Source organism: Carex rostrata, chromosome 2 (assembly GCF_964058835.1).
Source record: "Carex rostrata chromosome 2, lpCarRost1.2, whole genome shotgun sequence".
NCBI classification, from domain to species: Eukaryota; Viridiplantae; Streptophyta; class Magnoliopsida; order Poales; family Cyperaceae; genus Carex; species Carex rostrata.
Window position 1 is genome coordinate 7,795,675 of NC_135919.1, and position 63,780 is coordinate 7,859,454.

The 63,780-nt window shown below is 32.4% G+C and overlaps 3 protein-coding genes and 1 long non-coding RNA gene across 5 annotated transcripts; all 4 read left to right on the forward strand.

Annotated features, from left to right (window-relative positions):
- Window positions 1–24,887: 24,887 nt before the first annotated feature.
- LOC144572347 (putative histidine kinase 5) lies at window positions 24,888–36,897 on the forward strand. Of its 2 annotated transcripts, none has more exons than XR_013517716.1 (14): window positions 24,888–25,545; window positions 25,825–26,013; window positions 26,103–26,546; window positions 27,368–27,646; window positions 28,345–28,514; window positions 29,236–29,448; window positions 30,150–30,336; window positions 30,723–30,774; window positions 30,865–31,094; window positions 31,177–31,275; window positions 31,789–32,444; window positions 32,899–33,405; window positions 33,843–34,190; window positions 34,295–34,542. XR_013517716.1 is itself a non-coding variant. In XM_078321895.1 (14 exons), exons 1-13 carry the CDS (start codon window positions 25,240–25,242, stop codon window positions 34,081–34,083), a joined length of 3,573 nt encoding a protein of 1,190 aa, XP_078178021.1. In that variant the 5' UTR covers window positions 24,888–25,239; the 3' UTR covers window positions 34,084–34,132; window positions 36,888–36,897. The 2 variants fall into 2 exon arrangements, 1 of the variants encoding a protein (XP_078178021.1); XM_078321895.1 differs by lacking the exon at window positions 34,295–34,542 and adding an exon at window positions 36,888–36,897 and having other exon boundaries at window positions 33,843–34,132.
- Window positions 36,898–39,732: 2,835 nt separating this feature from the next.
- On the forward strand, window positions 39,733–40,795 carry LOC144550652 (uncharacterized). The gene is made up of 2 exons (XR_013510529.1): window positions 39,733–39,895; window positions 40,365–40,795. It is a non-coding gene; the product is annotated as an uncharacterized LOC144550652 (long non-coding RNA).
- A 3,213-nt stretch (window positions 40,796–44,008) lies between these two features.
- Window positions 44,009–50,893, forward strand: LOC144549428 (CASP-like protein 2B1). The gene is made up of 3 exons (XM_078298158.1): window positions 44,009–44,250; window positions 49,303–49,435; window positions 50,532–50,893. The coding sequence occupies exons 1-3, from the start codon at window positions 44,060–44,062 to the stop codon at window positions 50,763–50,765; spliced, it is 558 nt and encodes a 185-aa protein (XP_078154284.1). The 5' UTR covers window positions 44,009–44,059; the 3' UTR covers window positions 50,766–50,893.
- A 1,551-nt stretch (window positions 50,894–52,444) lies between these two features.
- LOC144572359 (uncharacterized) lies at window positions 52,445–55,261 on the forward strand. Its single transcript, XM_078321906.1, has 3 exons — window positions 52,445–52,579; window positions 54,324–54,480; window positions 55,075–55,261. The coding sequence occupies exons 1-3, from the start codon at window positions 52,577–52,579 to the stop codon at window positions 55,119–55,121; spliced, it is 207 nt and encodes a 68-aa protein (XP_078178032.1). The 5' UTR covers window positions 52,445–52,576; the 3' UTR covers window positions 55,122–55,261.
- Window positions 55,262–63,780: the final 8,519 nt, after the last annotated feature.

A 63,780-nucleotide genomic window follows, 5' to 3' on the forward strand; every position in this document is an offset into this window, starting at 1 on the left:
CATGCACACCGTCTTCAAGTCTTGTCTTTTCCTCCTCTTCTAATGGAGACCTTGCTATTCTATTGTTTTCTCTTTTGCATAGCCTCCATCAGAGTAAAACCCTAGTTCTAAGTGCTCTCTAATGTAAAATGTGTCTTCAGATGTTCAGAGATTCAAGAGAGAGATATATTTCCCTGACGTCCATATGCTTATATAGGCCTTGATTGGGAAGTTAGATCTATAACTGCTGTTTTGGTAGTATCTGCATGCGGATGCCTGAGTCGCATGCGGTTTGAATGTAAACCGCACACATGGCATAACTGCCTGCGGTAGCACTTCTTGGTCGCATGCGGATGAAGGCATCTGTACGGCTGAGGCTGAATGTCAGAATTGCATCGTTTTATGGCTGTCTTAGCTCCAATATTATTGAAAATCTACAATTTTCTAAAATCAAGTGAAATAACAGAAAGCAATCTGATTCTCTAAAAAATGGCAATTGTAACTCAATAAATTGCAATAATTTTGGCCAAGTGATAGGGAAAATAACGACTTATTTCACTCCTATCACACCCCCAAGCTTAAACCTTTGTTCGTCCCGAACAAACAATATGAGAATTTTGTTTGTCCCCAAATAAAATACGAAGATTCATGAATGTGATAGATTTGATTGTCCTTAAGCAAATCTAAACAATTTTTTACCAGGTCATATTACCTTGGTTTGAACCTTTAATCATTGCTCTAATTCAAATTACAAAACTTATTAAATTATTTCAGATCTGGATTTGCCATGAAATTGCTTGCTCAAACTCTAATTTTATACTTGAATAAAAATCTTTTAGGAATAGAAACCTATGCATTCACAACATCACTTTTGACTTTAATCAGAATATCTCAAAAATAGAAAATTAAAACCATTACTATAAGAATACCTATAAAGAAGATAAACATTCATTTCACAATTCCCTTTATGTCTTGATCCCTTCTTTGACCATACCCTTGGGTTTGAGATAAAACTAAGTGACTAAGTGTGTTAGTAAAGCATAACTTATGCAAATGCAAAAAATTTTAAAATTTTAAAATGGGGTAAAAACTAAAAATGCAGAAATTAAAAATAGAAATACATAAAATCCACCTTTTCAATTGGTCCGGTTTCACCCTTCTAACGCATAGATACAAACGAGAGGTTATGCGTTCCGAATGCACCTAAGGATTTCATCGGGCCCTAGATCAAGCCGAGTAGATGGGAGATCTTTCGAGCCTATTGACAACAACCATTCTTGCGTAGGCACCCGTACTCATTTTTCTATCTGCACCCTTTATTCATATTTTTGTATTTTTTTCTGAATTTTTTTGTATTTTTATATTTTCTGATTTTTTTTTGTTTTTCTTGCATTTTTGAAAAAGTAAATAAATATATACAAATACAAAGTATGAGTCATGTTCACTATGAATAGACACAATTTCTAAATACGCATATTTAGAAATTATCCTTAGACTTCATCAAATTATCAGGGTCAAAACTTAAAAAGAGTGTAATTTGAATATTTTCAACTTTATAAAAATTCTCATATGTAACAATTCTAATAAATCTATTTCTAAAATTTTCTTTTCAATCTAAAATATGTTGTTAGTCTTACTCTTTCTTATTCTAAAAAGATCATTCAAGTGTCTTGGAGGATATAGATATTTCAAGTTTGACTTAGCAATTTTTCATCCAAATCTTTCTTTTACCCAATTCAACAAGTATAGACTTCCTGAACCTAAATGCAATTTTCTGAAACCAAACATGCACAACAAATACTAGGTAAACATCATAACAAGTCTAACAAGAGACCCTATTCATGGTTAGGTAAAACCCTAGTTTTCACAAGTACAAAAAGTAAACATGCAATGCAAAGATACATGGTTCCTACACCTTCTCTTCCAAGCTTGAATCTTTATATCATGGTGATGTTAATCAATTCAGAAACTTAAAGGAGGAGGGTCAGAACCAGTGAACTTATAGACTTTAGAAGGGATGGTGCGCATCGGAGAAAATAACTCCTCGTGCGCAATATCATTGGAAATCGCTCATGAGCTTGTTGAAAGTCTCCAAGTGATCGAGCCTCCTCAGTATTTCATCAAAGTCTACCCCCTCTCTGTTAAAGTATGATCTTATGGCTACTGTGGGGGATACGGGCTCGTCAGAATCCCTCAAGATGTGGTAAGAAGGGGTCGTGCAGTTCTACATTCGATTCAGTGTGCGGTTGTGCTCCATCCGTGCGCGACTGGACATGCGATTTGGCTATCCGCGTGCGACTGAGGAGGTGGTGGATATGGTGCAGTTCTATTACGGCTTCGGTTGCTGCAGCCTAATCTGTGGGAGGATTCTTGATAGGGGTCAAATAAGTCACTATTTTTCCTATCACTTAGCATATATTATTGCAATTTATCGAGTTACAATTACTTATTTTTTAGATAATCAGATTCATTTTTGTTATTTTACTTGATTTTAGAGAATTGCATATTTTCAATGATATTGGAGCAAAAACAGGCATAAAACACGTAATTCTGACACCTCAGTCTCAGGCACACAGATGCCTTCATCCGCATGCTACTCGGAATAGCTATCGCAGGAGGTTATAACCGCCCGTGCGGATCTCAGCCAAACCGCATGCTATTCTGGCATCCACACGCAAAAACTGCCAAAACAACAATTACAGATCTAACTTCCCAACCAATGTCTATTTAAGCAAATGGACGCCTGGGAAAGATCTCTCTCTCTAATCTCTTGTACCACAGAAGAAAATACACATCAGATAGCACTTAGAACTAGGGTTTCACTTTAGTGGAGGCTATGCAAAGGAGAAATCACTAAGGAATAACAAGATCTCTACTAGAAGAGGAGGAATGAACAAGGCGTAAATACGACGTGAATGAGATAAGAGGCCGCATAGGTGTTCTCCTTTTATCTCTCTTTATTGCTCTCTTTCTTTATGTATTTTTTTTCTTTTATTGTTGAACCCGCCATGAGCGGCTAAGCAACTCTATTCTATGGTGAAGACATGTAATCTTGAATTCTTATGAGTTTAATCTAGTTATTTATTTATATTATCTTTGCACTATGATCTGAATTCTTACTGAGATTTTATGCCTTGTATTCTTGTTTATTGTATGCTTAAAGTGACCTCGTATGAATGGAGTGTACAATCCATTCATACCTAATTAGGGTTAACCAATATCCAAAGAATATAAGTTATCCTAGATACAAGTAGAATAGACTGACTGATTGACCGCTTGTATACAAACCACAGTTAAGGGACCTATTATGATTTATTAAAAAATTTCAAAGAATATAAGTGATTTTTGCACGTGAATACAAAAATTTTAATTTTTGCATGTGAACATATCATTTGTAGAGTAGATAAGTTTTAACTATTCGGATTCGTCATTTGAAAAATTTATTGTCAATGGAAAAAAAAATTTGTTGATAATAATTATTAAATTACTGATCAATTCAATAATCTAAAGTAAAATGAGTAAAATATAATAATATTTATAAAAAAAAATTATAAAAAGTGAAAGTTGTGAGTGATGGTAAAAATAATTTATAATAAAATAAAATTAAATAAATAAATCAAACAAAATGCATAAGTGGTGGAAGTCAAAAACAAAATTGATAAGATACAAAGGGAATGAACAAGAAATGGTTCATGAGAAAAAAATCTTAAGTTCAACCTCGGAATTTTATTATGCATTTGTGCACAATTTGATATTTATGAATTATTTTGTGGTCATCTTTTTATTGTCAAAAGACCACCGAATAAGTTTTCACAACAGATCGGATACTGAGCGGATAGTCATAAAATTATATTTGTATCAATTTTTATTTTTCAAATAAATACAGATTAAATATAGTCATAAAATTATATTTGTATCAATTTTTATTTTTCAAATAAATACAGATTAAATATTTAGACAGATATAGATACATATCAAATTAGATATTTATTAAAAAACATATAAATATTTAAGCAAAATAATACAGTTTATAATATTTATCTAATTACAATGGTGAACAATATAATTTTTTTATAATATATATATATATATATATATATTTTTTTTTTTTATTCAAACCCGTAGGCATATAATATATATTAAACTATATGGTATATATCTACTATTTAAATACATGAAATTAAAACTTAAAAAACATATTATTATCCGTTCTATTTTCACCCCTAACTTCGGCCACTATAATATGAAATTACTTCTCTTTTATTTCCTTATATCCTTTGTAACACCAAAAGTTTATGCGGGTATAATCGTAAGCTTTTTTTAGTAGATTTCTTCCGATAAAAAACAATTGATATATTTTTCTTTTTCTTTTTTTGTCTACAAAACACGTTAAATCACAAAGCAAGAAAAGATACTCGTATATGTAAAATAATGCGACACCGACACTATACTTGAGAATCCTCAATTACTCGTATATTGAATTTGATCCGACTGAGATTAATCTGAATCATCTATTATTTCAAATTGTATCTCAGATACCGGAGGAACACAGACTCCAAAGGAATTAAACCAAAATAATTATAATAATAATCGTAGTTTAAATCCATATTTTTTTAACTTTATATTTGTCTATTTCCTGTTCTTAAGATAAGAATGAAATAAAGAATCTCAACCTTATATAAACACAAGTGATTTTCAGTCATATTTCGAATCTCCGATTTTTTTATTTATATCCAAAATAAAATATAAATTTAAAAAACTAACCAACTAGCTAATGAAATTTCAAAACTACCCAAACCGGTTAACCATTAACCGGACTCAAATCAAATTTCCGGTTATTGGTTTCCCGGACCCATTGAAATAGTCCGGTTAACCATTAACCGGAAATTTGATTTGAGTCCGGTTAATGGTTAACCGGATTTGTGCATTTTCCTTTTTTTTTTTTTTTTTTTTCTTATTTTTTTTTTAAAACAGAAATTTTTTATTTTTTTTATTTTTTGTATTAAAATATTAGAAATGTTGAATATATTTCTTTGAAAATAGATGGAATACAATATAATTTGTTTTATTAGAAAGACTGCAACAAATAACCCGGATCAATATTTTTCAGATCGGATATTTCGCGGCTGTAAGAAAAATTAATATAATTCTTTATGTGTTATTGGAAAAAAATGAAAATGCTTAGATTCCGAGTTATTGATCCCGGTTCAAAAGTCACTTCTAGGTAATCTAGAAAATATTATGATCTTTCTAGTACATTTAATTTATTAAAAGTTGTATCTATTTTGAGAATTATTTTTGAATAACAATCATTAAATAAATTAAAGTTTTTATTTTTTTTTCAAAATAGATACAACTTTTAATAAATTAAATGTACTAGAAAGATCATAATATTTTCTAGATTACCTAGAAGTGACTTTTGAACCGGGATCAATAACTCGGAATCTAAGCATTTTTATTTTTTTCTAATAACACATAAAGAAATATATTAATTTTTCTTACAGCCGCGAAAAATCCAATCTGAAAAATATTGATCCGGGTTATTTGTTGCAGTCTTTCTAATAAAACAAATTATATTGTATTCCATCTATTTTCAAATAAATATATTCAACATTTCTAATATTTTAATACCAAAAAAAAATTTCTGTTTAAAAAAAAAAAAAAAAAAAACAAAACAAAACAAAACCGGTGCACCATTAACCGAACATATACATATAAAATATTTTTGCTTTGAGCCAAATTGAGAACTCGGCACAACACTTTCTTTTCTTTCTTTTTTTTTTTTTTGAAAACAGAAAATTTTTATTTTTTTTATTTTTTGTATTAAAATATTAGAAATGTTGAATATATTTCTTTGAAGATAGATGAAATACAATATAATTTGATTTATTAGAAAGACTGCAACAAATACCCGGATCAATATTTTTCAGATCGGATTTTTCGCGGCTGTAAGAAAAATTAATATATTTCTTTATGTATTATTGGAAAAAAATAAAAAAGCTTAGATTCCGAGTTATTGATCCCGGTTCGAAAGTCACTTCTAAGTAATCTAGAAAATATTATGATCTTTCTAATAGATTTAATTTATTAAAAGTTGTATCTATTTTGAAAAAATAAATAAAAAATTTAATTTATTTAATGATTGTTATTCAAAAATAATTCTCAAAATAGATACAACTTTTAATAAATTAAATGTACTAGAAAGATCATAATATTTTCTAGATTACCTAGAAGTGACTTTTGAACCGGGATCAATTACTCGGAATCTAAGCATTTTTATTTTTTTCCAATAACACATAAAGAAATATATTAATTTTTCTTACAGTCGCGAAAAATCCGATCTGAAAAATATTGATCCGGGTTATTTGTTGCAGTCTTTCTAATAAAACAAATTATATTGTATTCCATCTATTTTCAAAGAAATATATTCAACATTTATAATATTTTAATACAAAAAAAAAAAAAGGAAAATGCACAAATCCGGTTAACCATTAACCGGACTCAAATCAAATTTCCGGTTAATGGTTAACCGGACTATTTCAATGGGTCCGGGAAACCAATAACCGGAAATTTGATTTGAGTCCGGTTAATGGTTAACCGGTTTGGGTAGTTTTGCAATTTCATTAGCTAGTTGGTTAGTTTTTTAAATTTATATTTTATTTTGGATATAAATAAAAAAATCGGTTCGAATCTACTATTTTACATTGATTTTCTTCTATTTGAAACTTCTAAAAAATAACACTAATATTTTTATTTAAAATTTTAGATAACATTATGCAAGTTTTTCGAATGTTTATATTAATAATAATGAATGTTTATATTTAATAGTAATGATTGATCTGAATTTCTGAACATATCTAAAATTATAATATATGTTCATAGTTATTATATTTTAAATGCATTCATTCCGATGGTCAGAATGTATGCATGTAGATTCGAGGTTTTCGTGTTTAGGAAATTTTGATTTCTTTAACGATAAAATTTTAATATTACTTGACAAAATGCAGAATGGCCCCATAAAATATTCGCTCCTCTCAAGACCAAATATCATGTGAGAAATCTTAATTATTGTCGGCATCGAGCATCCCAAACTTAAAAACGGTTGAACAAATTCCAACTTCTCCTTGAATTTATATCGCCTAAAGTAACTCAAAATTTGAGTTTGAATCAGGTCCGTCAGATATACTAAGCTACGTTCCACCTATGACTGAATTGATCTCCATTATAATTAGTGTAATAAAATGCGGTTCTATGCGTTTGCAATTTCCAATAACATAAAATGAAATAAAATGTAGTTCTGTGTGATGCATATGAGTTTGCAGTTCTCAATAATATAAAATCTGACTATAAAAATTTAATATTTGGATTCTATTCAGTCTCGGTATTAACTAAAACCAAAACCTCTTAACCCTCATCAGACTCCATTGTCTAGTTAAGTTGATTTACAAAGTTATCTCAGGACCCCCAGCCTCTATTATAGGCCCTCAAGAGCAATGTTTCTCTTTATTTGAGATTGTGGGACAAATGAGAAAGGGGAGATAGCACAATTGGCTAGAAAAATGTTCTAAAGTTGTTATACCCAAAGATCGAGAGTTTGATTCCCCCTCACGAATCTTGATAGCTACTAACAAGTTTTCAAAAAAAAAAAAAAAGATTGTGGGACAAATGAATTGATTATATGTATCGGAATCATGACATGTTCTTCTTTTGATTTGGAATTGGACTGATATTGGGCCACGCATCTAATCATTTATAGAATAGAAGTCATATACAGACCCACTAGTTATCACGTGGTCTTCTTTAGGCTTTGGGCCAATGAAATTGATGGAATGTTGGTCTAAAGAAACATAAATTTACTTTATCCAAGAATACAAATCATCCAGCAAACCGCTCCTTAAAAAATTTCTCATTTTTTTTTCTATTTTGAAAAGACAATGCCATACATTTTGAAAATATCATGCCTGTAATTTTGGATGTTGTCTTCTAGATTAGTCTAATTTGAATGTTTTCTTCCACATAAAAATTCGCATATGCGGTCACATATCATATATGGGGTATGCGGTGGCCTCCCGCATACCATATCAAAACTGCATTTTATAACAATTCTAATTGATGGTTCGGATCCGATCCAAACTTAAAATTTGAGTTACTTTAGGAAATCTGGACCTTGTTTCCTTTGAGTCCCAATACAAATGAACTGCCGCAGTTTTTATTTTTAGTAGCAATCAACTCCGATAAATGAAAGAACTTGTCTTTAGTCTAGTGACAAAGGCATATAGATAGCTTGCATGTGAAAGATCATGAGTTTCAAACCCACAAAGTGAAAAAAATTTCTGTAATATACATAAAAGTTTAAAAGTAAAAAAAAAAAAAAAACTCCGATAAATGATGCAAATAGATCCCATACATAAAATTTACCTTAGAATGAAACGTAAACACAAATAGATCCCATACACGTATATAGTAACATTTATTAAAAAGCAACTAGCAAAGAAGGTGGAAAAGCAAAGTCAGTCTTGTAAGTAAATTGGAGTAGGTTTAATTAGTATAATGAATTAATTAGAATAAAGAAAACAACGACAGGATTTCAGCAGATGCGGACTCCTATTTAAAACCATGGGAAGATTTTGTCATCTTTCATCCCCTATTGGCTATTGACCTATTGTCCATTTTTTTTTTAGAGAAACCCGTAGGTGTACCTATTGTCCATTGGTATGAACACAAGCATGAATTAATTATAACATAGAAACAAACAAAAAGGACTGATGGTACTTTATTTCATTTGGGGTCCAGCTCACCTATATTAAAACAGTATCAGCGTCTTGAAGAGACAAAGGACTAAGGAGACTTCAACTAATAGGAAAATTCACCAATTAGATGGCCAAATCCTCCTCACCCACTCAGATATTAAATAAAAAATCAGACATAGATTAAGTATGTTTAGGTGTGTTTTTTAAAATATTACTAGTATAGTATTTGGAAAAGAGAAAAGGTTTTTGTCCACTGTCTTTTGTCCACTATCTGTCCACAGTCTTATCCACTCTCCGTTTAACTGATTTTAACGGACTCTACCTTTCTTTTATAAATCAGATCTCTTTCTCCCAATCCTCCGCCTCTCTCTACTTTTTTTCTTTAGAAGCTTCTCTCTCGTTTTTTTTGAAAATTTGGCAAATCTCGTTTTTTTTGAAAATTTGGCAGAAGTTGCTAAAATGCTTCTCTCTCTCTCTCTCTCTTCTCTTCTGCTCCGGCAACGACGACCGCGACGGTAGCGACGGTAGCGACGGCCGCGACGGAAGCAACGGCAACGACGGCCGCGACGACAGCAACGGTAGCGACGGCAACGACGATAGCGAGGAAAGACGTTTCAACACTGCCGTGAGGAACTCAAGCAAGGAGATCGATCAGGTGATGGGGAAGTGTAGAAGAGGCAACTAGAAAAGGAAGAGAATGGAGTGATACAAAATCCTATCCGCTGCTTTACAGTTCGCACTATTCTCCCTCCTCCATCTGAGAAAAGGTTCCCATTCCAATTATTTCAGTTGTTTTTGGCCTTCGATTCTAGTGATCTGGCTTTTGACAAGGTAAATGCTTTTAGATCTGAGATCGAATTTTGCCATTTATTGGATATATGAAGTAATTTTACAAGATACATCAGTGAATTGATTTGAATGATTTTGATCGTTTGATTTTGCAGTTGGATTTGCATGACTTTGATATGTTATTTCTGTAGGATATAGTTGTCAATTTCATTTATTAGATATACTATTTTACAGGATTGTTTTTTGTCATCTTCATAGAACACATTAATTAATATTATTGGATATATGAAGTAATTTTACAGGATACACCAGTGAATTGATTTGAATGATTTTGATCATTTGATTTTGCAGTTAGATTTGCATGACTTTGATATGTTATTTCTGTAGGATACAATTGTCAATTTCATTTATTAGATATACTATTTTACAGGATTATTTTTTGTCATCTTCATAGAACAAATTAATTAACATTATTGGATATATGAAGTAATTTTACAGGATACACCAGTGAATTGATTTGAATGATTTTGATCGTTTGATTTTGCAGTTGGATTTGCATGGCTTTGATATGTTATTTCTGTAGGATATAATTGTCGATTTCATTTATTAGATATCCAATTTGTTTCATTATTTATTTTATTTTTATGCAGAATGATATCTCAAAAGAACGTGTGGTTCTTGTGATGAGGCTTCTTACTCATCCCAACAATGAATATAGGAGGTTTTTAATGTAGAAGTTATTTTTCCATAGTTTTTTTATGCTATTCTGAATGTTGAATGATATAATTAGGTTTGTTATTTTGTGGTGAATATTATTGTTTGTGTTGAACAGATGTTGTGTGTGTGGTGAATATTATAGTTTTGTTGAACAAATGATGGATGTATGTTTAGATTTAAAAATTTTACATTATACATGGAATTGAGTTATAGTTTAGATTTACAAATTTTACAGTATTGATTGTTTGTAGGTTGTATGTTTTGTTATAGTTTTTTACATTATTCAAATTTTACAATATACATGGTATTATTTTATGGTTTATATTTTGAAATTTTACAGTATACATGATTCTTTGCAGGTTGTAGTTTAAGCTGAAATGTAGCATTTTTTTTACATTTTATCTTACAGTATACATGGTATTATTTTATGGTTTAGATTTAGAAATTTTACAGTATACAAGATTCAATTGAAAATTTGCAGTATTATTTGAAAATTTTATAGTATATAAGATTCAATTTTACAGTATATAAGATTCAATTGAAAATTTTACTGTATACAAGATTCAATTTTACAGTATACAAGATTCAATTTTACAGTATACAAGATTCAATTTTATAGTATACAAGATTTAATTTTATAGTATGCAAGATTTAATTGAAAATTTTACTGTATACAAGATTCAATTTTACAGTATACAAGAGTCAATTTTACAGTATACAAGATTCAACCCAGTGTGGACGCTAATAACTAACTCTAACTGCCAATAACCGCTAATAACTAACTCTAACTGCCAATAATTTCCTATAACTGCAATTTCGGAAAGTACAGTTTGAAAGTACATTTTTTTTTCTCCTGTTGTGCAAGTTGTCATCTATTTCTAACTATCATGGGACCACTTTGAATAATTGCTGGATGTTTTGTGATTAACTGATATATTTTATGTAATATATTGTATAATTATACAGCATGTAGAAGTAATTTTACAGTATTCGCACAAGTCAAAGCTGTGGACAAATGGTGGACAAAAGTCTGTGGACAATTAGACGCTTCCTTTGGAAAATTAACGGTCCACGCCTCCAGAGGCAGACCCACGTGGTTCTCGGGGGCAGTTGCTCTTTCTGGATTGTACGTTTCAGTAGAGATCGGAACATTTCCATCGATTCTTCTTCTGAAAAAGATGTTTGATTTGTAATTCAGGTTAAACTTAAAATAATTTTCTTAAATTATAATTGGTAATTAAAATTATAGATTACATAATCATAAATTACAAGTGAGAGTATTTAAAAGTATAAGTTAAAGTATTATTTTTTATTGAGTACCTAATTAGTTAATGAGTTTAAATCTTCCGATTCGATATTTTTTGTCCCTCCTAACAAAAATTTTGGATTTGCCCCCGCCCCTATACGCCTCCTATTGGAAGAAACTGCACAATAATATCTAAAATTAAAATAATTAATACAAGAGTGAGACTACGGTGCTATGTATAACGCACATTGATTATTATTATGAATCAATATTTCTATTTTGAAAGTTCAAATAATTGATCTGAACAGTTTAACGCAATATTCCGTACGAAAATGTATCTGCATATCAAATTTATATTTTATAGAGTTTTTTTGCTATTTGTTAGGTAGAAAATTATTTGGTCTAAACATTTTAGACCATCAAGAGTAGTGATTTTCTCTCTGTCTAAGAAAGTTAAAAAAAAAAAATTTAAATATAAAATTTAGCATGTAAGTATATTTTTATATAGAAGTAATGTTGAACAGTTCCATCAACTTTTTGAATTCTAAAAACAGAAATATTGATTTATAGCAATATGCAGTACCATAGTCCAACTCTTGTGTTAATTATTTTAATTTTAGGTATTATTGTGCATTATCTTCAAATAGGAGGCGTAGACTGGTAATTTTCCAAATACCATACTAGCAATATTTAATACTGCTCGCTGCCAGACAAGTCTGACTTCAGGTACAAATCAACTTTCTGTCTTCTTCTCGTATATAAAAATACTTTATTGCAATTTGCAAACTGAGAATTTATTTATTATCTGTTCTATCTCCCGTACATCTTAGATTACAAACTTAGATGACAGCATCAATGTTCTTACGGTCTTAGGCATGCTGTCGTATGTTAAATTTTCGTGGTCCTTTAACAGCTTGCTACAGATGCCAATTAGCTGGCAATATGTTCAATAAAATTCAGAATGATAATTCGAATAAAATTCAATAAAATTTTGTAAATAGAGTTCGACGAAAATAGATTTCGAATTCAATTTGTTGACCAAAATATATTTTACGAAAAAAAAGGTTTATTAGAAATTCAATGCGCGATTTGTGAAAGAAATGACGAAAACCAAACCGATTTAGACTCATATCAGAACTCGTACTCATATTTGGTACGATTTCGTTACTCTTCAATCTTCTTTTTAAATGACCGATGTACAAGTCTCAAGAAGAGGTCTCACGGGTTCTAATAGTTCTCATTTCCCAAGTTGTTTAATTATGTTGTTGTTTTCTATGATGCTTAATTGATTGATTAAAAGTTAAATTGCTAAGTGAATGAATTTGATAATTTCTACATAAGATTAAATGCTTAATTTTTTTAGAGTTATCTTGGTTTGTGCAATTCATGCTTTTGATATTTGTATTGTGTTTAATAATTATTAAATGCGCGAATAAAGAAATAAAGCGGTGCTTTATGCGGTGGCGACGAACAAAGCGAATAGAAGCGAAACAAAAAAGGAAAAAAGCAAAGCCTCTTTTGCTGAGCTCATCCCATCGTGTTTAGTATCGGACTGAAGTAACGGACCAGTCACGGATGCCTTCTCCTCCTCGGTACACAGTAGGTATACCTTTTTCTTTTTAGTTTGATGTTTGTGTATTGTTTTGTGATGTTTTATGCCTCCTTCTCTACCTTTCTTCTTCTCTTTCTCTTTAGAGGTGATTGTCCTGGATTGGTTAATTCAGTTGATGGGTGACTATCCTAGTCCAGTCGATTCAGTTCTCGGGCAGGTTTGGATTCAGTGCCTTTAGCTGTGATATGCATACAGAGGAAACTATCACCAAGCTTCTATCACTCCAATTAAGCAAAGATAATCAAATTTGCGTCCACATGATGCATATACCTCTGTGCATTTTTAGTTTTTATTAGCTGTATATTTTCACAGATGCTTGTAATCTTATGTAATAGCTACTTTGTAACTTTTTTACAAATACAATTACTTGTGAGTTTTCATTCAAAAAAAAGTGTTTAATAATTATTTAAGAGTAAATTTAACCATTGAAAATGTATTTAGTTTATCCGTTTTCTCAATAGGATATTTTTATCAGCATGAGCCAACATTTTTATTTTGATCCATTTCTTAATATATTTTATTAAAAATAATCCATATTTTGAAAAAGTTTTTAAAATATCCAAGTTGCAAGAAAATCATGGGACTTGGGATTTTTTTTATTTTTTTATTTTTTTGCTGCGACTTGAAATTAAGGCCCGAAGTCGCATGAAAATCCTGCGACTTGAGATTTATTTTTTGAACTATAAAAACTCTGTTGCACTATATCGTTTTGAACTTTGAAAAAATAATAATTATCGTGTAAATGATATATATTGAACAATAATAAGGTATTGGTGTGTTATTGGTGTTTTTGTAATAATAAAGTTACGGGCATTTAGAGAGCATGGGTGCGTCATCGATGTTTTGGCAATGAAACATCAATGCGCACTTCTGCCGTTGTTAAGCCGGGCATAAAACATCAGTGCGTTATTAGTGTTTTTGCACGGACGCATTGTTTTTTTTTTTTAACTTTAAACAGCCATAACTTTGGCCAGGAAAGTCAGATTTGCGCTGACCACAATTCGGAAAAGGAGGGAACAAGACAGATCCATTTTTTGTATTGGGAAGCATCCCCAGACACCTGACAAAATCATAATTACAAAAAAATATCGTTTAGTGCCTCAAGAATTTAGTGTAAGTTTTCTATCAACGGTAAATATACAACGACCGATATTAGTTTTTTCAAAAGTTTAAGAGATTATTCAGGAATTACCCTTATAATTATTTTAAAATGTATTTACTATTTATTGTGTGCATTTGCTTATTTTTTTTTAATGGATACAATTTCATTTATTATTCAAATATCGTTAAAATTATCTATGATTGTTCAATATATGTTCTTTGCACGATAATTTATTTTTTTCAAAATTTAAAGAGATATAGTGCAACTGGGTTTTTATGATACAAAAAAAAAATCCCAAACTGCTAGAATTATCTGTGATTGTTCAATATATGTCCTTAACACGATAATTTTTTTTTTAAATTCAAATAAATATAGTGCAACAGAATTTTTATAGTATAAAAAAAAAAATTTAATTCCAAGTCGCAGAAATTTTCTGCATCTCGGGGCCTTAATTCCAAGTCATCAAAAAAAAAATTAAATAGATAAAAATAAAAATGTCGGCAGCATAAGTATATTCGTTTCTTCTTTTTCGAAAAATCAGTAGAGTAAAAACAAACAAAAAGTGCTTCCTCGAACAACTCGTCTCGTCTACAGGGTACAGAGTACAGACCTTATGCTCTGCAAATGACTGATGGGCTAAAATGTGTGAGATATTAAATTCCAAAATATATGACTGGGAACTGGGAAGTGGGAACTACTTTCTTCTTCTTTTTTCTTTTAGAAAAATGTGTGAGCTATATATGAACTCCGAGCCTCCGACTCACAACCACTTAATGCATGTTTCTATGAACAGAAAAAGCAAAGAAGAGAGAGAAAGAGAGAGCAGGGTGGGTCCTACTCTGCTGCCATTACTGACTATCCGTGTCAAATTATCAATACGTCACATATATTCATAATAGAGGAATTTAATATGCCCCTCAAAAATCTCGAAATTATTATACGTATCCCTCTAAAGTTTCATAATATGATATTTATCTCACTAAATTTTAAAAACTCACAAATTGATTCAATTTATTTTCTTTTATATTTAAACTAATTATAAAATTATAAAGTAATCATTTATTCTTTATTAGAAAAAAAATTAAGTTATGTAGTTTGTTTAAGAAAAATATCAATTCTTCTAATTGGCCAGTTGTGAGGGTAAATTAAGAATGTCAGGTACTATATGAGTTAGGTGGAAGCATATTCTTACTTGTTACAAATTATTCTTATATGTACCATATCCTTATCTGCTAGAAAAAATTATCCTATCGGTACCCTACCATTACCCGTTATAGTTGTCGGATAACAAAACAATAACGGATAAATAACGGGTAATACTAATATAATAATTATTTTTATTGTTTATTAAATAAAACATTAAAATACATTTATTTCACACATGCATAGTACTTTATTGAAAAAATTATGATCATGCTAAACATAAATAAACCAATTAAAGTACTATTTTCAATGCTTATTACCCGATCAGGTAACTGATACGAAATAGGCTTTATGTCACACCCCGAGACAACCCGCCACGTATTTATATGTAAGGCGTGTGCACATCGCATACATTATCAATAATAAATACTCATACAGCATTTAAAAGTCAAATAAGTCTTCCAACACTACAATTAATTTGAGTATATAACACACATTCAACATAAGATCAAGACAAACATGACAAACAAACCGATAATTGCCATGTCAGTCAATGTATCCACTTTCAAAAAGGGAATTAAAGTTTAACTAAAAAGAAAATAAAAAGGTAATTGAGCCCTCTGCTCGTTGCCTTCCTGATCCGTATCCCTCTTATTCGTGCTCCATGTCAGCCTCATGATTTCCTGGAACCCACACAAAAGTGGAACATGTGAGAAATCGAACAGTCTCTCAGTACGGGATTTAGTTCCAGTCCCGAAATTTATCAAATTCACTTATTAACACAAACAGGATATTAAAATTATACCCTTACATGTGATCTTACTAATGAATATTTAAAACACACACGCGCGGGCACACACACACACACTTCTTAAGTTATCTTTCAAGTTTTTAACTGCCTCACCAGGGGGACTCAAACCCCACTAGATCTTGGCCGTGCCACTAGACGGGGACTCGAACCACCGCTAGATCTTCTTTGCCTCACCAAGGGGACTCGAACCACCCCAGATATTGGCGTCTCACTAGGGGGGACTCGAACCACCACTAGTTCAACTGTCTCACTCAACAGGGACTCGAACCACCGCAAGATATTGACCCGTGACGGGAAGTCCAACCAACGTCACGTTAACGAGGGGTCCAGTCGAATACTAGACCCAATGTATACATTCCAACATGCGTTCAACGCATATTGGCCTCTTTCCTTTAACTTATCAATTACATTCCATATTCGTTTCATTAATCACGCTCAAGTCATACTGAACACAACACATCTAATAAGTCCGTTGATCAATCGAATAATCCTATCCTAGTATTCTCTAAACAAAGCCAAAGGGATCGTTCGATTCAATATGCATAATTTCATAAATAAATAAATGCAAGCAAAATGGTAAGTAACAATTTGACAATGTCCAGGAAACCCGTACCTGCTATTGTGGTGTAGTTCATTACCGCTTCTTCGTCACTCTTTACTTCAGAACTCAAACCTAAACCATGTAACACGGTTTCTAAATTAATACTTATATATATATATATATATATATATATATATATATATATATAGAGTACGGCTAACGCGCTTCCTCTAGCATATGGGCCGAAATGCTTCCGGTGGAAAGTTAAAATTTCAAAATCCAAAAAGTCGATCTGAACCGTTCATCTTCTTCTCCATATTAATATCTGCTTGGAGACCAAATTTTACATTTTTCTGAAATTTTTTACTATTTATTAAGCCATTTTTAAAATCACTGATCCAACGGTGGCTTACCAAACAGTAAAAATCAGAAGCTACCGTTGGATCAGCGATTTTCAAAATGACTTAATAAATAGTAAAAAATTTCAGAAAAATGTAAAATTTGGTCTCCAAGCAGGTATTAATATGGAGAAGGAGATGAACGGTTCAGATCGACTTTTTGGATTTTGAAATTTCAAATTTCCACCGGAAGCATTTCGGCCCATATGCTAGAGGAAGCGCGTTAGCCGTACTCATATATATATATATAAAATCCAAAAAGTCGATCTGAACCGTTCATCTCCTTATCCATATTAATACCTGCTTGGAGACCAAATTTTACATTTTTCTGAAATTTTTTACTATTTATTAAGCCACTTTGAAAATCGCTGATCCAATGGTTTTACTGTTTTGTTAAGCCACCGTTGGATCAGCGATTTTCAAAGTGGCTTAATAAATAGTAAAAAATTTCAGAAAAATGTAAAATTTGCTCTCCAAGCAGATATTAATATGGAGAAGGAGATGAACGGTTCAGATCGACTTTTTGAATTTTGAAATTTCAAATTTCCACCGGAAGCATTTCGGCCCATATGCTAGAGGAAGCGCGTTAGCTGTACTCATATATATATATATATATATATATATATATAGAGGTTGGCTAAGATCAAAGTGGTAGTTCCTGAGCTTTGGTGCTACCAATTCGTTTTTTAATTTTTAAAGTTCAAAACGTCGATCCGAACCGTTCAAGTTGTTCTCCATATTAAATTGTGTTTGGAAACCAAATTTTACATTTTTCTGAATTTTTTTACTATTTATTAAGCCACTTTGAAAATCACTGATCCAACGGTGGCTTAACAAAACAGTAAAATCAGAAGCCACCGTTGGATCAGCTCCTTTCAAAGTGGCTTAATAAATAGTAAAAAAATTCAGAAAAATGTAAAATTTGGTCTCCAAGCACAATTCAATATGGAGAAAAACTTGAACGGTTCGGATCGACGTTTTGAAAATTAAAAATTTTAAAACAAATTGGTAGCACCAAAGCGCAAGAACTACCACTTTGGTGTTCAATTATTCAGACCGATCATCATATCAAGACATAATCAAATTGATCAAAATTCTTTTTATGGAAAATCATACTTAGTGCAAATCAGACAAAAGTCAAATATCAAAGGAGACATGTATATTTAAGTATATATAGATAGTATAAAGAAATCAAATCTCCAACGAATCCAACAGAAGGAAACAAACAAAATCCAAATGTAAGAAACCTTAATTTAATAGAAATTTGAAACGTACGGATTTGGTAATTCATGGCATATATGAAGGAAAAGGAGTAAAACAAATGAAAAATAATATAATAATTAATCACCTCTGTGAAGATAGCGGAAGAATTGAATAAACAATTGAAAAAAAACTATGGGGTCCGTGAAGATGCGGAGAAGGAGACAAAGAGATGCAAACCGATTAATTCATGTATTTTTATAGAGACGGTTTCTAATTTGAATCGGCGCCGGTTATTTTGAACAGTTATCTATTTACATTAGATTTGCACCTTTTTATAAATACACCGTCTGTCGGACATATATATAATTGAGTTATATTGGTTTATATGACTGTATGATCGATTTTATTTTATTTTATTTTAGGGTTGGCAGGTAACCAAATAGATAATTCTATCGGGCTTTTCATCACTTGGCAACGATATTTATTATGGACTATATAATTTCAGAGATCTATATTAAAATTATTTGTTTCTTGTCACGGTAGTTTAATTTGGGTAATTTGTGAAGTTGTTAAAAAATAAATGACAGAGAAAAGTTGACATGTAAGGATGAACAAATTTATACACTATTTATGTTGTACCTTAATTTAGTATTTTCAATTACGTGGTATTACATAATCATTTATATTTTTAAAATGAAATTTTCAATTAGATCATACGTACATAAAATTATATAGTGTTACACTTTACATGTACCCTCACCCACTTAGATAACAGAAAAAAAATCTTTACCTGTACTCGATAAGTTTACAAAAATAAAATCTTACCTGTACTCATCTTATCGGATTTGGTATGGGTCGGGTAAACGTATAAAAGGGTGCCATTGACACCCCTATGGCAAATAGTTAATTTTTTTATTTGTGATGTGCACACGGGCATATGCTTAAATGTCATTATGTATGTGTTACGACTTATAAATAGAGAAACAAATCATGTCCTCAAAATTCGACAAATTAAACACTAAACATTTTTCTTACAAAATGTTAATTTCACTGGAGGTAACTAAACTTTGCCCTTTATCGCGAATTCATCACTCAAGTTTGATTTGTCTCTCTATAGTCATTGAATTTTTAATATGTCTCAATCAAGTCACCCTATAATTTTTCTATCCAAAAAATTATTAATATATAACCTTTTTTGTTAGTATTTTTGGATAGAATGTGCATATTCCGTTAAAATTTTAGATGAAATGAGCATATTCAGTTATTATTTTGAACGAAATGAGCATATTTAGTTAGGGGCGGATCTACTGTAGCACAGGGAGGGGCAGTCGCCTCTCTGGATTTTGAGTTTTAGTGGTGATCTATTGGTACCGACCGACTTTGCCCCTCCCTGAAATTTTTTTTGGCCCCCTCTAGATGTTAAATTTAGTGTTAAAATCAAAATAAATTTCTTGAATTATGATTGGTAATATTAATTATGAGTTATAGGATCATAAATTATAAGTCAGGATATTGGAAAATATAAGTCAAAACATTATTTTTTTTATCAAGTACCCAATTAGTTAATGTGTTTAAATCTGATAAGTTATTTAAACCCGATTCAATATTTTTTTGCCCCCTCCCCCGGACGAAAATTCTAGGTCCGCCCCTGTATTTAGTAGCTGCAAAGAGACAAATGAAACTCGAGTAACCAATTCATGACAAAGAAGTTTAGTGACCTCCAATGAAATTTACCTTTTTTTTTTATAAAGTGTTAAATAAAAATTGGATAAATTGAAAGTTAGTTTTAAATTTTAATAAAGAGGGGTAAATATGAAATTTTGAACTTTAGAGAGATAGTGCATAATTTCTAAGTTTTTGAGGGGTATACATGTATATAATAATATGTATATATTAGTTTGCTGTGTGCAGTTTTGAACGCTGTACCAGCTATTGAACTGCCCAAATTTCTGAAAGCGGTCAAGTGAGAGGTCCCTTTCAGCGCTTGCTCGGACCAAAAGCGACCCGTGAAACTGCTAATAGTTGGATCCATGAGCCATATCTGCTGCTATTCATGTCTGACAACTTTTTTGTGCTCTGTAACCCTAACCGTTCAAGCCAAAACAGGTAGTGTGCCTGGCTCTGTCTGGGTCAATTTATCATGTTTGTTTTTAAAAGCAAGTATCTTATGGATTATTTTTCTCAATAAAAAATTGACAGTTTTGCCCCCGGAGTTGTTAGCAGAAAATGAAATAAAATACAACAAAGTTCGTCAAAAATAGGAATTTTTTTGATAAACCATAATTAAAAAAATTACTTTTACTAATCCAGCATGATTGTTTTTTTTTTTTTTCAAAAACCAGAAGGACCGAAGGAGCCCTCCAGTCTCACTTTTTTTCTTTCCTCAAGACCGGAGGAGCCCTCCGGTCTCCCTATTTTTATTTCAAAATTTAACGGAAGCCACAGAAGATCCCACTAATATCCCAACAAAATTTATTCTTCAAGACCGGTGCCTTGGTCCGGTCCCAATTTTATTTATTTATTTTTTTTTACTTTTTTCACTTTTTTTTCACTTTTTTCCACTTTTTTCTGTGCGGCTATCTGTGTAGCATCTCTTATTTTATGTATATATAATATATGTATAATATATGTATAATGAGTAGGGTTCTAATAACTCATCTTTTTCATACCTCATATTTTATATCTTTGCTTTTAAAGTTCAAATTGTCAATCCGAACCGTTCAATATAATATTTATGCTAAAATATGCATGTAGATAAAATTTTATATTTTTTGAAATTTTTTACTATTTTTTAAGATGAGTACAAAATTTAACAGTCTGGATATAGCAATGTTGATATATAAACACATATATACATATATACTTATATACGTATATTATATATACATATATTATACATACACATATACATATATTATATATACATAAAAAATAGAGATGCTACACAGACCGCCGCACGGGAAAAAGTGGAAAAAGTAAAAAAAAAAAAAAATATATATATATATATATATATATATATATATATTGAGACCGGATGGCTCCTCCGGTTTTGAGGAAAGGAAAAAAGTTAGACCGGAGGAGCCCTCCGGTCTTTGTGGTTTTTGAAAAAAAAAAATGCAATCATGCTGGATTAGTAAAAATATATTTTTTTTAATTATGGTTTATCAAAAAAAATTCCAAAAATAGACAGCTTCAAGTTTATTTCATTTAGGGGGAATTTCATGTATCCCCCTCAAAAACTTGAATATTACATATTTCCCCCTCTAAATTTTAAAATTACATATTTTCCCTTCTAAACTTCTCTAACTTACAAATTTACCCATTTAATCAATAAAATATATTTAATATATTTAAAAGTACTTGAATAATAATATTTTAGATTCTAAAATTTGTTTGGGACCATTATACCCTTTCCTTTTTTGTTCCTTCACCGCGGTTCTTTCTCTACTCTGTCTTTTATTGAATACCTGAGTGTCATTTTTTCTTTTCTTCCATATAAAGAGGCTCTAATTTAGGGAAGCAATTTGATGGCTAGAGAGAGCAGAGAGGCTCTGTAAATCTGGGGAGAGGGAAAAGAAATTTATATTTCAACAAAAGAACCTTATGAGTTGTGAGAATGAGAAATGAGAAATAAGTAAAGAGAAGTAGAGTGTTCAGATTGGAATAGGTAATTAAGGCAAGCTCTTGAAAGTGGCATGTAGAAGAGTTGACACTAAAGTAGTCAATGATTTATTTCACTTTTACCTTTTCGTTTTCTTTTCAGAGAAATTGAACCCCTAATATCAGATGTATGGAAGGAGGAAGGGGTATAATGGTCTGAGATAAATTTTAAATATATTAAATATATTTTATTGATTAGATGGGTAAATTTGTGAGTTTGAGAAGTTTAAAAAGGAGAAATATGTAATTTTCAAGTTTAGAGGGGGAAATACGTAATATTGAAGTTTTTGAGGGGGATACATGAAATTCCCCCTTTCATTTAATACAGATAGATTTGATATAGTCATAAAAAATTTAAACAATCGGCTGAATTCAATTTCAAATCATTAGAGGTACATTTGGATGCACTTTAGAATAGCTAGAATAGCTACTATTTGAGAATAGTAGATAAGAATAATGATTTTTGGAAGAGTGTGAGAATAGTGTTGATGTAGTACTATTCGGAATAACGAAAATGTTGTTTGGATTGAACATTTAGAATAGCGATGGAGAGATTGAACATTTGAGAGAGCACCAATTGCTATTCCGACTTTTTGTAGGAATAGCGGAACAACGCTATTCTCACTGTTCCGAATAGCAATTGAGTATGTTTGGATAGATCGAAACAATGTTATTCTCACTATTCTCGCTATTCTCAGTGCATCCAAAGATAATTAGATGTCTTAGTGCAAACGACTCACATATGTGAGATGTGTTTTTTTTTTTTTTTTAAAGATAATGTAAATTTATGGGTGCATTTTTTAAAAACATTTATGACAACATTCATATTACCAGTGGTCTTGGTTAAAGTGGTTAAACTGAGATTTATGGGGACCACATGGTAATGAATTTTTTTTATGTTTGCATAATTCGTTAAATCGATTTACAAATTTAATATTGAAGTTTATAGAATTATGAGAAGATGTTTACACAAACTTTAAATTGTGATAGATGATTGGGGGATATTTGAGGATTTAGAGGAAACATTTATCTATTCAAAACATAGATTTTGAATTTTTTTTTTTTTTATATCTAGTGGTCCTTAAAGTTGTTGTGTTTACCGAATTCGTTGAACAAGATTACAAGTTTTAGTATTGAAATTTACAGAATTTCGTAAAGAAGTTTAGAAACACTTTTTAGTTAAATACGAGAATTGGTGTTCAAAAATATTAACAACTTTCTAAATAAATATGAATTATAAAAATATGCGCGGCAACTGCTTGTAATTAATTCACCTCGGTAAAACATATCGGGTTGGTTATTTAATTTTTTTTTTGCAAGGAAAAACCAAATTGGGTAAACATCTCGACAGGCAGGGCTGCAAACGGATCAGATAGTGGTAAAATCATATCCGTATCTGTTTTTATTTTTTGAATACGAATACCATGCGGATATTAGACAAATACAGATACATACCAAATATTAAATGGGTACGGATCATATATATATATATATATATATATATATATTTATAATAATAAATAACATAATTTTTTTCATAATAAATTCAACTACTATTCAGATACAATTAATTAAAATTTAAAATTACATCCGTATCCGTATCTTTATCCGCATGTATATTTAAATATCAAGATATCCATATCTAATTTAATTCATGCATATACAAGTACATCGTATGAATTGAAATCGCTCCGTCAAAATATTCACCATTTAATTTAGAGAAAATTTGCTATTGGACATAGAGGTCACCTCTTAAATTAGGTACCGTTTGAGTTCTTAATTCCCTTCTTTTTAAGGAGGATAATTACTTGACATTAATTTTTTCTAAAAATCTTAATTATTTTTCAAATTAATTTAAATTTTGAAATTCGAGTTATAGACATGAATTATTTGTATGCTTATTTGATATATAAAAATGATGAAATTTGATAGACAAGTTATTGTGTATTATGCGACTTAAAGAAAGCTGGCAGTTCGAAATTTGATTGTCCGACTTTTTACATTTCCAATGATATATCTATGAATTTATATTTTTTTTATTTGCAATCTTATTTATTAATTTAAAATCTCATTGTTAAAAGTGTCCAAGTAATCATTTGTTAAGTAATGCATCCTTCTCTCCGAATATTTATATCATAAAATCATAAGTCTCTATCGATGAATGTCGTAATATATCAAATATAGAGTCTATAACGTAAGTATATCAAATTAAATTGTATAGTAGCTTTACTCTTTCCAAGTTAAGAGAACAATTCAAATTCTCAAATCCAGTTCCTTGCTTCAAATTTGTTGACCACTATCCTCTATAAAATTGATAACATCAGACAATTAGAGCTTGTGTGCGCTTGACAAATAGTTTAAGCAAATGGGTTATTTTACAAACTCAACGTGAGTCAATTAAACTCCGTTTATTTTTAAAATTCAATAATTTTGCTATAATTTAGATAATAAAAAAAAATGCTATTTATACTTTAAATCGACCATCTTTTTTTTGTGTGAAAAATACCTCTTAACACCCATAATTTGAAAATCTACCTCTGTCATATCTAGACATACATTTACGTGTGTAAGAAAATGAATTAATTGTTCTCACAAAACGACTATTAGAAGACCAAATATTTTTCTTAAACATGCTATATATATTTTTTATTTTTTTATTTTTTAATAAAGATAAAATTGTGGTTTTAAATTTAAAATGAGTTTTAATAGAATAAAGAATTAATTGGGTAGATTTTTTTTTAATTTAAAAAGATAAATATGATATTATGAATTTAAAGGATATACATATAATTTCAATGTTTTTCAGGGTATACGTGAAATTTCTCCTCCTTTTATAGTTTCTCTGCTTCTTTATTTTATAATTTTTGTTCCTGCAAGGACAAATGAACAGTTGAACACCAGAACCCAACAGCCTTGTATTTGGTTTTTGTTTTGTATTGCCTTCTCTTTTTTAAGCGCGCAGTGATTCCACTCTACATTCAGAAAAAAAACAAACTTTGCTTTCTGTGTGAGTCTCTTCTTTCTGAGTTTTGTTTTACAAATGAAATACTGTCTACTTGTTTTAGGTGGAGTTCAGAGATAAATTAAGAGAGAAAGAGAGAGAGAGGAGAGAGCAGGAAGTGGGGAAAAGGGGATGCAGTAAAGCCACGCCATTTCTGATTTCTCTCCCTCATAATAAAAAACCCTGCGATTCCTCTGTTTTCTCTCGAGTACTTTCTCCAAAAAGTTGCGTAATTGAGTACTTTGTTACTGGGTTTATCTTCAAATTTCAACTCAAGGTGGCCTTTTATGAGGTCTCGGGTTATCCAACAAAGCTTTGCGGAGGCACCTAGCTGGGTTGTGCTAAGAATGACTCAGAACAGAGACGGCTGCTCTTCCATTAAGGGTGAATGCGAAGGCTGTAAAAGGTGGAAATCTAGGGTTGTTATTTTGTGTGTTTTGTTTGGTATTATTGGGTTTCTTTTGGGATTAGAGGGTTGTTGTGGTGTTTTGGGAAGAGAGAGATTGGAAAGGAGAGCACAGGTCATGGTACAAGACTTAAATCTGACTAAAACCCAACTTCAAGCACTCACAGTTCTTCTATCATCCTCTGAGGTAAGAAACTAAAACAATTTTTCTATTTTATTGTATTTATTGTTTTTTGTAGAGATCATTTCCAAGTTGGGTCGCCTTGCATACTGTTGCTAGAGTGACAATTTAAGTTGTATGAAGTAATTGGGTACATTTATATGCCTTTTGCTGGTATATGATACAGTCGTCAGTGTTGTAGTATAATGGCCTTTTAAAAAAATTGCTTACAGGGTTTTAAGAAATATTAGCAAAAAAAAAATATAAGATTGAAAATTACTCGAGATTTCTGTTCTTTGTAAACAGAGAAAAATATCTGAGAGGATGGAGGGACCCAAGATGAGAAGCCTTTCATGTCTTTTCGAAGAATTATGTTCTGGAAGGAGCAATAGAGGCGAAGGTGCTATGTCGGATGTGAACAGTTCATGCACTAATAGTACACTAAAAAAAGACGGCATTAAGGAGGAAATCATACCATATAACATGCCAAGTATTGTAAGTGATCAGAAAGTCTTATGTTGTTATTTTTTTTTTTCAAAAATATTACATTTTCATTGGTTAAATTACGTTCCATGTTTGTATAGGAGGGTCAAATTGTCTCAAATTCAGAATTTATGAAGAGCACTGAATCAATATCAGGTGTGCATTTTGGGTTAAAGGTACTCCAGTCAGTTTTAGTTGCGACGGTTCTCTATGTTGGAATTTTGTATCATGTGAGAATGCTCAATTTATCAAATGAAAATAAGAACAAGAAACAACAACTTCATTCGTCAAATTCTAAAAGTGGCGGGAAAAGGAAGAAGCTCTTGTTATTGGGTGTACTTTTCGGGTTGTCGGTATCAGTGTGGATATTCTTTTGCATGAATGAGGAGATAATAATGAGACGAATGGATACTTTGGAAAACAAGTGTGACGAGAGAGCACGCATGCTTCAGGATCAGTTCAATGTGAGCATGAACCATGTTCAGGCGCTCGCCATTTTAGTCTCCACGTTTCACCACGGGAAGAATCCATCTGCAATCGATCAGGTTGCTTTAATTTATGTTTTTACATTTTCTTGGATTCTATCATTATTAGAAGAAACAAATATTACTGGTAGAGTGAGGCTATGGTAATATGAATATTACAGATTGACTCGTACTATTGATTCATATCTCTATTTGAGAAGTTTAAACAGTTGATCTGAACTGTTAAACGTGATCTCCATATAGAAATGTATCTGGAGACCAAATTTTGCATTTTTTAGAATTCTTTTACACTTTTTAGATATGTAGAAAATCACTACTTTTGAATGGTCCAATTTTTTTGAAGTCAAGTGATTTTCTACCTATCATAAAAAATAGTAAAAGAATTATAATTGTAAATTTTGGTCTGCAAGTAAATTTTCATATGGAGATCATGTTGAGTGGATCGGATCGGATCAAATATTTAAATTTTGAAAACAGAGCTATGAGTCCATTGCATGAGTCACTCTATAAAACACATATTACTATAGCCTCACTCTTACTGGTATCTCTATAAAGCATCATTATATTGCTTATACCCCTCAAAGTTGAGAAGAATATTGCTATCTCGTACAAAAAGAAAAACCATTGGGAATTCTTTATCACTGAGGAAAACTGCAAAAAAGGAAGGGGGAGAGTTTGGGCATATCTCAAGCAAAATTGACAAATAAAGGTGGTGGAAATAAATTTTCTTCACTTTGTCATACTATGGTACTGTTATAACATAATCTTTGTCCTCCATTATTAATAGTTATAATAACAATTATGTTGTTATTATTTTATAAACTTGAGAAAAGTTAATGTTCTTTTAGTTAACTTTCTTCTGTCTTTATATGACATGTCAGAAAACATTTGAAGAATATACAGCAAGGACAGCTTTTGAGAGGCCTTTAACAAGTGGTGTTGCGTATGCACTGAAAATTTTGCATTCGGAAAGGGAACAGTTTGAACGGGAGCACGGCTGGAAGATAAAAAAAATGGAGAGAGAGGATCAGTCGACTGTGCAAGATGATTTTGATCCAGATAAACTTGATCCGTCACCCGTTCAAGCAGAATATGCGCCTGTTATTTTCTCACAGGATACTGTCTCTCATATTGTTTCTGTAGATATGATGTCTGGTAAGGTAAGTGTTTTGCTTAGTAATGGACTTCCATGATTCATAAGTAAAAATTATGCAAAAAGGGAATTGATCAGCGTGGTAAAACCCAATCAACATACCCACAAGAGTGAGGCTATGATAATATGCATAGTGCGAATTGGTCCGTAATATGGATCAATATCTTCGTTTTCAAAGCTCAAATGGTCGATCCGAAGAGTTCAAGATGATCTCCATATGAGAATGCACTTGCAATCTAAATTTTACAAATTTGTAGAATTTTTTTACTATTTTTTTAGAGAGGAAGAAAATCACTACTTCTGAATGGTCTAGAATTTTCCGATCAAGTGATTTTCTACCTATCTAAAAAAATAGAAAAAAATTGTGGAAAATGTAAAATTTGATATACAAGTAGATTTTAATATGGAGATCATGTTGAACGGTTTAGATCGACTGTTTGGACTTTGAAAACGGATATATTGATCCGTAGTACAGGCCAATCTGTGCTATGCTTAGTATCCTAGATTTTAATATGGAGATCATGTTGTTGTTGAGTAACTGCCTGGCTACTGTAGTACTGTAATTAAATTCTGGCAGCACTCAGTGCACTAATGTGGTTTATTTGCATTTACTCCCACTCTGATTGCAATTCCATTCAATGAATTTTCTATTGGCACTGCAAACAGGTAAAAAATAAGATTGTAAACTGCTGAATGTAAATGCAGGATGATCACGACAACATAATACGATCTCGGACAACAGGAAAAGGTGCTTTGACTGCTCCTTTCAATCTACTGAAATACAATCACCTTGGTGTGGTTCTCACATTTGCTGTTTACAAGTCTGAGCTTCCTCTTAATGCGACCGCACAAGAGCGCACGGATGCTACAATTGGGTATGTAATTGTAACCTGGACTTGAAAATTACCTAAATTAGCTACAGTATGGCTAATTGACCTGGGGGAATTTCATGTATACCCCTCAAGAACTTCAAAATTATGTATTTCCCCCTCTAAAATTCATAATATCATATTTAGCCTTACTTCTATATATAAAAAACAAAAAAAAAATTTACCTTATTTACTGACTTTCCAATTTAACTTATTTTAAAATTATAAAGTACCCATTTTACCCTTTATTAAAGAAATAAAATATCTAGTCTGTTTAAGAAAAATATTGTCTTTTAACTATCTTTACTTGTGACGCACACACTAGTATATGCATAAATGCCACCGCATATGTGTTACAAGTAGAGAAATAAACCATTTGTCCTGAAAAACTGATTAGTTAGAAGACTGGACCCTTTTTTTACACAGACTATATAATTTAATTTTTTTACTAAAGCGTAAAATGGGTACTTTATAAATATAAAATAATTTTAATAGAAAGTTCAATAAATTCGGTAAATTTGTGAGTTTTTGAAATATAAAATTATGAATTTTTGAGGGGGGAATACGCAATTTCAAGATTTTTGAGTGGCATACATGAAATTCCCCATTGACTTATGCCACTGATATAGTACTATTTTCCCGGATGGTTGGTTGGAACCCCTGTACCATCTGTTGTAATTTATATATATTTATTTCAATTAATTAGGCTCGCTTTTGTCATGCTTAGGTATCTTGGTGCTTCATTTGACGTGCCTTCTTTGGTGGAGAAGCTCTTGGAGCAGCTTGATAGCAAGCAAAAAATAAATGTCAATGTTTATGACACCACTAATTCTTCATCTCCCATTAAAATGTATGGCCCTGATGTAACTGACTCAGGTTACGTAAAAAAAAGTAGCGTTGATTTTGGAGATCCTACACGCAAGCATGAGATGCATTGCAGGTACTTGATTGTTTTTTTGAAGTCCCTGTCTTACCAGAAATTGTCGTGCAAACCAGTACCTGTACATAATAGCTGCTGGTACTTAAATGGCACCTGGCCAATGTTATTTTAAAGCCCCGACTAACTTTTTTGCTTGATTCTTGCCAATGGAGCACCCACAATGCTGGAACAATGTTGCATCGATTTGATCCATGATTTGGATTAAAGAGAAGAAAATCCACTAAAAAAATTAACATTTATTCTGTTTTACTATTATATATGAGGGTTAAAATGCCTCCATTTTTTGTGCCTCCATCGTGCCTCCACGTTTTATTTTTCTAATAACAAAAAAAAATTATATGTCAAAATAAACTTATAGATGTGATCTATATTATTTTCTCTACATGTACATAAAAAAAATACCACTTTTCGATTTTGATTTTATATAAATCAATAAGTTGAAAAATCAATGTCCAGAATTTATCCACATTGGTGTACTTTTGCAACCTCTTGATACTAATCAAAACAAAAGCAAAATGTCCCGAGCTTTTACGTGTGCATAGAGCTAATGATATAGATCATATCTAATGGTTTTCTTTTGACATTTAAGTTTTAAATGAAGGCATTTGAATTCTTATATTATTTATACTATATAGTATATATACTGGAAAAGATAAGATGAGAATTAACATATGAATATTGCACTGTTTACCCAATTTTAGACTCAAAGACAGAGCCCTGGTACCTTGGTCGGCAATAACAACCTCGATAGGTGTGGCTGTCATTGTTTTGCTCGTTGGGTATATTTTTTATCAAGCTTTGAACCGCATTGAGAAGGTCGAGGATGATTATCGAGAAATGAGAGAGCTCAAAGGGCGAGCTGAAGCTGCTGATGTGGCAAAATCTCAGGTTCTAATCTCCTTTACTTTTCTTTCACTGCAAAAGGGTGATATCATCTAAAACTGTACACTTGGATTGTTGACTGAACACTATTAACTGGTATCATTTCATTAATGTTTTGACCTTCGTCAATTTTCTTTTACTGCAAAAGGGTGTTATCATCCAAAATTGTACACTTGGGATGTGTAGGAGCCAAAGCAGGAATTCTAAAGTTTTTGGGACCAAATTGTGAGATGAGTAATATTTTAATGATCATTTGTTTAATTCCCTTTTCCTACTCAATTGCTGCTTTCATTATTTTTACCTACATTTTCATGCTAAATGGGTGATATTTTGGACCTATCTCAATTTTTTTTATCTACTTTCAAGCTGACATGACTTAATATTTTGTTCAGTTTTTGGCAACAGTTTCGCATGAAATCAGAACTCCAATGAATGGTGTCTTAGGTTCGTCTCTTTACAATGTTAATTTTCTCTAGATTGCAACTATTCCCTCATTTCCAACTTCAAATTGATGCGCCCCTTTCCTGGTTTCAGGAATGCTACAAATGCTAATGGATACAGAACTTGATGCAACACAGCTAGATTTTGTAATGACTGCTCAAGAAAGTGGCAAGGCGTTAATTCAATTAATTAATGAGGTCCTTGATCAGGCCAGGATTGAGTCGGGAAGGCTTGAGCTTGAATCTGTTTCATTTGACGTTCGCGATCTTTTAGACAATGTACTATCACTGTTTTCTGACAAGTCACAAGTCAAAGGCATAGAGGTAAATAAAGCCTTATAATTTCTTAATTTTTTCTCTCTTAACCTATTTTTTTTTCCTAACTGTTGTTATTTGGCGTGAATAGCTTGCTGTGCACGTCTCTAGTCAAGTCCCAGATGTGCTTGTTGGCGACCCAGGTCGGTTCCGACAAATAATCACAAACCTTGTTGGGAACTCAATGAAGGTTTGATTTATGTTTACTATTTTGTAATAGAGTTCAAATGTCTCAAGCATGCCTCACATCCTTATCTCCGTTTTCAAAATCCAAATAGTCGATCCGATCAGCTCAACATGATCTCCATATTAAAATCTGCTTGAAGTCTAAATTTTTATTTTTTTGAAATTTTTACTATATTTTTAGATAGGTACAAAATCACTGTTTTTGGATGGACCAGAATCTTATGAAAAATAGTGATTTTGTACCTATCTAAAAAAACAGTATTTTTTTTTCCAAAAAATGTAAAATTTGGTCTCTAAGCACATTTTAATATGGAGATCATGTTGAGCGGTTTGGATTTTGATTGTTTGGACTTTGCAAACAGAGCTAAGGATGTGAAGCTCGATTGAAGCATGAAAGACGCGAGGCATTTGAACCCTGCTCTTTTATAATTGTTCTGCTATGTAGTGTTTCCTTTCGTAAATTTTATTACGCAGTTCTAAGTTAGTTAATGAATTTTATGTATCTTTGCTAATGTAGTTCGCAGAAGAAGGTCATATTTTTGTGTCGGTTCATCTTTTGGAGGAAATCAAGAACTCATGTGAAGCCTCGACCATGTCCGAAGAACATCACGAGGTTAATAACAAAAAGGAGATCTCATCATATGATACACTTAGTGGATCCCAAGTTGTTGATAGACAAAGAATTATAGACAAATTTAAAATTCATGATTCTCCAAAAGATTATGGTAACAAAGTGAACTTATTTGTAACTGTCGAAGATACGGGTGTAGGGATTCCTGAGGAAGCTCAGAGCAGAATTTTTACACCCTTTATGCAAGCGGATAGTTCTACCTCGCGTACCTATGGTGGGACCGGGATTGGTTTGAGCATAAGCAAGCGTTTGGTTGAACTCATGGGTGGGAAGATAGGGTTTGTGAGCAAATCAGGGATTGGTAGCACGTTCTCCTTCACAGCTGTTTTTGAGGGAGGCGGTAAGATTTCTGGAGACGTAAAGAGGTACTACGCGGAGCCTAATCCATCAGAGTTTCAAGGGATGAGAGCACTTGTTGTGGATGGGAGAGGCATCCGTGCTAAAATCACCAAATACCATTTGCAGAGGTTAGGTGTTCATGTCAATGTCGCCACTGATCCCAAATCTGCTCTTTCAGCATTGCTGGAAGCTTGTAGTTTAAGGTAACAGTTCATTATTCCAAACTTTTACATTGTATATCCTATTAATAATAACTTAACCAATTTTCAATTTACAAGCTAGAAAAATTACTCGTGTTCTGAAGAGAGTTTTGTGTTAACCTCTGCTTATGTACGTGCTTTGATTTTTCTTTGCCTAATAATGAAGATCTTGAAATCATTTGCATCCCAAACTAATTAATTATATAAAAAATGATAAATTTATTTTATTATTATAAGATTGATTTATAATACATTTTATATATTTTTTGTATTTAGTAATTTATGATAAATTGATTTATTTAATATTTTATATAATTTTTTAATCAAAACTGATTTATACAGTATTTTATATCATTTTATATAATTAATAATTTCTATCTTGTAAAATAGTAGGATAAAAAGTTATAGATGGGATAAATCATTTGCATCTCAAATACTGTTTCTAAAACATTGTCAGTGAAAGGGGCAGCCTAGACATGGTACTAGTAGATAAAGAAGCATGGAGCGATGGATCCGGCCTCACCTTTCCTCGCCCCCTTGTTGACCAGCAATGGAATGGCACGCTTGAACACTGGCAAAAGATCCCTAAACTGTTCCTCCTCGCTACCTCCCTCAGTCCCATCGAATCCAATGACCTAAAATCCGCAGGGTACGTTGAGTGCATAATGAAGCCACTGCGCCTGAGCATGATGAGTGCTTGTCTCCGGAAGGTGCTCGGCGTGGTGAGCACACGGCAGCAGAAGGCACGAGGAGATTCTCTAGCACTCAAGGAGCTCTTGAAGGGGAAGAAAATTCTCGTTGTGGATGATAATGCAATTAACAGAAAAGTTGCTTGTGGCGCTTTGAAAAAATACGGAGCTGTTGTCACATGTGTCGAAAGTGGCAAGGATGCAATTCAGATTCTTCATCCACCGCATGAGATAGATGCTTGTTTTATGGATGTTCAGATGCCTGAAATGGATGGGTAAATCGTTGCTCCCTTGTTAACATTGGATGCACTTTTTTAGTTTTTCAATTAAAGGCCCCAGTATACCCTAACGTCTTTTAGATGCTATTTTCGAGAATTGAAGCCGCGTCTCTCTGTAGAGAGACGGGAGCTTGTGCCAGTGCACCAAGTCTGCGGTTCTGGATGCATAATTCCTAGGTTAATTAAACCTGTCATGACTCAAGAGTATCTTTAGACTTAAAATTATCTTAGCAGCCCCAATTCTTTTGTAAATTTTATCCACGCACTAATATAGAAAATAAACTGTTTTATATCACTATGCATTTGAGGTGCAATAGTAACAAATACCAGACTTGACCTGACTAGCTGATTTGAAAATCCACGACCATAATGTTTACTCTTAAAATTAATTAATTTCTCATAATTGTATCTTTCCAATTTTGGTTTTTTGACAGATTTGAGGCTACCAGGCTAGTACGTAGTGCCGAGAAAGAATTAAACGAGTTGACAGATCAGCACATGGGTTACTGGCACATCCCAATACTAGCCATGACTGCTGATGTCATCCAAGCGACGTATGAAGAATGTCTACGAAGCGGAATGGACGGTTATGTCTCAAAACCATTTGAAGAACAGCAACTCTACTCGGCCGTTGCACATTTCTTGGAGTCTGATCCGATTCCCGATGCAGTGTAGATACTCGGTTGCTTGAATACAGTGTTTGTCGTAAGGTGATTTAGGCGGTGTACAGTTGAGAAACCCGGTGGTGGCATCACATGCCAAAGCATTTTGCATTATTTGAGGTATATATGTCAGTAATAATTATATCTATGCATACAGATAATGGCCCCATTGGGTTTGAAAAAACCTTATAAAGGACATAAACTAATTAATTTTGTAATTGCAGATTGGATGGAGGAGCAAAAATCTTGAACTTTTTTCTAGCTCATGTTGTTTATGTAAGAAAAAAGTCTATGAAGTTTTGTTCTGTTATATATGTATACTGTGGATGGTTAGCTTATGATTGGCGCAGTAGTAGGTTAAATGTGTATGATTTGTACATAGATTCCTAGATTAGTGCTGCTATGTTTGGTTGCTTTAGTTGTACATGACAACAGTTCCTCAGCAAATCAATTATCATTTACCTTGTTCCCACTTGTAGTTTGTTCTTGTGCAGATCCTTTTTCTACCATGGAAGTTTTGAATTATAAATAATGACTTGTTATATATAGTCCCCTTACTAAAACATGATCTCTCGGTGCAATGATTATAATCATAATTAAGTTTTGAATGGCTGGATTGGGATAGGATAAAGGTGTTCTAATAATCGGTTCAGTTAAAACCGAATTAAAATACTCAAACTAAAATTTTATTCGGTTTCAAAAATCTAACCAAAGCAAGTGAATTAAACTTGTCAACCAAATAACAACCAAACTATAAAAAACTGAAGTGGATTTCGGTTTGTTTGATTGAACTGAAATAAGAGATTAAATTTAAAAAGTTCAAAACTTAATACATACACAAACACATTTAATAATAACATAAATAAATATCAATATATATGTCAGTTGAACTGAACTAAGAGATTAAATCAAACAAATATAAAAGAATCGATGTAAATTAAGTAAGAGGAGGGTTCCAATGTTTCATGTCTGTAGCTACCGTGCTACGAAACCAACGCTCGACTCAACTTTTTGAATGTGATTTAAATTTTATTCGGAGTCGCCACCCGTAATGCGACGGAAAATATACAATCTAATTTATTTTATGCCCATGGATAAGCTAGGTTCGTGTCTTGGTTATGAATGTAGAAGGTGTTAGGCACCACACTCACCCGATCAATTGGTCTCTACTAATTCTAGCTTTCAAAATTTTATTTCAACGATAATGTATATTACAAAATGAGATAAGCAAGCTTGACAAACAACAATAAAAAGAAGGAAGAAAGAAGAAAAAAACAGAAATAAAGCAACTAAGAGAGAATGAAAATTAATCAAAAAAAAAAAAAAATTTCAAGCCATAATGGTCTTCATTCTCGTTATTAGCACGCCATGATAATTTCTTCGATGGCTTGGATGGATGGTTTTAGTATTTTGAGAACTTGGTTAATGGAATAACATAACAAGGATGTCACTCATGATTTTTGAGGGTCATTATGTTAGGATTTTATGAGGACATTTGTGAAAAAACTGTTTTTCTTCCTTGCTGTTTTTTTTTTTCTGTGGGCTGAATTATGGACGTTTTGCTCTCTTTTGGTGCTTTGGATGCTCTAACCAACCATGAAGATGAAGTGAAGATGTAAAGGGCTATTTATAGGTGGAGTTGGAAGCCATTTGAAACTTAAAATCATGCTTAATCTGCTGCAAGAAGCCATGCCCCACAGCTGTTCCTGTTTTGAACAGATTTGACTAGAATTAGAAAAAGGCTGTGAAAACACTGAAATATAATGATTATAATGCAGGAGCAAAATCCAAACAATGTATACAGGTACTTAGCTGTTTTTTCTTAATTTTAATGGCCATTTTGCACACTTTAATCATGTTTTTTTTTACCAAGAACAAGTGGAAAGTACAGCAGCTGGAATCCTGCTGTTCATTTCAGAGATTTGTACTTATTTTAAGTGATTTTCAAGAAGATAAAAAGCTGAAAAGTTGCTACAAAGATATGACCATACTATATATTTTTAATATACATAAATTTGCTAATTATATTGTCCTTAATATCATTTTTCCACTGCTCAATTTGGTGCTGGAATTTTGCTGCTGCTGAATTTTTCCTTTGCTGGTTTTTCTGGCTGCTGGGATTTTTTGCATATGAAATAAAAATCAGAAAAATATTGTTAATATTTGCAAGTTTAGGTAAGTAATTTAGGGTTTAAATTTTAGGACCTAAGTGATGAATTTTAAAATAGGTAATTTTGCTTCAAGTAAGATAGTTGGTGGCTACTGGTACTCACCATACTCTTAGACATAAAATGTATATTTTTTTTTGTAATGTTTAGAGTTGCTCTCTTAGCTTGAAGTAGCAAGTAAGAACAAGGCCTCATCACAAAGTTCAATAGTATATTCTCATAATAATGCACAAACTCTCTGAGTTGATGTGCTGAAATTAAACGGACATCTACTACTCGCTCATTGGCAGACGATTATTGCACCATATGACTTCTATATATTGTATCCTACTAGTTATATTCATTGATAATTTCTTGGATAACTAAGCATCAAATAATCCCTAATACTTATCAACTTCTAGCTAGGCAAATAGATAATACCATATTATTATTTTTTTATACTGTAGGTGATCATTTATGTTTTACCAGAATTGGCCTGCTAACTCTTTTGAAATAATTTTTCTTTTGAGATGGCATGATTTTTCACCCATAAGAATCAGTATATATATCACCTTTTTAAGAAAAATTAATTTATTTAATATTTAAAGGCAACATCATGTGAAATAGTCAAATATCAAGCTGAAATTGAAGCTAGAATCTAGCTGAAAAGGGGTTTCAAGTTTCTCCTTGGCTGGTTATGCCACTTGCACAAGTGATTTGACTATACATTTTATAATCATAACTTGTCATCTTGCTACTAACTTCATTTGGTGACCTTTTCTGAATTTTTTCTTAAGCTTTGTAGTGTAATCATGCTCACAACTTATGAGGCATATGAGATGTATTTTTTTTTTCTGGATTTTCGTAGCATCAGAAGGTATATGTATTATAGAATAAAATGACATAAAAGGTTATTCTTTATATATTAAAAAGGTTTCTATGTGGAGAAGAAAAATATACGCTTGATATAAATAGTAATGTCTTGCAAAGCTAAGCATGAATATTAAGGGTTTGCACATATTTTATAAAACATGGTTAGTAATATTGATAAGATCATATTATATATATTCTTCTTGAAAAATGCATTTGTGACTTACTAATTTTTGCTATATATGCTAAAAGAGAAGCGTGGCATGATGATGCAAACCGATGCTAGCTTTATGCATGAAGCAATAATTAATTATCATTTGATTCATAAAAAGATGAGGGTGAAAAATAAACATGTTGATGATATGATCTTTTATTTTTAGCAAATGATTGCTTAAAATTTTTGGATGCATGACTATTAATATGCATAGTAGTTTTATCCAAAACGTTTTACTAAATGCAGCTCGTTAAGACTATTAAAACCAAATTGATTGACTGATCCTTATCCTTAGCTTAACCTTAAAAAGAGGATATAAGAAATAAATATCTTTTATAAGATTCTTATTCGCAGTTATACTTCAGATTAAAAAAATATATAGCATACTACATGTTTAGATATTTATAGTTTGTCTAAGCGAGGGTTGAATACTTGTTCCTGTCACAATAAGAAATGTGGTACATGCTTAGAACTGGTATTTTGGTGTACTGAACGGTTGTTCAGGCTTGAACAATGCAATTCACAATAATAACTAATTCATGTCATAATTTTGAGATTTTATCTTAATTTTGCAAGATAATATTTTTTTTTCTCACTCTATATACATATATTTTAGATGTTATCTTAATTTTGCGAGATAATATGTTTTTTCCTCACCCTATATATATATTTTTTTGATTTTATCTTAATTTTGCGAGGTGATACATAGTACTATAATTTATCTTAAAATTGTGGATAGGAAACCGTTAGTAATAATCATCATTAACGTGGATATAATTTTTTTTGAAGTATCTTTCATAATATACTCATACTGAATTTTGTTCAACCCATAGTGCACATCTTTAGTTCGAAACTAGGCAGTAAAAATGATACTTACCAAAAAAAATTGATTGCAAAGCGTACCTCATTTTGCAAGTGCATGGAGATAACATTCTTCATTTGTCTTGAATTTTCCAACTTGCGCTTGGTGCAAGCACACATTTTTTTTTTTATTGTCAAGATTACACAATTTAGGGTGTTTACAATGTCTTTCATACCTCATATTTTATATCTTCGTTTTTATAGTCTAAACTGTTGATCTAAATCGTTCAACGTGATATTTATACTAAAATATGGTTAGGAATGACATTTTATAATTTTTGGAATTTTTTAAGATAGGTATAAAATCATTGTTTTTGCACTGTTAAAAAAACAATGATTTTTTACCCATCATAAAAAATAGTAAAAATTTTCAAAAATTATAAAATTTCATCTCCAACCATATTTTAGTATGGATATCATGTTGAACGGTTTGGATCGATAATTTAAATTTTAAATATGAAGAAAATGAAGATATAAAATATGAGGTATGATGAGGTATAAAAAAATGAGGCATTGGAATCCTCCTCTTTAAGTAAATATCAGGTAAATTTTAATATGTTTGGCTAAACCAAAATAAGAGAGATTAGACCAAAACTGATAAAAAACCAAAGTAATTCAAAATTCAACCGAACCATTTAATCCAAAATTTATTGGTTTGATTCATAATCAAACAAACCGGATCCATTGAACATTCCTAGATGGAGATTATCCCATATAATATAGGAATCCCAGAGAGGAAGTGGAGGCAGCTGCAAGTGGTACCAACTCAGTACCAACCCATACGATAGTGTTATGGAAAGGGGTTTATCTTTGTAAAAAGCAGCTATTTTCAGGTTGTCTTTTGACGAATAAGTGTGTAAATTGATTTCTAGAGGTTGGAGCTCATTTCTTTGTAATCAGTCAAAGATATCAGTTTTAGGGCGACAATGTGCCTGTATAGAGAGCATTGCGTGGGAATTGATACTGGTATTTTTGGATTGTATAATTTTAGCATGTTTTTCCATGAATGAAATAAGTTTCACATATATACAACCATAAAAAAAAAAGAGAAAAGATAATATTCCCCAGCCCTGTATCCCTGGATTATCTCCGCAACGGTCCGAGTACACTTCTAATGGCTAACGCGTAACCACCCTCCTTTCATGACACATTCGAATGGAGAAGTCTCCATCTCTCCGTTTGATGTCGAGAATGGAGGAATGTGAACCAGTCAATCCATGACGAAGCTGGAGCAATCTGTCCATAGATTTGTTGATCTGACAATCTCGTAATATTATGCCTCGGATTCCTGCTTCTAAGGTTTATTTAATCTTTTTGCAAAATTCAGTGCCATCAAGTTCAATGTGACAATTTACTAATGTTCTAATTAAGCTTTAATGTAATTAAATTCTGATAAATTCAGGATGATAGCATATTAGTTAGCATTGCTGAAGCAAAAGGTACCATTTTCCTGCATGAGCAAGACTTTAATGAGGCACTTAAGCACACACACACTTTGGCAACAGAAGAATGTCGCTCCTAGAGTTAAAATTTTTATTTGGAAATTTTTTGCACCAAGCTGTGCCAATTAGTCAATTTCTGCACCATCGGATTCAGTCAATATCCGATGTGCGTCGTCTTTGCGATGTTCACGTGGAGACAATTTGATCACATCCTATTTGAGTGCCTTCATGTTAGATCCACTTGGTTTCCCTCACTGCTCGGCCTGCGCACTGATGTGCTCTGTCAAAGAGGTGCTGCTCTTTTCTTTAACATTTGAATTTGGGGCATAATTGGTACTTTGGTCCAGGATATTCAAATTGGGTTCAATTGATGCTCATTTGTCAATCAGATGACTATCCAGAAATAGTTGTTTAGTCAGATTTCTTTGCACATTTATGGTATCGAGATGAAATTTAGTACCTACCGGTATGCGGTGTGTTGAGTGAGATCAATTCTAGCATGTACTTCTGTACTGACAGATGTCAATTGTTTTTTATGTACAACAATTTATCTGTTTTTACATATGCCTTTTTTTTCAATATTATCGCAATTTCTAACATACAATTTTTTTCCTCCAGACGATGCGCACCAAGAAGGCTGGAATTGTTGGCAAACACGATATGTGATTTGAGAAGAACATTTACTGTCATGCCTTTTCCCTGTACTGTTTATTTGTCTAACTTTATTTATTGAACTTTACCTTTTGTTTTAACAAAAAAGGAACCAGGTATGGTGAAAGTTTGAGGAAGCAAATCAAGAAAATGGAAGTCTGTCAACATGCCAAATACTTCTTTGAGTTTTGCAGGAAGTTACCTGATTTTTTTTTCTAATCATTCAGTACTTCTCCACAAAATAATATAAAGGTGGGTCTTCTGAGTAATATATGAACAAAGTGAATGAGGTGTCAAATGTGTGGTTCTTTGGAAAAATATGTGATGTTTTAGGAACCAAATTACTGATTTCTATCTTATGAGGGCTAAAAAGAATAAGCCCATTGCTGGGACAAATTGCATTTCTATGTTAACCAAAATCTTCATGTGCCATTTGTTTAAGTTGAAACGGAAGTGGAGGGTTTATCATATATTTCGAAGGGAGAAGTAACTCTTGCAAGAATTGAATAAGAGGGCATTTTTTATTGTTTTGTTGATAAATTTTGAAATCTTTTGCTAATGTCTGGATTGTGATATACTGTTAGAGAATATACAAAGTGTAATATTTGTCAATTTTTACTGGTCCTGTGTCTACTGGTAGAAAAAAAAATTGTACTCCACTAAGTAGCATGGACAAAATTAAAATGACAATGTAACACTAAAATATAAGAGTGTTCTACTTAGGCATGCTAGATATGGTGTAATATGTAACATAAGTTAGACATGCCAAGTATGGTTACAAATCTTAGATTTCTAATCTAAGTTGGTTTGATTATAAACTCTGAATTTGTGTATATTGTGAATTAAAAAAATGGTTTGTAGGTGTGTTTTGAGATTAACAGTTTATATTTAGGGGGCGTTTGGTTCGTGCTTTTAAACGGTGATTCCTTGGCATTGCGATTTCTTGGAAAGCTATGTCCGCGTTTGGCAAAATCAACGAGGAAATAGACATGGGAATCGGTGATTCCCGGCTACGGCGATGACCTGATTTGTGGCTATCGCGATAGCCGAAAAAAACGTGGAATTTTTTGATGCCCGCTTGACGGGAATACAATCCAGCGATCAATTTTTTATTTTCTTTCGGTGAAACTCTTTTCCTCCTCCTTCTCAAGCTCTCTCCGAGACCTGATGGCCGCCCAAGTTCGTCAATGGCGTCGATCTCCGTCGCCTTCTCTCCTTTCTCCACTCTATTTCGGCCGCGCCGCCACCAGTCCGGCGTCATCTCCGCCTTTCCTCTTCACCGCTTCTCCTAATCTGGTAAACCTTGTGTTGCTGAGTTGTGAGGGGGCTGGGTTGGTAAAATTTGAACTAGAGAGGTTGGAGAGGTGCCGGCTTGACTTCCTGGCACAGGAAAATATATCTCTTTTTTTTCAGTGCACCAAGGCTTGAGGATCTCTATGTTCAAGGTTTTAGTTCAATTTGGGTCAAGACCAACCATCTGATAAAGACCCTTTATATAGTCAAAAATCACGGTAATTTCTCCACCCTTATATTTGGTGAATTTGTATATTATTGGTTAGAATATACGGAATGCTGGACAAAATTTGTGTCGTATAGCTAGGTTCAGTGTTGAATAATTTTAAAGATGGGATCTTTTATAATCTTGCTTCAATTTCAATGAAAATGATGGTCAAATGCAATAGCTTCTCTTCACATGGTTGTTCAGACCAATTTCTCCACTACATACTAATTACTCCCTCGTATTCTGATTATTTCTATTTCATTCAGGCTATATACTGGTCGGTAACTTTTGCATGCGAAAACCCATTTGTTGTTGATATCGATTAGTAGTCACATTAATCCACCAATATTTGGATTTTGAAAACTTCCGATTCTATGATCTGACATATCTGTAATGCTTTAAGTCAAGTATGCTGACAAGAAGATTTGACACTGCCGAACTGTACCAAACTGGTACTGGTACACTCTGGTTTGAGTTAAAGCGGGCTTAGACCTGGACTAGAGAACATGATCTGGACGGACTGGTAAAAATAAACTGCTACACCAACAGATAGGAAGGAGCATACCGACTGTTAAGAACATATTCTGGAGATCAACAATATCTGGTGCAAATTAAGATTTTCTTTCTAGTATAAAGGACTGGTACAAGGGGAGTGGTACACGGACAAAAGGGTATGACACTACCAAACAATACCGAATTGGTACTGAAAATTGATATAACCTTGTGAAGCAGGAATTCTCATTTATTATCCTAAAAACTGATTTACTGGCATTGATTACCGTTGACCCGTTGTTGATATGAATTTTCAAGTTCTAGGTAGTGCATATAATTTTAATACTTTTGCAAATCAGTGATATATTTCCTATGTTTTTTTGTGATGAAATTTCATCATGGCTGTTGGCAGATCGCATTGTCAGAAAGGGTCATCTATGGCTGAAGTTCTGCTAGAAGATTATGTTCTTATGTTTTATATTTTTCTGAAAGCTGTTGTTATTTGCTTGCTTGGTATTTTAGATGATTTGCTGTAAACTATGTCAGTACAACTTTGTTATTTCTCTATCTTTAATTTTTATTTATAATTAACGAAACAAATATGGTGATATATGATATAATAAGTTTTTTTTCTAGTATGTGGAAAACTTTGATTAAATAATTAAAAAAATTTAAAAACATGGAAGAGAATTAACTATAATATTTGGTTTAGTTTCTAATTTGACCATGTTCGGTTTATATTTATGACAACTAAGTAAGTTTTTTTAGACAATTTAATTAATAACTTGAAAAAAAAGTGAAAACATGAGTATTTGCAATAGTTATGCGCGAACTAAACATGAGAATGACTTATTCCAGGGAATGTTGAAGCAATAGTCATGCGCGAACCAAACATGGTAATAACGCATGTCCTGGAATGGCATTCCCTGAAATCCTTCTATTCCCTGGAATGGCCTATAGCGCGAACCAAACGCTCCCTTACAGTATTTACAGCACCACCTTATAGAGTTTTACAGGTAAGGTTTACATAATTCAAAATATAAAATTGTAGTTTTTGAAAAGCAACACGTAAAAAAAGATAAAATTTACAATTTAGGTTTATAGAATTCAATACTTTAGTTTACACAGTTATGTGATAAGATTTATATAATTCAAAATAATTAAAAATAATATCTAGATACAGATTTGAAAAAACAAATTGAAAAAAAAATTGAAATTTTTTATCGGTTTACAATATTCAAACAATTGATTTACAGTGTTATGTGATAAGATTTACATAATTCAAAACAATTGAAAGTAGTATTTAGATACATATTTGAAAAAACAAATTGAAAAAATAGAAATTTGAATTTTTTTACCCGTTACATTATTCAAATAAATGGTTTACAGTGTTATGGGATAAGGTTCATAAGATTCAAACTATTTGGAAGAAGTTTACATATTTTGTCCGTTACATTATTTAGATACATGTTTTTTTACCCGTTACTTTAATTAGGTCCAAAACCTTCTTTTCATTTAATTGGATGTGTTGTTAGATTAAATTAACGATCCAATAACCCGATTTGGCAGCAAAAGAAATTCCTATTTTGTCACATGTACAGCGATGCTTAGAGGAAAAATAGGAAGAAGAAAGCACCACACAACCACCTAACGATGGATGACATGAGCATTTAATTTGGAATTGGATGGACACACCATCTGAGCATTTAAATCGCGCTAACCAACTGAGAAATACACACACACACATATATAGCCTTTGGCCTTTGCAATAAGAGGTTAGGAAAAGTGGAGACTTCAGAGGGTATATATATATGGCTGTCTATTTTGAAGGAGAGAGGCTCAAGGGAGCGGAGAGGAAGGTGAAGATATGGGAGGTTGCGCTCAGGTGCGCGGCATTGGTGCTCGGAGCGACTGCGGTTGCTCTCATTGTAACCAATAAAGAGGTCAAAGTGGTCATGTCCGTTCAAGAGACGGCCAAGTTCACTTATTCGAAGGCTATGGTGTAAGCTATCTTAAGCGATCTTAATTTTATAATTTTTCTTTTCAATTTAGATTCTCTTCTCTTCCTTCCCAACTCTTCTCTTCCTTCCCAAACTGTACCGGTTCGGTTCAATTACCCGATTCAAATAAAATTAACCCAAAATATTTTTCTTCTCAAGAAAAGGTGTGCAGTAAAAACAGGACTGAGGGTAACAACTAACTAATAAAGAGGTGGTCTTATTAGTAACACCTCAGTGACCAATAGAAAATCCGTTACAAAATAGTTTAGTTCGTGACGAGCATGACCATGCAAAGAGCACGAAATACCGGGACCGCTAGCTGTATGCACCGACAGGATCAAGGACCAGTGGACCACGCTCAATCAAGAGTATTATTCTTTTATTCTTAGGGAGCATCTAGTTATCTCCCTGTAACAATTTCTCATTTCATCCTCCAGTCATTAACTAATTCAATAACTACTAACTATCTAGGGGAATCACTTACTATTTGGGGACCACATAATATTTGAAATATTTTACAACTGACGCGCGCAAGTATTCATCTATAATGTATCAAGTATTCATCTATAACACATCAAGTATTCATACCTAATATATCAAGTATTTAAAAAAAAAAATGGACACGTTTTTAGAGGTGGGATTTTTTTTTCTTCGTTCAATCTAATCAATATTTCTGATGATCGGTGAGAATTTTGCAAATCTAAAACCACAAATGTTTTTGACATAATTTTATCTTTAAAATGAGATCCATGATGATATACTTTTGAGTTGTCCGTTGTATAAGTATTCATCCTTATCGAGAAAGTATTCATCTCGTCGTGCAAGTGCAAATATAAAAACTGGACACATCACTCATCCATCTTTTACACGTTTTTAGAGGTGATTTTTTTTTCTCCGTTCAATATAACCAATATTTCTGACGATCTATAAGGAATTTTGCAAATCTAAAATCACGAACGTTTTCTACACAATTTTATCTTTCAAATGAGATCCATGATGACATACTTTCGAGTTGTCCGTTGCATAAATATTCATCCCTTATTGAGATAGTATTCATCCTCGTCGTGCAAGTGCAAATTTAAAAACTGAACACATCACTCATCCATCTTTTACACGTTTTTAGAGATGATTTTTTTTTCTCCGTTCAATCTAACCAATATTTCTGACGATCTGTGACGAATTTTACAAATCTAAAACTACGAACGTTTTCTACACAATTTTATTTTTCAAATGAGATCCATGATGACATACTTTTGAATTGTCCGTTGCACAAATATTCATCTCTTATTGATAAAGTATTCACCCTCGTCGTGCAAGTGCAAATGTAAAAAATATTCATCATCGTCATTAATGTTTTCTACACAATTTTATCTTTCAAATGAGATCCACGATGACATACTTTCGAGGTGTCCGTTGTACAAGTATTCATCACTAAGATATCAAGTATTCATTTATACACATTAAAGTATTCATTCTAAGACATAAAATATTTATTCGTATACCTCTATTTTTTTCAAAACAAAACTATTGAAGTAATGATAACAGTATTATAAAAAAAAACAAATTTAATAGAAAGTATTCACACTCGTACATTGATGTGTGAATATTTACATTGTAAAGTATTTTATTTCAACATATTGTTAGGTAAATGTATTTTGTTACAAATTTCTTTTAAAATTGATGATATTAATGTGTAATATGACAAATATTCATACATATACGTTGAAGTATTCATTCCTAAGATATGAAGTATTCATAAATACACGTTGAAAAATTCATTTCTAAGATATGAAGTATTCATAACTAAAATATCAAGTATTCATACCTCTATTTCTTTCAATTTTTTTTTTCTGTCATTTCTTAGTGAAACCTAATTCATCATTAATGAAGCTTTGTTCTTTGAAAATAACTCGCTACTTGAAGCTTTAGTCTTTGCTAGACAAACAGTACAACCTTCGATCAAACAAGTATATCAAGTATTCATATCAAACAAATCAAGTATTTACATTGCACAAATTAAACATGTACATCTAATACAACAGAAAGTATATTTTGTCTTATGCCTATTATATCAGGTATTCATTCAAAACTATCAAGTATTCACACCTCAAAAATAAAATATGTACACCTTATAAAACAGAAATACACTAATTTTGAATTCTAAAAAAAATACATGAACAATCCATAATATAGTGAACAAACCATTGAATAGAGTTAACAACTATTCTATATCATAACATAACCTAACAAAAAAATTGACTTTCAGTTAAGAACCTTCTCTCAGACATTTTATCAAACAGGTGGTGTGCAAGGTGCTCATCTCATATTGTCCTCCATGAAGCTCAGGACCATGCGATTTAGGGACTCTGTGCAGTCTACGTCAGCCCTTGCTCCACCCCCACCTGAGTTGTCAGAGTCCCTGTCAACATCAGCCCTAGTTGGTGCTACCGTGACGGTGGTTCTCGGCACAAAGAAGCGAAGCAAAGAAGGCCGAAGTCTAACAGAATCAATACTAGCCGCTGATCCTCGGCGATCCTCCAGCGATCCTCCGACGACGACGAACGACAAGCTCCAGGGAAGAAGGATCCGGTGGGAGAGGACGTGGAGATTTTCGAGATGGTAAGATTTCTAGTGGTCGGGTCAGTAGACAGCGTGTATGGAGGCGTAGAAGGGAAGAAGATGAAGCACGCAACAATTTGGGATGTCACCAGATCTATGGAGATGGTGGAGGTGCTCTCATGGAGGTGGAGGTAGGTTGACTAATTGAAAATGGTTGAAGACCCCTGCAGTAAAGAAAAAGATTAGTTTGTAGGGACCACAAATTAGTTGAAACTGATAATTACAGTTAGAAAATTGATCTACTTTGACGGGGGATAGATGGGGGATGGTAAGCCGGGGAATATTATAATTACCCTTATTCTTAATCCAGGACGAGGGAAGTACAGGATGATTTATGTTTTCAATATACGGATAATTGGCAAAGCTTCCTTAAACCTCCTCTAAAGATTAAAGGAGCTTTCTTTAATTTCCTTAGTTGCTTAATTATGTTGAACATTGACTTCTTAGTTCGGATTAAGAACACCTTCTTTAGTTTCGTTTTGCTTGGACTTTAACATTTTGTCCGGATCTTAAGGCATCATTACCTCTTTCTTTAGCTTTCTTAGTTATCACTTACATATTAAAACAACCGAACATCGGTTCCTTAAGACTTAATTCTAATGCAGATTGCCAGAAATTTGTAGGAGTGAGGGCAGTCCACGGGCATCAAATCAAATTTGATCTGAAGTCTGATCAGAACTGTTCGATTCATATTAAGATTTGGACAAACTTGATCAGTATGAATTTTAAAATTATCCTCATAAATCTCAATACCAATCAGATAACTACGATGAAAACATCAAACCGGATTTGATTCAATGCCTATCGAATTGCCCCTCTTCCAAATTGGAATTAACATTTTCTGATATATCTCAAACTTTGAGTTAGATATGTAAAAAATCCAGACTACTTAAATTCTTTCTGCATGAATCTCAAAGCACACTGATATTGTTTCTCTCATTTCAAATAGCCACAGAAACAAATAGTCCCGCTTTAAATAAACTTAATATAGAAACAATTGGTTCGGGCTTGCTGGATTTAATTAATGATGATGTCATTGGAAATATAGAGTTGTGACATGTGACCTAAATGCTGTTAGCAGTTGCCAACTTGCTATTGTTAAAAAAAGAAAGAGGCTTATGAAAAACAGCACAACTAAAATAGGTCATTTTAATTGCAAAAGGTTGGCACTGTCGGCAAGTTAGATTGGGACCCTTGTACAGGGCCTTATGAGGAGCTTTTTTAAGTGCAAACTTGTGTACATATAATTTGATTTTCTTATTAATAAAATTGTTAGCTAACCTTAAAGAAAATTGGAAAAGGTTGATCTGAATCGTTAAATGTAATTTATATATGAATACTTTGTCGAAAATTAAATTTTATATATTTTTTAAAAATTGTTTACTATTTTTTAAATAGATAGAAAATTACTGCTTTCGGATGATCCATAATTTTTAAATCAAGTGATTTTATAACATACCTAAATAATAGTAAAATAAATTTAAAAAATGTAAAAATTGATCACCAAATACATTTGAAGATCAAGTAATTGACTGTTTGGACTCACAAAATAAAAATATAGATGCATAGTATAAATCGTTCCATAATAATATGCATATTATCATATCCTCATTCTAATATTTTTTTCATAGAGATACAACTATCAAATTGTAGCAACCAAAGTGAAATAACTTTAAACTGTACTGGTGAGATTTCCGAGTCTGCATCCTCTGCATTAACAAACGGATAGCATCTAAACTCGGTGCGTTAATGCAGAGAAAATGATTTATGAATTCGTATCCTATGCATTTAACTCAAAAGGGATTTTTTGAGTTAATGAATTCAACCATCCGAACTATTTTAAGATTTGTGCGAACTAGATCCGCACTAATATTAAAGGATTCCTTAAGTTATAAACAAGAACTAGATTGACTTCGTTTAAAATCAGAGGGTAGAGATTCATTAACTAAAAAAAAAATCTTCTTGGAGTTAATGCAGAGGATACGCATTCATGAATTATGAGATGGAAGTCCGGACCTGTACTAACAAAGAGAAGGTCTTAGTAACACGTCTATCACATGAGGGCTACGTGGCTGTTCTTGTACCAAAGAACTTTTGGTACTGCCACCTACATTTTTTTTAATTCTAAGTTGTGACATGTACGATCAATTTAATTGGACAACAAATAAAAAAGTAGGTAGTAATTAATACCTGATGGAGTTTGTGTCCAAAGAGCTTTGGATAAAACCGTCCGATCCATGTTTAATTTTGCATAGGTGGTTTAGATTTAACGAGTCATTTGAAGTTTAAAGTTTTAAATTTGTTTGACACGAATTTTAAAGCAAAATAGACGGTAATTCTCAGCTTTGGATGAGATTGTATCCAAAACCCTTTGGAAAAAAAATCCAATAATACCTTCCCATTTAATTGATCATGCTGTTACATTAATTCTCTAGGTATTTGGTGATTGCAAATGGTTTGGTAGCAGCATACAGCTTGGTGCAGTTAGTGCGATGCGTGGCGAGTTTATTGCAAGGTTTCATGCTCTCCAGTAGAGCTGTTGCGTGGGCCATCTTCGTTTCTGATCAAGTAAGCACTTGAACACAACCATATATGCATAATCTATAATTCACAATTCCATTGCCATTAAATTTCCTATGCTCGATGAAATCCAATTTTCATTTTGTTCAAATTTTCTAAATGAATGATTTGGTCTTGTAAACGAATAAATTATTTGCGCTAGCTGTTTCAACCATACTAAGTTTAAACACAAACTAGCTAGTTTGTTTCAACAACCTTATTTCTGATACCACTTTGTTACAATTTTAAGAGAGCTTATAATAAAGATAGATACAAGAGATAATTTCACGAAAAAGGAAGTTGTGTCTAATTTCACTTAAATTATATAGAATACATATGCCTTATTTATAGCAATATGTATTTAAATAAACTCTTCCAATTACCTACATCTGTTTAGAACCAATTCCTTTTAAATTGAGCATGTCAGTACCTAAGCATGCATGCTATTGAATGTAGTCAGGCAAAGAGTGCGGTACTATGCATAGCGTGTATTGATCCGTACCATGGATCAATATTTTCATTTATAAGTTTCAAATAGTCGTTCTAATGAAATCGGTGGGCAAATTCCCACTTTTTCAAAAAAAAAAAAGCTTTCAAATAGTCAGTTTGAACAGTTCAATTAACATGATCTTCATATGATAGAAAATCACTTGAACGATTCTAATGAAAATGTACTTGTGGATTACAATTTATATATTAAAAAAAAAATTTAAATAGATAGAAAATCACTTGATCTATTAAAAGTTCTGATTTTTTACCTATCTAAAAAATAGTAAAAATATTGTAAAAAATTTAATTTACAAGTACATTTTCATGTGAGAATCATGTTGAACGATTCAGATTGACTATACAAATATTGCAAACAAATGTATTAATTCATAGTACAGACCAATATGCGCTTGCGCTATGTATAATACCATAGCTTCATTCATCAGGAAAATTCTAAGCCTGCTAATCATAAAAGCCTTCAAATTAATTCATAGTACACACATAACAGTAACACTAATTTTGTTTCTTAATTACTTCTGAATGTCAAATGTTTACCTTGAAATTAACAGTCTTAGAATCCAGGTTTCACTTTTTTCTTTTCTTTTTTTCTATGTAGATAACGGCTTACGTAACACTGTCGGCTATAGCTGCAACAATGCAAGCAGCGGTGATAGCAGAATATGGCCAGCCGGAGTTCCAGTGGATGAAGACTTGCAACATCTTTCGACAATTTTGCTTTCAGTCCGGAGAGGGTGCTGCAATGGCCTTCTTGGTTAGCATGGCCAGCATTTGTCTTTCTGGCATATCAGCCTTCAATTTGTTCCGATTGTACGATAGCAGGTTCATTTAGAGAGGTTTCCTGTGACCTAGGAGAAGAGCGGGTTGTTTTTCGTAAATTAGTAGTTTTAGTTTCTTAAAGCTGAATATATAACTGAGATGTACTTTTTTTTTTGTTTGATAGATGCATTCCTTTTTTTATTTTTTATAATGATATATGCTGTTTTAAAATACCTAATTTAAAGTCTAGTTATACTGATATATGTAGCTGATATTACTTTGGGCAGGACTATATAAGCCATACAGTAAGGTAAACCGAAACAGTAGGTACATAATTATTACATGCTGACACATTTTGGCCAACAGATCTATACTGGTAAAATTATTACATTTGAATCCTGTTTATTTAGCTTCTGCTTATGAAATTAGCAAAGTGAATTTGCACATTGTAATTAATGCATGTTGGTTGTACTGGAGTCAAGGCGAAATTAAAAAGTTTATGTCAATGGAATAGTAGAAATTTATCTAGAATTACATTTAGCACATTTATAAATTTTGATTCAGTACCTTCTCGGCTGTCATATGTGCACAGCGGAAACAATTTATAGGCTCCTAACATTACAATCAAGCATGGATGATCAAATTTGTATCCACGGAATGCACATATATTTTCTCTGTGTTGTTAGCTTGTTTACAGTTGTATGCTTTCATAGATACTCGTTATCTCATATTATGTAACAGCTTGTTTGTATCTCTTTTTATCAATGCGATCGCCTATGGGACTTTCAACCATAAAAAAAAATACACACACACTTGGATAACACATTATTCTTTGAATTGAAGATCTTAGGTTTCAAGTATAGTGTCTGAAGATGATATTAGAAATTTAACTCTCATCTCATGTTAAAAATATCATACAAATCTAGCACCAATAGAAAAATTGATAAATAAAATGAAATTTGTTGCTTTCAAAGAAAAATCTTTTAAGCTTCTTTGTAAACTCAACTATAAAATCTTTCAGATTGGTTTCAAACGACGAATTCTAACTGTTGAAACCCATCTATCTTACGAGTAAGGCGTCTACATGCGAAAATTTCTAACTTCAAATTAATTTAGTATAAAGTCAAACGGTTATAATTAAAAAAGTTTATAACTTAATTTTAATGCATTGATTTTTGAACTTTTTTTTTTTTACCACCTCACCCTATACAAAATTAATTTTAACGCATCACTCGTAAGTAACTCGTTTGAAGTCATTCCGATAGATTTTAGAGTTGAATTCACAAAGGACTTGGTGAACTTAAGAGCACCCTAGTTCTACTCAAAATATAGTTAAATATCCAATAAGAAATATAAACACACAATGGTTAAGGTTGGAGTATTTAGAATGGGCAAAGAAAATCATAGAAAAATAAGGAGGTGACTCCGCCAGATACAAACCGTACAGTAGGTACAGACACTTAAATTTCTTGTTCGGATGTCAATATAGTTAGAGCCGGTACCAGTCTTTGTTCCAAATTTCAACTCTTTTCAAAATTGAGAGCTCAGATTATTTTTTTTTTCTTTAACAAGATATCTCATGTATGTATGAAATTATTCTTCAAAAAAATGAGGTCCGACTACGGTTGATTTCTTGAAGACGGGCCCGAGAGCTTAAAATGGGCTTGATTTAATAACGGGCCGGATAGCTTATAATGGATTTGATTTCTCAAAGAAAGGCCTGTGGGCCGGAGGTAAGTTGGAAATAAGAATGCCCTTCTCAATATATTAGTATTCGTAGAAACTCCGCATACTCTTTCCTAAAACGCGCACGGGTCAGCGGTGGGTATCTGATTTCTCATCTTCGCAGAATCCGAATTTCCCGTCTTCTCCAGGCAAGATCCAATGGTAAGACCTTCTCTTCTCTCTTGGATTTGATTTCTTCAAGTCTGATCTCGTTCCTCTTGCCACTTCTTGTTTCTGACCCGATCGGAATTGGCGTGTTTTTTTTTTTTTTAATTATTTAGTTTATATACCTGGAAACCCTAATTTTCATTAGATTTGAACTTGTGGTGTCTACTTGTTCGTCTTATTCGATGATTAATTGGTTAGGTTGTTTGATATTCAACTATTTGAGGCTCTTTTTTTATTCAATCTTTTGATCTCGCAAAGGGGATCTCATGGGATTGAGAGGCACTGGTGGCAATCACTACAATTTTAATTACTTGATCCCCTGATAAACAGCTTATGTTTCTGAAAATTTTGGATGGAAATTACATTGAATCAGATAGGTTGTTGATTGATATCTGATCTTATAGATCTATTTGGTGTCACACAGTTGGCAATGTTGCTGATCTGATGCAACTGTTGCTGCTGTTTGTTGTTAACCCCTATAGGTTTTGGCCATTACACATTATGATAATTTCTGATAATTTGGGATAAATTGAGATATATTGTCAGATTTCATCTGGATTAAGGCTCACATGCTGAAGGTTCACATGAGATAGAATAATCTTTTTGTTCTGATGGTGTTTTTGGGAAGGTTTTGGGGGTGGGGGTTGCTAATAGAGTCAAATCGGGATAGAGATGATATTTATATTCACAAAAGAGAGGAAAAGATACTTCAGAAAGGGAGTTTCATAGATAGTTAAAGTACTTGTTATACTCTAGATTAGGTATGTCTAGGAGGTTAGGCTGGAGATGTTTATCAGAATTATGTAGAAATTTTATTAGATAGCTGAAAATTGAAATAAGTTGTAGGATGAAAGTTTTGCTTAGTCTTGAATCTTATAACAATCAGTAGAAATGAGATAATATAGTGGAATAGTCTGAAAAAAAAATATTCTAGGTTTAGATCGGAGTAAAGATTTTTTTTCCAATCTCGACATATCTTTTATAAATGCAACTCTTAAATGAATGTGACAGAATGAACATGGTGCTGTTACATTTTTATTCCAATTCCCATCCAGTTTTAAGGCCAGTGGAATCTCTCTATTTTTCCCACCCACCCGCCCATTGAGAGGCGTATGTGCAAAATGAAGGATTTAACTGCAAACTTCACTCTATTCCACCACCTATTTTTCTGCCATCATTACACTCTATCCCATTATACTCCAAATGTGTCTCCTCCATCTTAATTGATCTATGAAATATCTATATATAACCATAATTAAAACAATCAAATGAAAGATGCACGGGCAATATTATAGTAGACTGGTAGAAATCTAGAATTAATTATATAAAGACTGTATATGAGCACTAATGTCCAAAAAGTCTGGAAAAATATCCAGGGAATTGGAAATAAATAAAATTACATTTTTTTTTCAAAATATTTTGTATTATTTTTGTGTCACGTATAATTTGAGAAAATATTTGTAATTTGTAAGTAGTAAAAAAATTGAAAAAAATTCTGAAAAAATGTTTAAAAAATAGGAAAATTAGACGTGCCGTGCCTATGTTAAATGTGCCGACGTGTTCTTATCTGTGCGTGCCGGCATGTGTGTCCAACATGCCTGTTCTTTTGCAATACACTTGGAATAAGGGAGTTCACTTAGATTTTCTTTTTGTTCTTAACAACACAAGAACGCCTCAAGTCGCCTTTATGAAGCTTGCTTAGAAATTTGGTTCTTATATTATCCATTTCATTGTGCAGACTACATCAAAGCGCCTTGCTGACAAAAAGGTGACAAAGTTTCAAAAGAACATAACCAAGAGGGGAGCGGTTCCTGAGACGACTGTGAAAAAAGGGAGCGATTATCCTGTGGGCCCCATTGTGATTGGCTTCTTTGTTTTTGTTGTCATTGGGTCTTGTAAGTTTATTCCTCCTCGCTGTTTTTTCCACAAATATTTAATATTTTGTTTTTCAAAATTGTTACAAGGGTGCTGTTCCACAAAAAACTTTCTGCAATATTGTTTTATTTTATTTTTCCAAAATTTGTACAAAGGTGCTGTTCCTAGGTCAAACATAATAAATTAAGAGTGAGTCTATGGTACTATGCATATTACGATTTGTTACCGTGCTAAGGCTCTATATTCGAGTTTTCAAATCCTAACGGTCGATCCGAACCGTTCATCTTGTTCTCCATATTAATATGTGTTTGGAGACCAAATTTTACATTTTTTGAAATTTTTTTATTATTTTTTTAGATTTATTGAAAATCACTGTTTTTGGATGGTCCAGAATCTTTTAATGAGGATTTGTTTAGAAAGTAGAAAGTTACTTACTGGGTGTACCTGAAAACAATGATTCCACAAGTGTTGCTGTTTTATAAATAATTCTTTTAATATCTTATAGATAGATTACTGATAATTCTTTTAATATCTCATTGATAGATTACTGATAATTCTTTTGGTATTTAATATTTATGTTGTGTAGTAATTACTTTATTTTTTTTCTGTGCCAGCTTTATTCCAAATAATTAGGACGGCCACAACCGGTGGAATGGCGTAATGGCTTGCGAGTGACGGGAATTCGAGTATTTCTGTATTATTTGTTATGCTGTTTTGAGTTAATATTTAGATATCTTAAGATACAGCATGTTCTCGTATGTACTTGAAAGACTATATTTATAAATGCCAAATTGAACAGAACGTAATTACTGTTTGGTGGATGTTTTAGATGAAACCTAGTTATGACATTTCTCAATACACAGCACGTGCTAAGGTGCTATCCTTAAATTGAACAGATGGTCGGTATATATTCAAACAATTGCACCCCTAAAGGAACCATTTGTTTCATTTCAAACTTCGGCAAGTCAAAAGGTGCAACGATGAATTTCTGTGCTTTTGGGCATATGCTCCGTAGTAAACCTAAAATATTTCAACACCTCTTCTGATATTCTATTTTCGTTTTGGTAGATGTCCGGGACCAACTACCCTTCAAATGTAGAGTATCCCATGCGGTACTGGGAAGGAGATCACGTGCTCCCGGGTGCAGGAAAATCCTGCCCCCTCAGTTATTGTCGGGTGGAGTCAGTCACTGTTAATTTTTGAATTGGGGGCCCACTGACAATGACTCTGGAGGCAGTGGATTCGGTCTTGCGGTACTGACCTATTGTAGGTATAGACTCGGAGCCTAGCTGAAAATATTTGTAGTTTATTTAGGATATAGGTGGTCTATTTTAAGACCTGTACAAATTGAAGTTAAATAATCTGGATCTAACCTGATCAAAATTCTCATATCGATGTATACAACTCTTGTTAAACAACAACAATCAACTCTTTAGTCTCAAACAAATTTGTACACAAGTTCATCTACGCATGGTCAATTAAATTGTAGCAAGGTTACAATTTTCATACACGGTTTCTAACTAAGAAACCCGTGTACAGTACAATTTTGCTTAGTTTTCAAACACTGTTTTGTAGTAGAAACCATGTACGATTCATTCACACTCTCAACCAACTCATGTTAATTATTAATTTCTTGAAGAGATCGCCTCTCAACACCCTCAATCATTTGTCTCTTCACTTTTTCTTCGTATATCTTTTCTTCCCATTGACGGTGGTAGGTCTAGATTTCCCTCATCATTTCTCTCATGAACCTTGAGTTTCTATCAATGTTTAACACAATGGCACACGGAAATATTATGAGCTATAAATCTCGACCAGCACCATTAAACAAAGAAGAAGGAAATCAATCATTAGTTGATTGATCTGTTCAATATTCAATAACTAGCAAGTTACTTCTGTATGTTGCAACGACAACGTCTCAAATTTAACTCTTGCTCAATAAATAATATCTCGGTCTATTAGGATAGGCCCAAGCCTTGGGATTTTGAGGGAGTAAGCAGTTCCTTGTTTTTCCACACTCTTAGGACTGTTAATGAGCTGAGCCAGCTCGTGAACCAATAAGTTGAACAGTTCAATATTTTATATTGAGTCAGATCCTAAACTTAAAAAAGCCCGAACTCGACTTGACTTAAATTTTGATTTATAACAGGACAAACCGAACGTCCGGGCCGACTCATGAGCCCATCAAAATTTAACAATTATTTGAAATCCCAGTATTAGAAATTTTAAAGTCAACAATTATTTAAGACGAGGTGTCATTACTCACTAATAGAAGTTAAAAATTTTGAAGTCAACAATTATTTCAATTTGAAAAATAAAAAAGAATGGACCAAATGAGCTCTGGAGAGAGTCTGCATGTTGTGCATAAAACACACTGTTTGAGTTTGAGTTTAGCTCCGAACTGTCCGATCAGAATTCGGAACAATCCAATTCACGCTTGTTAATTGTAATGCACAGAGTTTTTTTAACATTCGTGTAGGGAATATCATATTCACCGGAAAACATTCACAACCGAGCTGGGCCCAAATATGGTATGAGCCGGGCTGAGCTGAACCAAGTGTTTACATGAACTGAAGTGAGCCGGGCTTTTTCTCTTAAAACCGAGCCAAATTGGAACCGAGCCATTTTGCTTCTCATTGAGTCGAACCGAATTTGAACCGAACCTTGATCATTAACAGCCCTACACACTTCTCTCTCTACTGTAGATTCCACCACCATCCAGTCCAAATATCTATTCAGCCACCCACAAGGGACCCAGTCTGTAGCGATCGTAAGTATAAAACTGATGGTCTTGAAAGCGTGTACGGATCATGTTTGGTTTAGTGAAATAATGAGTAATCTTGTAAGAGGAGAATTTACAAGGAAATATCACAAGAGAGAAGAGTTTGCAAGAAACATTTGGTATATTATCAGGATATTGAAGAAGAACACATGCATATATTGCGTATCTATGTATTTTGATATTTTCATGTTTGATTAATTATGTTACATGTAAATATGTATTTATGTAAAAATTTGTTTAATTATGTCTCAAATTTGTATGCATAATTATATTTGTTTCAAATCTCTATAAAACTTCTTTCAATTTCTTTAATGGTTAGAAAAAATATGGATGCTAGCACATTATAAAAAGTTAAAAATAATAATGTACAAATTGTGTATAAAAGCTAACATACGCGGTTTTTCCGGATTAACCGCGTATAAATCATGTTAGTTTTTTTTTGTGTGCTTCTTTGACTACCTTGTAAACATCTTTTCGACTATCTCTGTAATTTATGCGTTGATTTCTGTACATTATACATGGTGTTTTCGTTGGAACTAGTATGAATAGTCCTTGGGTTTTTTTTAACGCCTCTTCGATCGATCATTGTCGTCTTTAATTCTCATCGCCCTCCATCTAATTAGATAACTTTCTCTCTCCTATCTCCCTCTTCTCTCTCTTTATAGTTGTCGATCTCCCTTCTCCTTTCGCTCCTCTCTCTTAGGAATTTAGCGTCTCCCTTTGAGATTAAGCTCGTTGTCGAAACCAATATACCACTTTTTCCTACTCTGGTCTATTTTTCTTTCTAAACTCGGTTAGGTTTTTGTTAGAAGGTAATATTCGAAGTAGAAGGCTAAGATGAAGCGTGGAAGACTCTAAACAAGGGATTTTCTCCTCCTTCATTTTGAGTCTTTTGTGTTTGATCTTCATCTTGGTATTATACACAATTCCTATGGCCGTGTATATAAATCGCCTGTTTCAGCGTTATTTTTTCGGAGATGTGACACACTTTCTTTGTAAGAACCATGTGTGTTAACTTATATAGAAACGGTTCTGCAACTGTGTATAATCTATCAATCTTTTTATACATGATGTGCAGGGACACGGTTGCGAAACTGTGTCATTCATTAATTTTGTTAACCGTGTATAGTCGCGTTTTGTGTAGTAGTGTGTTCTGAGGGCAGAGGAACAATATTGATTAAATAGGGATCTATTGACCCCATACAATTTCAATATATTATTATTACTGCAAGATTTTGTTATATCTTTTATAGTAAATTGCTACGAGAACACGTAAATTGATCCCATATTTTTTTTATGAAAAAAATAAACTATTGTACAATGTTTACTACTTGAACTACTAAAAATTTTCTATTTCAAATATGTAAATGTTAAAATTATTAATATTTATTATATTAAAAAAATTATGTTATTAAAACTTTTGCTTCTTGTATATTTGTGACCTCCGTAACTCAAAAATCTACCTCCGCTCCGGAGCACATAATTAGCGAATGTAAGATTACAATGGCATGCATAAACTGTAGTTTGAATGGTATATACGCAAATTTGAAATTTGAGGTGACCTGGATGAATTCCCTAAAGACGATCTTTAATTCCCACCCAAAAATTCGTAAAAGTTGTTTAATAAAATTTGTCACGGAACTCTTGAATGCAAAAAAGGTAACGTAGGACCTAATTAAACACCAGCACTGGATCAGTCATCACAAGTGCTTGTTGACATATATAATCTGGAATTAACTGCCATTTGGGACCCACAATCTGTGATTGCATTGATTGGATAGTATCGATCGATAGTGAAACGACTGGTTTGGATGTTGCTGTCAAACTCTTCTCACACGTGAAGTGCTTTCGTCTCTTCAACCCAATCTATCATGTCAGAAATGTACAGCGTTCGTCCAGTCATCACCCGCCTCAGCCAAATATTTCGTCGCTTAGTTTTCGAACGCTATTATCAAATTATCATGTTCGATAAGTAGCTCCAATCAATATCGGACAATATTAATTTATTAAGTCACGCGATATTATTAGATGTCACCTCATTTCAGAGATATCACAAACTTGTATGGATCCGGTATTGGGTAGTACTTCACCAAATTGGACAAAATTGTACACTAGTCTAACCCCATTAACCCAACTGACATCAGTGACGTAGCTAGAATTTGAGTCAGGGGTAGGCAAAATTCAGATTCAGATTCACAATCGAATAAACTGACATGTTCGAGTTCGGATTCGGATTGACATAATTTCATGGATATTACTTTGTATGAACAAAATTTATGAAATTTAAACAAGAATTCCTTATAAAAATAGAAGCTTCAAAATTTTAAAACTGTAACTCGGACAGACAAGTTTTTTTTTTTTTATTTTGTCAATATACTGTCATATTGGAATCCACAGATATATACATGTACGGATGTACCATGCATAGTTGTATGTAACACTCTTATACCAGAGTAGCGCACATCTAAGTTAATTCCAGGAGTGAATTGGTTTTGAGTTATGTTTAGCGGGTTTGGATTTAGGGTGAATCGGTTTTGAGTTGCGGTCAATTAGATCGGGTTTGAGTGAGAGTTAAAGGATATAAACAGAGATAGGCAAAACTAATTCTAAGAGTAGAGAAAGGTAAAAATTTATTCTATTTCTATTAAAATTTTCAAATTAATCTAAAGATAGATAGTTGCCTAGTACATTGGCTCCGCCACTGACATGACCTGAAAAATTGCAAATTTAACATTTAGGGCCTGTTCGGCAAAGGCTTGGGAATAGGAATAGAAATAGGAATGGAAAATTTTGAACTAAAAAATTACTGTTTCCGTGGGAAAAAAAAAATTCAGTCCGAGTGAATTTGTTTTTTCCCACGTGAACAGTAAATGCCGAACAGGCCCTTAATTTGTTAGGTATGGAGTGGTCTTTGATTGACCCGACAAAAAAGTATGGATATAGATTCTTCTTCTTTTTTAAATATTGAGTAAAACCCAACCTGACTGTTGTATTAAATTTATCTTCAAATAATACGTTCTTGTATACTAAAAGAAAAAAAAATGTTCTTGTATAACTATAAAGTTTTGACTGCTTGACTTTATACTAAATGAATTTCAAAATTTTGTATGTACATACATTACTAATAAAGTAGATCGATTTCAATAGTTTGGATTTGTCTTATTTTAAGTCAATCCGATATATTTTAGAGTTATGCCCAGCAACCCCTTTGATGATCGCAACACACCCTAGCTTTGTTCGACTTTATACTAAATGAATTCAAAATTTTCAAATTTTTGCATGTACACGTATCACTCATAAAATAGATTGGTTTCAACTGTTTAGATTTGTCTCATTTAAAGTCAATATGATCGATTTTGGAGTTATGTTCACCAAATCCTTTGGTGAGCACAACACACCCTAGTTTTGTGAGCATAACTTTGAAATCTATTAGAATTAACATCAAACAAGACGAATCCAAACCATTAAAACTGATCTACTTCACGAGTGATGCATGTACATATAAAATTTTGAAAATTTCGAATTCTTTTAATAGAAAATCAAGCGGCCAATTTTTGATAAAAAAAATAAATGCATTAAAATAACTTGTAAAAATGTAATTTGTTTTAAATCTACAAAAAATGTAATTTGTTTTATGCATGTACAAAGTCATAATTTTTTAAATCTACAAAAAATGTAATTTGTTTTTTTTTAACTAATTAAGTTTTACAGGCAAGTCATTGGTAAATAAATTTCCAACTAATTTTCATTTATAACTCTGACCTAGTTGCCTCCTAATAAAAGATCCAAAAGAAGACATGCCATGCTGCGTCACTTTAAGATCTGCAAGCTAATTAAAGCGATGTAAACAATTGATTGTATGCTGCAAATCAGACAAAACATTATTATCATCGCATTTATATATCAGAACAAATTACAAAGTAATGTACCATTTTGTTTTGAGATCACCAACAATCTCGTCGTGCATTTAATTACAAATTTACTATGGTTATTAAAGCAATAATGTTTTTAATTACTACTGTACTTTTTACCAGAACCAAGAAGAAAAGGCGAATTTGCAATAAATTCAAGCCCTTTAATGCAAGTAATTTGGTGATCAACTTGATAGCATGCATATATGCGTTAATTTAAAGTTCAATCCTAGCACAAGCTCATTAGATAATCAAATATTAAGGTTCAAACCCATTAGATAATCGGATATTAAAGTTCTACAACCTAGCTAGTAATTCAATATAACCATTTACCTATCACAAATTGAATCTACCAATTATCTGACTCTAAGATCTAAAAATTGAATTTACCAATTAATTGGGATTCAAATAAGGCGATTCTTTTTTTCAAGGTAGGACAGAGCAGTAAAATTTAATTCGTATAAACTAAATATAAATTTTCAGGATATGACAGGTGGCCTACACTGTGACACAGTGCATCCTGACTATTTACAAGAACCAACAAGAAAAGGCGAATTTGCAATTAATTAATTCAAGCCCTTTAATGCAAGGCATGTGAACTTTGATAGCATATAAGCGTTAATTTAAAGCTCAATTGAGACCAGATGTTTCGACACAAGCAATTAAACCACACAAAGTATGGTGTGTTGATTAACTTTATTATCATGATTTTATTTTTATTTTTTTTGTAGGAGGCCCTGGCTTTGGTACCCTTGCACAGCTTGCCACCTGGATCCCTGCTGGATGATGAAGAGAGTGATTTTGAAGTCTCAAAGTTAGTATACTGCAATAAAAATATACTGTTGTGTGTAAACATTAAAATGCTAGTTTAGGAATTTTTTTTTTTAAGCTTGTGTCACTAGTAAGATCTACTCATGCATAATTTTACTGGTAAATGAAATGGGCCATCCGGTATGAGATTTTAGTATTTTTCTTAGATTTAAATAGACCATATATAGATATCAATAATGCATCTCATATATCTGGATTCACCATTGTTGGTTTTACTAAAAAAAAAGAAAAAAGAAAAGAGGAATCAAGGCCAGATATTAGAAGCGTAACAATATGTTGCTTCAAGCATTTACAATTTATCTTTAAATAACACAAAATATTAGAAGAGTAACATTATTTAGTTAATAATTTAAAAATAGTGAAGACGTAATTTAATAACTATGTGCAAATCAAACATGATAATGACATATTTCTTAGAATACTAAAGTGATAGCCATGTGCAAACTAAACATAGTAATGACACATTCTTTGAAATAACATTTCTTGACATTACATTCCTAGAAATCTTTCTATTCCCTGGAATGATCAAAAGCACAAACCAAACGCCCCCTTAATTACAAATTTACTATGGTGATTAGAGCAATAATGCCTTTAATTACTACTGTACTATTTACAGGGGCGGATGAAGGATTTTCATCAGGGTAGGACAAGAAATTATCGAATCGGGTTTAAATAACTAATCGGGTTCAAACTCATTAGTAATCGAGTTCAAACCCATTAGATAATCGAGTATTGAGGTTCTATAACCTAGTAATTCAATATTACCATTTACCTATCACAAATTCAATCAACCAATTATCTGACTCTAAAATCTAAAAATTGAATCTACCAAATTAAGATTCAAAGACCAGAATAGAGCAATTCTCTCTTCCAGTAAAATTCAATTCGTGTAAATTAAATATAAATTTCCAGGGTATATATGACAGGTGCCCTACCTGTGAGGCTGTGACACACTGTATCCGCTCTTGACTATTTACAAGAACCACCCAGAAAAGGCGAATTTGCAATTAATTCAAGCCCTTTAATGCAAAGGCATGTGAACTCGATAGCATATATGCGTTAATTTAAAGCTCAATCATAGTACAAGCAATCAATGCAAGAAGAGAGACGCTTTGATTCCTCGCTATCATCACATAACATCTGCTGTGATTCTAAAGGGATCGGATCGCAGGACCTGTTATTTCATATCTATTCATTTATCTATTTAGATTTTCGTGCAATAAAAAATAAGTGTTATTGGGATTTGTTCATTTCAAAAAAATGAAAGATTAGATTTGAAATCACACGGTTCTGTGATCTCTTTAGAATCACAGTAGATTTATTTCCATATAATGCGTTAACTTTTACTATGAGAATATTATAAGAAAAGAAGAAGAAAAAAAAAACTTTAGTATGAGATATAAGGAATATGCTAGCATACTACGTGTAACATAGAGGTCCTCCGTGCAATGGCTCAATATTTAACTTTTCAAAATCCTAACGGTCGATCCGAACCGTTCATCTTGTTCTCCATATTAATGTGTTTGGAGACCAAATTTTATAGTTTTTGAAATTTGTTTACTATTTGTTTAGATTTATTGAAAAATTGCTCTCTTTTTTTTGTCCAGATTTGCTGAAAATATCGATTTTCAATAAATCTAAAAAAAAATAGTAAACAAATTTTAAAAAATGTAAAATTTGGTCTCCAAAAACATATTAATATGGAGAACAAGATGAACGGTTCGGATCGACCGTTAGAATTTTGAAAAGTCGAATATTGAGTCATTGCACGGAGGACCTCTATGCTACACGTAGTA

Coding starts and splice junctions, on each gene's coding strand:
- LOC144572359 (XM_078321906.1), top strand. Junction 54,481..55,074: donor TTTTGTTGTCATTGGGTCTT/GTAAGTTTATTC, acceptor TTTCTGTGCCAG/CTTTATTCCAAATAATTAGG.
- LOC144572347 (XM_078321895.1), top strand. CDS start 25,240: ATGAGGTCTCGGGTTATCCAACAAAGCTTTGCGGAGGCACCTAGCTGG. Junction 31,276..31,788: donor TTGTTGGGAACTCAATGAAG/GTTTGATTTATG, acceptor TTGCTAATGTAG/TTCGCAGAAGAAGGTCATAT. Junction 33,406..33,842: donor CAGATGCCTGAAATGGATGG/GTAAATCGTTGC, acceptor GTTTTTTGACAG/ATTTGAGGCTACCAGGCTAG.
- LOC144549428 (XM_078298158.1), top strand. CDS start 44,060: ATGGCTGTCTATTTTGAAGGAGAGAGGCTCAAGGGAGCGGAGAGGAAG. Junction 44,251..49,302: donor ACTTATTCGAAGGCTATGGT/GTAAGCTATCTT, acceptor TTAATTCTCTAG/GTATTTGGTGATTGCAAATG. Junction 49,436..50,531: donor CCATCTTCGTTTCTGATCAA/GTAAGCACTTGA, acceptor TTTTCTATGTAG/ATAACGGCTTACGTAACACT.